The sequence below is a fragment of the Lonchura striata genome, chromosome 34, assembly GCF_050655825.1.
Source record: "Lonchura striata isolate lonStrDom1 chromosome 34, ASM5065582v1, whole genome shotgun sequence".
NCBI classification, from domain to species: Eukaryota; Metazoa; Chordata; class Aves; order Passeriformes; family Estrildidae; genus Lonchura; species Lonchura striata.
In genome coordinates this window covers 6,278,838-6,350,926 of record NC_140736.1, presented here as the reverse complement: position 1 = coordinate 6,350,926, position 72,089 = coordinate 6,278,838, and positions in this window count along the sequence as shown.

Below are 72,089 nucleotides of genomic sequence, written 5' to 3'. Positions count from 1 at the left end.
AGTTTTCTTTCCCAGGGAAAATGGAAAAAGGATGTGCCCAGGGGCCCCTGGCCCTGGGGCCCCTGGCCCTGACTGCAATAAATCCTTATATCGAAGGATGGACCCCAAACCGAAGTTGTCCCCACCTCAAACTTGTGCTGCCCTGATACACCCAAGGGAGCCCTACAGACTGACATCAGGAACCTGGACTGCTGAGTTTTCTTTCCCAGGGAAAATGGAAAAAGGATGTTCCCAGGGGCCCCTGGCCCTGACTGCAAAAAATCCTTATATCGAAGGATGGACCCCACACCGAAGTTGTCCCCACCTCAAACTTGTGCTGCCCTGATAGACCCAAGGGAGCCCTACAAACTGACATCAGGAACCTGGACTGCTGAGTTTTCTTTCCCAGGGAAAATGGAAAAAGGATGTGCCCAGGGGCCCCTGGCCCTGACTGCAAAGAATCCTTATATCGAAGGATGGACCCCACACCGAAGTTGTCCCCACCTCAAACTTGTGCTGCCCTGATAGACCCAAGGGAGCCCTACAAACTGACATCAGGAACCTGGACTGCTGAGTTTTCTTTCCCAGGGAAAATGGAAAAAGGATGTGCCCAGGGGCCCCTGGCCCTGACTGCAAAAAATCCTTATATCGAAGGATGGACCCCACACCAAAGATGTCCCCACATCAAACTTGTGCTGCCCTCATACACCCAAGGGAGCCCTACAAACTGACATCAGGAACCTGGACTGCTGAGTTTTCTTTCCCAGGGAAAATGGAAAAAGGATGTGCCCAGGGTTCCCTGGCCCTGGGCTGGGGCCTCACTGCAAAGAATCCTTATATCGAAGGATGGACCCCACACCGAAGTTGTCCCCACCTCAAACTTGTGCTGCCCTGATAGACCCAAGGGAGCCCTACAAACTGACATCAGGAACCTGGACTGATGAGTTTTCTTTCCCTGGGAAAATGGAAAAAGGATGTGCCCAGGGGCCCCTGGCCCTGGGACCCTGGCCCTGACTGCAAAGAATCCTTATATCGAAGGATGGACCCCACACCGAAGTTGTCCCCACCTCAAACTTGTGCTGCCCTGATAGACCCAAGGGAGCCCTACAAACTGACATCAGGAACCTGGACTGCTGAGTTTTCTTTCCCAGGGAAAATGGAAAAAGGATGTGCCCAGGGTTCCCTGGCCCTGGGCTGGGGCCTCACTGCAAAGAATCCTTATATCGAAGGATGGACCCCACACCGAAGTTCTCCCCACCTCAAACTTGTGCTGCCCTGATAGACCCAAGGGGGCCCTACAAACTGACATCAGGAACCTGGACTGATGAGTTTTCTTTCCCAGGGAAAATGGAAAAAGGATGTGCCCAGGGGCCCCTGGCCCTGACTGCAAAGAATCCTTATATTGAAGGATGGACCCCAAACCGAAGTTGTCCCCACCTCAAGCTTGTGCTGCCCTGATAGACCCAAGGGAGCCCTACAAACTGACATCAGGAACCTGGATTGCTGAGTTTTCTTTCCCAGGGAAAATGGAAAAACGATGTGCCCAGGGGCCCCTGGCCCTGGGCTGGGGCCTCACTGCAAAGAATCCTTATATCGAAGGATGGACCCCACACCCAAGTTGTCCCCACCTTAAAACTGTGCTGCCCTGATAGACCCAAGGGAACCCTACAAACTGACATCAGGAACTTGGACTGATGAGTTTCCTTTCACAGATAAAATGGCCAAAGGTTGTGCCCAGGGGCCCCTAGCCCTGACTGCAAAAAATCCTTATATCGAAGGATGGACCCCAGACCGAAGTTGTCCCCACCTCAAACTTGTGCTGCCCTGATAGACCCAAGGGAGCCCTACAAACTGACATCAGGAACCTGGACTGCTGAGTTTTCTTTCCCAGGGAAAATGGAAAAAGGATGTGCCCAGGGGCCCCTGGCCCTGACTGCAAAGAATCCTTATATCGAAGGATGGACCCCACACCGAAGTTGTCCCCACCTCAAACTTGTGCTGCCCTGATAGACCCAAGGGAGCCCTACAAACTGACATCAGGAACCTGGACTGCTGAGTTTTCTTTCCCAGGGAAAATGGAAAAAGGATGTGCCCAGGGTTCCCTGGCCCTGGGCTGGGGCCTCACTGCAAAGAATCCTTATATCGAAGGATGGACCCCACACCGAAGTTGTCCCCACCTCAAACTTGTGCTGCCCTGATAGACCCAAGGGAGCCCTACAAACTGACATCAGGAACCTGGACTGCTGAGTTTTCTTTCCCAGGGAAAATGGAAAAAGGATGTGCCCAGGGGCCCCTGGCCCTGGGACCCTGGCCCTGACTGCAAAGAATCCTTATATCGAAGGATGGACCCCACACCGAAGTTGTCCCCACCTCAAACTTGTGCTGCCCTGATAGACCCAAGGGAGCCCTACAAACTGACATCAGGAACCTGGACTGCTGAGTTTTCTTTCCCAGGGAAAATGGAAAAAGGATGTTCCCAGGGGCCCCTGGCCCTGACTGCAAAAAATCCTTATATCGAAGGATGGACCCCACACCGAAGTTGTCCCCACCTCAAACTTGTGCTGCCCTGATAGACCCAAGGGAGCCCTAAAAACTGACATCAGGAACCTGGATTGCTGAGTTTTCTTTCCCAGGGAAAATGGAAGAAGGATGTGCCCAGGGGCCCCTGGCCCTGGGCTGGGGCCTCACTGCAAAGAATCCTTATATCGAAGGATGGACCCCACACCGAAGTTGTCCCCACCTCAAACTTGTGCTGCCCTGATAGACCCAAGGGAGCCCTACAAACTGACATCAGGAACCTGGACTGCTGAGTTTTCTTTCCCAGGGAAAATGGAAAAAGGATGTGCCCAGGGGCCCCTGGCCCTGGGACCCTGGCCCTGACTGCAAAGAATCCTTATATCGAAGGATGGACCCCACACCGAAGTTGTCCCCACCTCAAACTTGTGCTGCCCTGATAGACCCAAGGGAGCCCTACAAACTGACATCAGGAACCTGGACTGCTGAGTTTTCTTTCCCAGGGAAAATGGAAAAAGGATGTGCCCAGGGGCCCCTGGCCCTGACTGCAAAAAATCCTTATATCGAAGGATGGACCCCACACCGAAGTTGTCCCCACCTCAAACTTGTGCTGCCCTGATAGACCCAAGGGAGCCCTAAAAACTGACATCAGGAACCTGGATTGCTGAGTTTTCTTTCCCAGGGAAAATGGAAGAAGGATGTGCCCAGGGGCCCCTGGCCCTGGGCTGGGGCCTCACTGCAAAGAATCCTTATATCGAAGGATGGACCCCACACCCAAGTTGTCCCCACCTTAAAACTGTGCTGCCCTGATAGACCCAAGGGAGCCCTACAAACTGACATCAGGAACTTGGACTGATGAGTTTCCTTTCACAGATAAAATGGCCAAAGGTTGTGCCCAGGGGCCCCTGGCCCTGACTGCAAAAAATCCTTATATCGAAGGATGGACCCCAGACCGAAGTTGTCCCCACCTCAAACTTGTGCTGCCCTGATAGACCCAAGGGAGCCCTACAAACTGACATCAGGAACCTGGACTGCTGACTTTTCTTTCCCAGGGAAAATGGAAAAAGGATGTGCCCAGGGGCCCCTGGCCCTGACTGCAAAAAATCCTTATATCGAAGGATGGACCCCACACCGAAGTTGTCCCCACCTCAAACTTGTGCTGCCCTGATAGACCCAAGGGAGCCCTACAAACTGACATCAGGAACCTGGACTGCTGAGTTTTCTTTCCCAGGGAAAATGGAAAAAGGATGTGCCCAGGGGCCCCTGGCCCTGGGACCCTGGCCCTGACTGCAAAGAATCCTTATATCGAAGGATGGACCCCACACCGAAGTTGTCCCCACCTCAAACTTGTGCTGCCCTGATAGACCCAAGGGAGCCCTACAAACTGACATCAGGAACCTGGACTGCTGAGTTTTCTTTCCCAGGGAAAATGGAAAAAGGATGTGCCCAGGGGCCCCTGGCCCTGGGACCCTGGCCCTGACTGCAAAGAATCCTTATATCGAAGGATGGACCCCACACCGAAGTTGTCCCCACCTCAAACTTGTGCTGCCCTGATAGACCCAAGGGAGCCCTACAAACTGACATCAGGAACCTGGACTGCTGACTTTTCTTTCCCAGGGAAAATGGAAAAAGGATGTGCCCAGGGGCCCCTGGACATGGGCTGGGGCCTCACTGCAAAGAATCCTTATATCGAAGGATGGACCCCACACCGAAGATGTCCCCACCTCAAACTTGTGCTGCCCTGATAGACCCAAGGGAGCCCTACAAACTGACATCAGGAACCTGGACTGCTGAGTTTTCTTTCCCAGGGAAAATGGATAAAGGATGTGCCCAGGGGCCCCTGGCCCTGACTGCAAAGAATCCTTATATCGAAGGATGGACCCCACACCGAAGTTGTCCCCACCTCAAACTTGTGCTGCCCTGATAGACCCAAGGGAGCCCTACAAACTGACATCAGGAACCTGGACTGCTGAGTTTTCTTTCCCAGGGAAAATGGAAAAAGGATGTGCCCAGGGGCCCCTGGCCCTGACTGCAAAAAATCCTTATATCGAAGGATGGACCCCACACCGAAGTTGTCCCCACCTCAAAATTGTGCTGCCTTGATAGACCCAAGGGAGCCCTACAAACTGACATCAGGAACCTGGACTGCTGAATTTTCTTTCCCAGGGAAAATGGAAAAAGGATGTGCCCAAGGGCCCCTGGCCCTGACTGCAAAAAATCCTTATATCGAAGGATGGACCCCACACCGAAGTTGTCCCCACCTCAAACTTGTGCTGCCCTGATAGACCCAAGGGAGCCCTACAAACTGACATCAGGAACCTGGACTGCTGAGTTTTCTTTCCCAGGGAAAATGGAAAAAGGATGTGCCCAGGGGCCCCTGGCCCTGACTGCAAAAACTCCTTATATCGAAGTATGGACCCCACACCGAAGATGTCCCCACCTCAAACTTGTACTGCCCTCACACACCCAAGGGAGCCCTACAAACTGACATCAGGAACCTGGACTGCTGAGTTTTCTTTCCCAGGGAAAATGGAAAAAGGATGTGCCCAGGGGCCCCTGGCCCTGACTGCAAAAAATCCTTATATCGAAGGATGGACCCCACACCGAAGTTGTCCCCACCTCAAACTTGTGCTGCCCTGATAGACCCAAGGGAGCCCTACAAACTGACATCAGGAACCTGGACTGCTGAGTTTTCTTTCCCAGGGAAAATGGAAAAAGGATGTGCCCAGGGGCCCCTGGCCCTGACTGCAAAGAATCCTTATATCGAAGGATGGACCCCAAACCAAAGTTGTCCCCACCTCAAACTTGTGCTGCCCTGATAGACCCAAGGGAGCCCTACAAACTGACATCAGGAACCTGGACTGCTGACTTTTCTTTCCCAGGGAAAATGGAAAAAGGATGTGCCCAGGGGCCCCTGGCCCTGGGCTGGGGCCTCACTGCAAAGAATCCTTATATCGAAGGATGGACCCCACACCGAAGTTGTCCCCACCACAAACTTGTGCTGCCCTGATAGACCCAAGGGAACCCTACAAACTGACATCAGGAACCTGGACTGCTGAGTTTTCTTTCCCAGGGAAAATAGAAAAAGGATGTGCCCAGGGGCCCCTGGCCCTGACTGCAAAGAATCCTTATATCGAAGGATGGACCCCACACCGAAGTTGTCCCCACCTCAAACTTGTGCTGCCCTGATAGACCCAAGGGAGCCCTACAAACTGACATCAGGAACCTGGACTGCTGAGTTTTCTTTCCCAGGGAAAATGGCCGAAGGATGTGCCCAGGGGCCCCTGGCCCTGACTGCAAAGAATCCTTATATCGAAGGATGGACCCCACACCGAAGTTGTCCCCACCTCAAACTTGTGCTGCCCTGATAGACCCAAGGGAGCCCTACAAACTGACATCAGGAACCTGGACTGCTGAGTTTTCTTTCCCAGGGAAAATGGAAAAAGGATGTGCCCAGGGGCCCCTGGCCCTGGGCTGGGGCCTCACTGCAAAGAATCCTTATATTGAAGGATGGACCCCACACCGAAGTTGTCCCCACCTCAAACTTGTGCTGCCCTGATAGACCCAAGGGAGCCCTACAAACTGACATCAGGAACCTGGACTGCTGAGTTTTCTTTCCCAGGGAAAATGGAAGAAGGATGTGCCCAGGGGCCCCTGGCCCTGGGCTGGGGCCTCACTGCAAAGAATCCTTATATCGAAGGATGGACCCCACACCCAAGTTGTCCCCACCTTAAAACTGTGCTGCCCTGATAGACCCAAGGGAGCCCTACAAACTGACATCAGGAACTTGGACTGATGAGTTTCCTTTCACAGATAAAAAGGCCAAAGGTTGTGCCCAGGGGCCCCTAGCCCTGACTGCAAAAAATCCTTATATCGAAGGATGGACCCCACACCGAAGTTGTCCCCACCTCAAACTTGTGCTGCCCTGATAGACCCAAGGGAGCCCTACAAACTGACATCAGGAACCTGGACTGCTGAGTTTTCTTTCCCAGGGAAAATGGCCGAAGGATGTGCCCAGGGGCCCCTGGCCCTGACTGCAAAGAATCCTTATATCGAAGGATGGACCCCACACCGAAGTTGTCCCCACCTCAAACTTGTGCTGCCCTGATAGACCCAAGGGAGCCCTACAAACTGACATCAGGAACCTGGACTGCTGAGTTTTCTTTCCCAGGGAAAATGGAAAAAGGATGTGCCCAGGGGCCCCTGGCCCTGACTGCAAAAAATCCTTATATCGAAGGATGGACCCCACACCAAAGATGTCCCCACATCAAACTTGTGCTGCCCTCATACACCCAAGGGAGCCCTACAAACTGACATCAGGAACCTGGACTGCTGAGTTTTCTTTCCCAGGGAAAATGGAAAAAGGATGTGCCCAGGGTTCCCTGGCCCTGGGCTGGGGCCTCACTGCAAAGAATCCTTATATCGAAGGATGGACCCCACACCGAAGTTGTCCCCACCTCAAACTTGTGCTGCCCTGATAGACCCAAGGGAGCCCTACAAACTGACATCAGGAACCTGGACTGATGAGTTTTCTTTCCCTGGGAAAATGGAAAAAGGATGTGCCCAGGGGCCCCTGGCCCTGGGACCCTGGCCCTGACTGCAAAGAATCCTTATATCGAAGGATGGACCCCACACCGAAGTTGTCCCCACCTCAAACTTGTGCTGCCCTGATAGACCCAAGGGAGCCCTACAAACTGACATCAGGAACCTGGACTGCTGAGTTTTCTTTCCCAGGGAAAATGGAAAAAGGATGTGCCCAGGGTTCCCTGGCCCTGGGCTGGGGCCTCACTGCAAAGAATCCTTATATCGAAGGATGGACCCCACACCGAAGTTCTCCCCACCTCAAACTTGTGCTGCCCTGATAGACCCAAGGGAGCCCTACAAACTGACATCAGGAACCTGGACTGCTGAGTTTTCTTTCCCAGGGAAAATGGAAAAAGGATGTGCCCAGGGGCCCCTGGCCCTGACTGCAAAGAATCCTTATATTGAAGGATGGACCCCAAACCGAAGTTGTCCCCACCTCAAACTTGTGCTGCCCTGATAGACCCAAGGGAGCCCTACAAACTGACATCAGGAACCTGGATTGCTGAGTTTTCTTTCCCAGGGAAAATGGAAAAACGATGTGCCCAGGGGCCCCTGGCCCTGGGCTGGGGCCTCACTGCAAAGAATCCTTATATCGAAGGATGGACCCCACACCCAAGTTGTCCCCACCTTAAAACTCTGCTGCCCTGATAGACCCAAGGGAGCCCTACAAACTGACATCAGGAACTTGGACTGATGAGTTTCCTTTCACAGATAAAATGGCCAAAGGTTGTGCCCAGGGGCCCCTAGCCCTGACTGCAAAAAATCCTTATATCGAAGGATGGACCCCAGACCGAAGTTGTCCCCACCTCAAACTTGTGCTGCCCTGATAGACCCAAGGGAGCCCTACAAACTGACATCAGGAACCTGGACTGCTGAGTTTTCTTTCCCAGGGAAAATGGAAAAAGGATGTGCCCAGGGGCCCCTGGCCCTGACTGCAAAGAATCCTTATATCGAAGGATGGACCCCACACCGAAGTTGTCCCCACCTCAAACTTGTGCTGCCCTGATAGACCCAAGGGAGCCCTACAAACTGACATCAGGAACCTGGACTGCTGAGTTTTCTTTCCCAGGGAAAATGGAAAAAGGATGTGCCCAGGGTTCCCTGGCCCTGGGCTGGGGCCTCACTGCAAAGAATCCTTATATCGAAGGATGGACCCCACACCGAAGTTGTCCCCACCTCAAACTTGTGCTGCCCTGATAGACCCAAGGGAGCCCTACAAACTGACATCAGGAACCTGGACTGCTGAGTTTTCTTTCCCAGGGAAAATGGAAAAAGGATGTTCCCAGGGGCCCCTGGCCCTGACTGCAAAAAATCCTTATATCGAAGGATGGACCCCACACCGAAGTTGTCCCCACCTCAAACTTGTGCTGCCCTGATAGACCCAAGGGAGCCCTAAAAACTGACATCAGGAACCTGGATTGCTGAGTTTTCTTTCCCAGGGAAAATGGAAGAAGGATGTGCCCAGGGGCCCCTGGCCCTGGGCTGGGGCCTCACTGCAAAGAATCCTTATATCGAAGGATGGACCCCACACCCAAGTTGTCCCCACCTTAAAACTGTGCTGCCCTGATAGACCCAAGGGAGCCCTACAAACTGACATCAGGAACTTGGACTGATGAGTTTCCTTTCACAGATAAAATGGCCAAAGGTTGTGCCCAGGGGCCCCTAGCCCTGACTGCAAAAAATCCTTATATCGAAGGATGGACCCCAGACCGAAGTTGTCCCCACCTCAAACTTGTGCTGCCCTGATAGACCCAAGGGAGCCCTACAAACTGACATCAGGAACCTGGACTGCTGACTTTTCTTTCCCAGGGAAAATGGAAAAAGGATGTGCCCAGGGGCCCCTGGCCCTGACTGCAAAAAATCCTTATATCGAAGGATGGACCCCACACCGAAGTTGTCCCCACCTCAAACTTGTGCTGCCCTGATAGACCCAAGGGAGCCCTACAAACTGACATCAGGAACCTGGACTGCTGAGTTTTCTTTCCCAGGGAAAATGGAAAAAGGATGTGCCCAGGGGCCCCTGGCCCTGGGACCCTGGCCCTGACTGCAAAGAATCCTTATATCGAAGGATGGACCCCACACCGAAGTTGTCCCCACCTCAAACTTGTGCTGCCCTGATAGACCCAAGGGAGCCCTACAAACTGACATCAGGAACCTGGACTGCTGAGTTTTCTTTCCCAGGGAAAATGGAAAAAGGATGTGCCCAGGGGCCCCTGGCCCTGGGACCCTGGCCCTGACTGCAAAGAATCCTTATATCGAAGGATGGACCCCACACCGAAGTTGTCCCCACCTCAAACTTGTGCTGCCCTGATAGACCCAAGGGAGCCCTACAAACTGACATCAGGAACCTGGACTGCTGAGTTTTCTTTCCCAGGGAAAATGGAAAAAGGATGTGCCCAGGGGCCCCTGGACATGGGCTGGGGCCTCACTGCAAAGAATCCTTATATCGAAGGATGGACCCCACACCGAAGATGTCCCCACCTCAAACTTGTGCTGCCCTGATAGACCCAAGGGAGCCCTACAAACTGACATCAGGAACCTGGACTGCTGAGTTTTCTTTCCCAGGGAAAATGGATAAAGGATGTGCCCAGGGGCCCCTGGCCCTGACTGCAAAGAATCCTTATATCGAAGGATGGACCCCACACCGAAGTTGTCCCCACCTCAAACTTGTGCTGCCCTGATAGACCCAAGGGAGCCCTACAAACTGACATCAGGAACCTGGACTGCTGAGTTTTCTTTCCCAGGGAAAATGGAAAAAGGATGTGCCCAGGGGTCCCTGGCCCTGACTGCAAAAAATCCTTATATCGAAGGATGGACCCCACACCGAAGTTGTCCCCACCTCAAAATTGTGCTGCCTTGATAGACCCAAGGGAGCCCTACAAACTGACATCAGGAACCTGGACTGCTGAGTTTTCTTTCCCAGGGAAAATGGAAAAAGGATGTGCCGAGGGGCCCCTGGCCCTGACTGCAAAAAATCCTTATATCGAAGGATGGACCCCACACCGAAGTTGTCCCCACCTCAAACTTGTGCTGCCCTGATAGACCCAAGGGAGCCCTACAAACTGACATCAGGAACCTGGACTGCTGAGTTTTCTTTCCCAGGGAAAATGGAAAAAGGATGTGCCCAGGGGCCCCTGGCCCTGACTGCAAAAACTCCTTATATCGAAGGATGGACCCCACACCGAAGATGTCCCCACCTCAAACTTGTACTGCCCTCACACACCCAAGGGAGCCCTACAAACTGACATCAGGAACCTGGACTGCTGACTTTTCTTTCCCAGGGAAAATGGAAAAAGGATGTGCCCAGGGGCCCCTGGCCCTGACTGCAAAGAATCCTTATATCGAAGGATGGACCCCAAACCAAAGTTGTCCCCACCTCAAACTTGTGCTGCCCTGATAGACCCAAGGGAGCCCTACAAACTGACATCAGGAACCTGGACTGCTGACTTTTCTTTCCCAGGGAAAATGGAAAAAGGATGTGCCCAGGGGCCCCTGGCCCTGGGCTGGGGCCTCACTGCAAAGAATCCTTATATCGAAGGATGGACCCCACACCGAAGTTGTCCCCACCACAAACTTGTGCTGCCCTGATAGACCGAAGGGAACCCTACAAACTGACATCAGGAACCTGGACTGCTGAGTTTTCTTTCCCAGGGAAAATAGAAAAAGGATGTGCCCAGGGGCCCCTGGCCCTGACTGCAAAGAATCCTTATATCGAAGGATGGACCCCACACCGAAGTTGTCCCCACCTCAAACTTGTGCTGCCCTGATAGACCCAAGGGAGCCCTACAAACTGACATCAGGAACCTGGACTGCTGAGTTTTCTTTCCCAGGGAAAATGGCCGAAGGGTGTGCCCAGGGGCCCCTGGCCCTGACTGCAAAGAATCCTTATATCGAAGGATGGACCCCACACCGAAGTTGTCCCCACCTCAAACTTGTGCTGCCCTGATAGACCCAAGGGAGCCCTACAAACTGACATCAGGAACCTGGACTGCTGAGTTTTCTTTCCCAGGGAAAATGGAAAAAGGATGTGCCCAGGGGCCCCTGGCCCTGGGCTGGGGCCTCACTGCAAAGAATCCTTATATCGAAGGATGGACCCCACACCGAAGTTGTCCCCACCTCAAACTTGTGCTGCCCTGATAGACCCAAGGGAGCCCTACAAACTGACATCAGGAACCTGGACTGCTGAGTTTTCTTTCCCAGGGAAAATGGAAGAAGGATGTGCCCAGGGGCCCCTGGCCCTGGGCTGGGGCCTCACTGCAAAGAATCCTTATATCGAAGGATGGACCCCACACCCAAGTTGTCCCCACCTTAAAACTGTGCTGCCCTGATAGACCCAAGGGAGCCCTACAAACTGACATCAGGAACTTGGACTGATGAGTTTCCTTTCACAGATAAAAAGGCCAAAGGTTGTGCCCAGGGGCCCCTAGCCCTGACTGCAAAAAATCCTTATATCGAAGGATGGACCCCAGACCGAAGTTGTCCCCACCTCAAACTTGTGCTGCCCTGATAGACCCAAGGGAGCCCTACAAACTGACATCAGGAACCTGGACTGCTGAGTTTTCTTTCCCAGGGAAAATGGAAAAAGGATGTGCCCAGGGTTCCCTGGCCCTGGGCTGGGGCCTCACTGCAAAGAATCCTTATATCGAAGGATGGACCCCACACCGAAGTTGTCCCCACCTCAAACTTGTGCTGCCCTGATAGACCCAAGGGAGCCCTACAAACTGACATCAGGAACCTGGACTGCTGAGTTTTCTTTCCCAGGGAAAATGGAAAAAGGATGTGCCCAGGGGCCCCTGGCCCTGGGACCCTGGCCCTGACTGCAAAGAATCCTTATATCGAAGGATGGACCCCACACCGAAGTTGTCCCCACCTCAAACTTGTGCTGCCCTGATAGACCCAAGGGAGCCCTACAAACTGACATCAGGAACCTGGACTGCTGAGTTTTCTTTCCCAGGGAAAATGGAAAAAGGATGTTCCCAGGGGCCCCTGGCCCTGACTGCAAAAAATCCTTATATCGAGGGATGGACCCCACACCGAAGATGTCCCCACCTCAAACTTGTGCTGCCCTGATAGACCCAAGGGAGCCCTAAAAACTGACATCAGGAACCTGGATTGCTGAGTTTTCTTTCCCAGGGAAAATGGAAGAAGGATGTGCCCAGGGGCCCCTGGCCCTGGGCTGGGGCCTCACTGCAAAGAATCCTTATATCGAAGGATGGACCCCACACCCAAGTTGTCCCCACCTTAAAACTGTGCTGCCCTGATAGACCCAAGGGAGCCCTACAAACTGACATCAGGAACTTGGACTGATGAGTTTCCTTTCACAGATAAAATGGCCAAAGGTTGTGCCCAGGGGCCCCTAGCCCTGACTGCAAAAAATCCTTATATCGAAGGATGGACCCCAGACCGAAGATGTCCCCACCTCAAACTTGTGCTGCCCTGATAGACCCAAGGGAGCCCTACAAACTGACATCAGGAACCTGGACTGCTGACTTTTCTTTCCCAGGGAAAATGGAAAAAGGATGTGCCCAGGGGCCCCTGGCCCTGGCTGCAAAAAATCCTTATATCGAAGGATGGACCCCACACCGAAGTTGTCCCCACCTCAAACTTGTGCTGCCCTGATAGACCCAAGGGAGCCCTACAAACTGACATCAGGAACCTGGACTGCTGAGTTTTCTTTCCCAGGGAAAATGGAAAAAGGATGTGCCCAGGGGCCCCTGGCCCTGGGACCCTGGCCCTGACTGCAAAGAATCCTTATATCGAAGGATGGACCCCACACCGAAGTTGTCCCCACCTCAAACTTGTGCTGCCCTGATAGACCCAAGGGAGCCCTACAAACTGACATCAGGAACCTGGACTGCTGAATTTTCTTTCCCAGGGAAAATGGAAAAAGGATGTGCCCAGGGGCCCCTGGCCCTGGGACCCTGGCCCTGACTGCAAAGAATCCTTATATCGAAGGATGGACCCCACACCGAAGTTGTCCCCACCTCAAACTTGTGCTGCCCTGATAGACCCAAGGGAGCCCTACAAACTGACATCAGGAACCTGGACTGCTGAGTTTTCTTTCCCAGGGAAAATGGAAAAAGGATGTGCCCAGGGGCCCCTGGACATGGGCTGGGGCCTCACTGCAAAGAATCCTTATATCGAAGGATGGACCCCACACCGAAGTTGTCCCCACCTCAAACTTGTGCTGCCCTGATAGACCCAAGGGAGCCCTACAAACTGACATCAGGAACCTGGACTGCTGAGTTTTCTTTCCCAGGGAAAATGGAAAAAGGATGTGCCCAGGGGCCCCTGGCCCTGGCTGCAAAAAATCCTTATATCGAAGGATGGACCCCACACCGAAGTTGTCCCCACCTCAAACTTGTGCTGCCCTGATAGACCCAAGGGAGCCCTACAAACTGACATCAGGAACCTGGACTGCTGAGTTTTCTTTCCCAGGGAAAATGGAAAAAGGATGTGCCCAGGGGCCCCTGGCCCTGGGACCCTGGCCCTGACTGCAAAGAATCCTTATATCGAAGGATGGACCCCACACCGAAGTTGTCCCCACCTCAAACTTGTGCTGCCCTGATAGACCCAAGGGAGCCCTACAAACTGACATCAGGAACCTGGACTGCTGAGTTTTCTTTCCCAGGGAAAATGGATAAAGGATGTGCCCAGGGGCCCCTGGCCCTGACTGCAAAAAATCCTTATATCGAAGGATGGACCCCACACCGAAGTTGTCCCCACCTCAAACTTGTGCTGCCCTGATAGACCCAAGGGAGCCCTACAAACTGACATCAGGAACCTGGACTGCTGAGTTTTCTTTCCCAGGGAAAATGGAAAAAGGATGTGCCCAGGGGCCCCTGGCCCTGGGCTGGGGCCTCACTGCAAAGAATCCTTATATCGAAGGATGGACCCCACACCGAAGATGTCCCCACCTCAAGCTTGGGCTGCCCTGATAGACCCAAGGGAGCCCTACAAACTGATATCAGGAACCTGGACTGCTGAGTTTTCTTTCCCAGGGAAAATGGCCAAACGATGTGCCCAGGGAACCCTGGCCCTGACTGCAAAAAATCCTTATATCGAAGGATGGACCCCACACCGAAGTTGTCCCCACCTCAAACTTGTGCTGCCCTGATAGACCCAAGGGAGCCCTACAAACTGACATCAGGAACCTGGACTGCTGAGTTTTCTTTCCCAGGGAAAATGGAAAAAGGATGTGCCCAGGGGCCCCTGGCCCTGACTGCAAAAAATCCTTATATCGAAGGATGGACCCCACACCGAAGTTGTCCCCACCTCAAAATTGTGCTGCCTTGATAGACCCAAGGGAGCCCTACAAACTGACATCAGGAACCTGGACTGCTGAGTTTTCTTTCCCAGGGAAAATGGAAAAAGGATGTGCCCAGGGGCCCCTGGCCCTGACTGCAAAAAATCCTTATATCGAAGGATGGACCCCACACCGAAGTTGTCCCCACCTCAAACTTGTGCTGCCCTGATAGACCCAAGGGAGCCCTACAAACTGACATCAGGAACCTGGACTGCTGAGTTTTCTTTCCCAGGGAAAATGGAAAAAGGATGTGCCCAGGGGCCCCTGGCCCTGACTGCAAAAACTCCTTATATCGAAGGATGGACCCCACACCGAAGATGTCCCCACCTCAAACTTGTACTGCCCTCACACACCCAAGGGAGCCCTACAAACTGACATCAGGAACCTGGACTGCTGAGTTTTCTTTCCCAGGGAAAATGGAAAAAGGATGTGCCCAGGGGCCCCTGGCCCTGACTGCAAAAAATCCTTATATCGAAGGATGGACCCCACACCGAAGTTGTCCCCACCTCAAACTTGTGCTGCCCTGATAGACCCAAGGGAGCCCTACAAACTGACATCAGGAACCTGGACTGCTGAGTTTTCTTTCCCAGGGAAAATGGAAAAAGGATGTGCCCAGGGGCCCCTGGCCCTGACTGCAAAGAATCCTTATATCGAAGGATGGACCCCAAACCAAAGTTGTCCCCACCTCAAACTTGTGCTGCCCTGATAGACCCAAGGGAGCCCTACAAACTGACATCAGGAACCTGGACTGCTGACTTTTCTTTCCCAGGGAAAATGGAAAAAGGATGTGCCCAGGGGCCCCTGGCCCTGGGCTGGGGCCTCACTGCAAAGAATCCTTATATCGAAGGATGGACCCCACACCGAAGTTGTCCCCACCACAAACTTGTGCTGCCCTGATAGACCCAAGGGAACCCTACAAACTGACATCAGGAACCTGGACTGCTGAGTTTTCTTTCCCAGGGAAAATAGAAAAAGGATGTGCCCAGGGGCCCCTGGCCCTGACTGCAAAGAATCCTTATATCGAAGGATGGACCCCACACCGAAGTTGTCCCCACCTCAAACTTGTGCTGCCCTGATAGACCCAAGGGAGCCCTACAAACTGACATCAGGAACCTGGACTGCTGAGTTTTCTTTCCCAGGGAAAATGGCCGAAGGATGTGCCCAGGGGCCCCTGGCCCTGACTGCAAAGAATCCTTATATCGAAGGATGGACCCCACACCGAAGTTGTCCCCACCTCAAACTTGTGCTGCCCTGATAGACCCAAGGGAGCCCTACAAACTGACATCAGGAACCTGGACTGCTGAGTTTTCTTTCCCAGGGAAAATGGAAAAAGGATGTGCCCAGGGTTCCCTGGCCCTGGGCTGGGGCCTCACTGCAAAGAATCCTTATATCGAAGGATGGACCCCACACCGAAGTTGTCCCCACCTCAAACTTGTGCTGCCCTGATAGACCCAAGGGAGCCCTACAAACTGACATCAGGAACCTGGACTGCTGAGTTTTCTTTCCCAGGGAAAATGGAAAAAGGATGTGCCCAGGGGCCCCTGGCCCTGGGCTGGGGCCTCACTGCAAAGAATCCTTATATCGAAGGATGGACCCCACACCGAAGTTGTCCCCACCTCAAACTTGTGCTGCCCTGATAGACCCAAGGGAGCCCTACAAACTGACATCAGGAACCTGGACTGCTGAGTTTTCTTTCCCAGGGAAAATGGAAAAAGGACGTGCCCAGGGGCCCCTGGCCCTGACTGCAAAGAATCCTTATATCGAAGGATGGACCCCACACCGAAGTTGTCCCCACCTCAAACTTGTGCTGCCCTGATAGACCCAAGGGAGCCCTACAAACTGACATCAGGAACCTGGACTGCTGAGTTTTCTTTCCCAGGGAAAATGGAAAAAGGATGTGCCCAGGGTTCCCTGGCCCTGGGCTGGGGCCTCACTGCAAAGAATCCTTATATCGAAGGATGGACCCCACACCGAAGTTGTCCCCACCTCAAACTTGTGCTGCCCTGATAGACCCAAGGGAGCCCTACAAACTGACATCAGGAACCTGGACTGCTGAGTTTTCTTTCCCAGGGAAAATGGAAAAAGGATGTGCCCAGGGGCCCCTGGCCCTGGGCTGGGGCCTCACTGCAAAAAATCCTTATATCGAAGGATGGACCCCACACCGAAGTTGTCCCCACCTCAAACTTGTGCTGCCCTGATACACCCAAGGGAACCCTACAAACTGACATCAGGAACCTGGACTGCTGAGTTTTCTTTCCCAGGGAAAATGGCCAAAGGATGTGCCCAGGGGCCCCTGGCCCTGACTGTAAAAAATCCTTATATCGAAGGATGGAGCCCACACCGAATTTGTCCCCACCTCAAACTTGTGCTGCCCTGATAGACCCAAGGGAGCCCTACAAACTGACATCAGGAACCTGGACTGCTGAGTTTTCTTTCCCAGGGAAAATGGAAAAAGGATGTGCCCAGGGGCCCCTGGCCCTGACTGCAAAAAATCCTTATATCGAAGGATGGAGCCCACAGCGAAGTTGTCCCCACCTCAAACTTGTGCTGCCCTGATAGACCCAAGGGAGCCCTACAAACTGACATCAGGAACCTGGACTGCTGACTTTTCTTTCCCAGGGAAAATGGAAAAAGGATGTGCCCAGGGGCCCCTGGCCCTGACTGCAAAAAATCCTTATATCGAAGGATGGACCCCACACCAAAGATGTCCCCACCTCAAACTTGTGCTGCCCTCATACACCCAAGGGAGCCCTACAAACTGACATCAGGAACCTGGACTGCTGAGTTTTCTTTCCCAGGGAAAATGGAAAAAGGATGTGCCCAGGGTTCCCTGGCCCTGGGCTGGGGCCTCACTGCAAAGAATCCTTATATCGAAGGATGGACCCCACACCGAAGTTGTCCCCACCTCAAACTTGTGCTGCCCTGATAGACCCAAGGGAGCCCTACAAACTGACATCAGGAACCTGGACTGCTGAGTTTTCTTTCCCAGGGAAAATGGAAAAAGGATGTGCCCAGGGGCCCCTGCCCCTGACTGCAAAGAATCCTTATATCGAAGGATGGACCCCACACCGAAGATGTCCCCACCTCAAACTTGTGCTGCCCTGATAGACCCAAGGGAGCCCTACAAACTCACATCAGGAACCTGGATTGCTGAGTTTTCTTTCCCAGGGAAAATGGAAAAACGATGTGCCCAGGGGCCCCTGGAGATGGGCTGGGGCCTCACTGCAAAGAATCCTTATATCGAAGGATGGACCCCACACCGAAGTTGTCCCCACCTCAAACTTGTGCTGCCCTGATAGACCCAAGGGAGCCCTACAGACTGACATCAGGAACCTGGACTGCTGACTTTTCTTTCCCAGGGAAAATGGAAAAAGGATTTGCCCAGGGGCCCCTGGCCCTGGGCTGGGACCTCACTGCAAAGAATCCTTATATCGAAGGATGGACCCCACACCGAAGTTGTCCCCACCTCAAACTTGTGCTGCCCTGATAGACCCAAGGGAGCCCTACAAACTGACATCAGGAACCTGGACTGCTGAGTTTTCTTTCCCAGGGAAAATGGAAAAAGGACGTGCCCAGGGGCCCCTGGCCCTGGGCTGGGGCCTCACTGCAAAGAATCCTTATATCGAAGGATGGACCCCACACCGAAGTTGTCCCCACCTCAAACTTGTGCTGCCCTGATAGACCCAAGGGAGCCCTACAAACTGACATCAGGAACCTGGACTGCTGAGTTTTCTTTCCCAGGGAAAATGGAAAAAGGATGTTCCCAGGGGCCCCTGGCCCTGACTGCAAAAAATCCTTATATCGAAGGATGGACCCCACACCGAAGTTGTCCCCACCTCAAACTTGTGCTGCCCTGATAGACCCAAGGGAGCCCTAAAAACTGACATCAGGAACCTGGATTGCTGAGTTTTCTTTCCCAGGGAAAATGGAAAAACGATGTGCCCAGGGGCCCCTGGCCCTGGGCTGGGGCCTCACTGCAAAGAATCCTTATATCGAAGGATGGACCCCACACCCAAGTTGTCCCCACCTTAAAACTGTGCTGCCCTGATAGACCCAAGGGAGCCCTACAAACTGACATCAGGAACTTGGACTGATGAGTTTCCTTTCACAGATAAAATGGCCAAAGGTTGTGCCCAGGGGCCCCTAGCCCTGACTGCAAAAAATCCTTATATCGAAGGATGGACCCCAGACCGAAGTTGTCCCCACCTCAAACTTGTGCTGCCCTGATAGACCCAAGGGAGCCCTACAAACTGACATCAGGAACCTGGACTGCTGACTTTTCTTTCCCAGGGAAAATGGAAAAAGGATGTGCCCAGGGGCCCCTGGCCCTGACTGCAAAAAATCCTTATATCGAAGGATGGACCCCACACCGAAGTTGTCCCCACCTCAAACTTGTGCTGCCCTGATAGACCCAAGGGAGCCCTACAAACTGACATCAGGAACCTGGACTGCTGAGTTTTCTTTCCCAGGGAAAATGGAAAAAGGATGTGCCCAGGGGCCCCTGGCCCTGGGACCCTGGCCCTGACTGCAAAGAATCCTTATATCGAAGGATGGACCCCACACCGAAGTTGTCCCCACCTCAAACTTGTGCTGCCCTGATAGACCCAAGGGAGCCCTACAAACTGACATCAGGAACCTGGACTGCTGAGTTTTCTTTCCCAGGGAAAATGGAAAAAGGATGTGCCCAGGGGCCCCTGGCCCTGGGACCCTGGCCCTGACTGCAAAGAATCCTTATATCGAAGGATGGACCCCACACCGAAGTTGTCCCCACCTCAAACTTGTGCTGCCCTGATAGACCCAAGGGAGCCCTACAAACTGACATCAGGAACCTGGACTGCTGAGTTTTCTTTCCCAGGGAAAATGGAAAAAGGATGTGCCCAGGGGCCCCTGGACATGGGCTGGGGCCTCACTGCAAAGAATCCTTATATCGAAGGATGGACCCCACACCGAAGATGTCCCCACCTCAAACTTGTGCTGCCCTGATAGACCCAAGGGAACCCTACAAACTGACATCAGGAACCTGGACTGCTGAGTTTTCTTTCCCAGGGAAAATTGATAAAGGATGTGCCCAGGGGCCCCTGGCCCTGACTGCAAAGAATCCTTATATCGAAGGATGGACCCCACACCGAAGTTGTCCCCACCTCAAACTTGTGCTGCCCTGATAGACCCAAGGGAGCCCTACAAACTGACATCAGGAACCTGGACTGCTGAGTTTTCTTTCCCAGGGAAAATGGAAAAAGGATGTGCCCAGGGGTCCCTGGCCCTGACTGCAAAAAATCCTTATATCGAAGGATGGACCCCACACCGAAGTTGTCCCCACCTCAAAATTGTGCTGCCTTGATAGACCCAAGGGAGCCCTACAAACTGACATCAGGAACCTGGACTGCTGAATTTTCTTTCCCAGGGAAAATGGAAAAAGGATGTGCCCAAGGGCCCCTGGCCCTGACTGCAAAAAATCCTTATATCGAAGGATGGACCCCACACCGAAGTTGTCCCCACCTCAAACTTGTGCTGCCCTGATAGACCCAAGGGAGCCCTACAAACTGACATCAGGAACCTGGACTGCTGAGTTTTCTTTCCCAGGGAAAATGGAAAAAGGATGTGCCCAGGGGCCCCTGGCCCTGACTGCAAAAACTCCTTATATCGAAGGATGGACCCCACACCGAAGATGTCCCCACCTCAAACTTGTACTGCCCTCACACACCCAAGGGAGCCCTACAAACTGACATCAGGAACCTGGACTGCTGAGTTTTCTTTCCCAGGGAAAATGGAAAAAGGATGTGCCCAGGGGCCCCTGGCCCTGACTGCAAAAAATCCTTATATCGAAGGATGGACCCCACACCGAAGTTGTCCCCACCTCAAACTTGTGCTGCCCTGATAGACCCAAGGGAGCCCTACAAACTGACATCAGGAACCTGGACTGCTGACTTTTCTTTCCCAGGGAAAATGGAAAAAGGATGTGCCCAGGGGCCCCTGGCCCTGACTGCAAAGAATCCTTATATCGAAGGATGGACCCCAAACCAAAGTTGTCCCCACCTCAAACTTGTGCTGCCCTGATAGACCCAAGGGAGCCCTACAAACTGACATCAGGAACCTGGACTGCTGACTTTTCTTTCCCAGGGAAAATGGAAAAAGGATGTGCCCAGGGGCCCCTGGCCCTGGGCTGGGGCCTCACTGCAAAGAATCCTTATATCGAAGGATGGACCCCACACCGAAGTTGTCCCCACCACAAACTTGTGCTGCCCTGATAGACCGAAGGGAACCCTACAAACTGACATCAGGAACCTGGACTGCTGAGTTTTCTTTCCCAGGGAAAATAGAAAAAGGATGTGCCCAGGGGCCCCTGGCCCTGACTGCAAAGAATCCTTATATCGAAGGATGGACCCCACACCGAAGTTGTCCCCACCTCAAACTTGTGCTGCCCTGATAGACCCAAGGGAGCCCTACAAACTGACATCAGGAACCTGGACTGCTGAGTTTTCTTTCCCAGGGAAAATGGCCGAAGGGTGTGCCCAGGGGCCCCTGGCCCTGACTGCAAAGAATCCTTATATCGAAGGATGGACCCCACACCGAAGTTGTCCCCACCTCAAACTTGTGCTGCCCTGATAGACCCAAGGGAGCCCTACAAACTGACATCAGGAACCTGGACTGCTGAGTTTTCTTTCCCAGGGAAAATGGAAAAAGGATGTGCCCAGGGGCCCCTGGCCCTGGGCTGGGGCCTCACTGCAAAGAATCCTTATATCGAAGGATGGACCCCACACCGAAGTTGTCCCCACCTCAAACTTGTGCTGCCCTGATAGACCCAAGGGAGCCCTACAAACTGACATCAGGAACCTGGACTGCTGAGTTTTCTTTCCCAGGGAAAATGGAAGAAGGATGTGCCCAGGGGCCCCTGGCCCTGGGCTGGGGCCTCACTGCAAAGAATCCTTATATCGAAGGATGGACCCCACACCCAAGTTGTCCCCACCTTAAAACTGTGCTGCCCTGATAGACCCAAGGGAGCCCTACAAACTGACATCAGGAACTTGGACTGATGAGTTTCCTTTCACAGATAAAAAGGCCAAAGGTTGTGCCCAGGGGCCCCTAGCCCTGACTGCAAAAAATCCTTATATCGAAGGATGGACCCCAGACCGAAGTTGTCCCCACCTCAAACTTGTGCTGCCCTGATAGACCCAAGGGAGCCCTACAAACTGACATCAGGAACCTGGACTGCTGAGTTTTCTTTCCCAGGGAAAATGGAAAAAGGATGTGCCCAGGGGCCCCTGGCCCTGACTGCAAAGAATCCTTATATCGAAGGATGGACCCCACACCGAAGTTGTCCCCACCTCAAACTTGTGCTGCCCTGATAGACCCAAGGGAGCCCTACAAACTGACATCAGGAACCTGGACTGCTGAGTTTTCTTTCCCAGGGAAAATGGAAAAAGGATGTGCCCAGGGTTCCCTGGCCCTGGGCTGGGGCCTCACTGCAAAGAATCCTTATATCGAAGGATGGACCCCACACCGAAGTTGTCCCCACCTCAAACTTGTGCTGCCCTGATAGACCCAAGGGAGCCCTACAAACTGACATCAGGAACCTGGACTGCTGAGTTTTCTTTCCCAGGGAAAATGGAAAAAGGATGTGCCCAGGGGCCCCTGGCCCTGGGACCCTGGCCCTGACTGCAAAGAATCCTTATATCGAAGGATGGACCCCACACCGAAGTTGTCCCCACCTCAAACTTGTGCTGCCCTGATAGACCCAAGGGAGCCCTACAAACTGACATCAGGAACCTGGACTGCTGAGTTTTCTTTCCCAGGGAAAATGGAAAAAGGATGTTCCCATGGGCCCCTGGCCCTGACTGCAAAAAATCCTTATATCGAAGGATGGACCCCACACCGAAGATGTCCCCACCTCAAACTTGTGCTGCCCTGATAGACCCAAGGGAGCCCTAAAAACTGACATCAGGAACCTGGATTGCTGAGTTTTCTTTCCCAGGGAAAATGGAAGAAGGATGTGCCCAGGGGCCCCTGGCCCTGGGCTGGGGCCTCACTGCAAAGAATCCTTATATCGAAGGATGGACCCCACACCCAAGTTGTCCCCACCTTAAAACTGTGCTGCCCTGATAGACCCAAGGGAGCCCTACAAACTGACATCAGGAACTTGGACTGATGAGTTTCCTTTCACAGATAAAATGGCCAAAGGTTGTGCCCAGGGGCCCCTAGCCCTGACTGCAAAAAATCCTTATATCGAAGGATGGACCCCAGACCGAAGTTGTCCCCACCTCAAACTTGTGCTGCCCTGATAGACCCAAGGGAGCCCTACAAACTGACATCAGGAACCTGGACTGCTGACTTTTCTTTCCCAGGGAAAATGGAAAAAGGATGTGCCCAGGGGCCCCTGGCCCTGGCTGCAAAAAATCCTTATATCGAAGGATGGACCCCACACCGAAGTTGTCCCCACCTCAAACTTGTGCTGCCCTGATAGACCCAAGGGAGCCCTACAAACTGACATCAGGAACCTGGACTGCTGAGTTTTCTTTCCCAGGGAAAATGGAAAAAGGATGTGCCCAGGGGCCCCTGGCCCTGGGACCCTGGCCCTGACTGCAAAGAATCCTTATATCGAAGGATGGACCCCACACCGAAGTTGTCCCCACCTCAAACTTGTGCTGCCCTGATAGACCCAAGGGAGCCCTACAAACTGACATCAGGAACCTGGACTGCTGAATTTTCTTTCCCAGGGAAAATGGAAAAAGGATGTGCCCAGGGGCCCCTGGCCCTGGGACCCTGGCCCTGACTGCAAAGAATCCTTATATCGAAGGATGGACCCCACACCGAAGTTGTCCCCACCTCAAACTTGTGCTGCCCTGATAGACCCAAGGGAGCCCTACAAACTGACATCAGGAACCTGGACTGCTGAGTTTTCTTTCCCAGGGAAAATGGAAAAAGGATGTGCCCAGGGGCCCCTGGACATGGGCTGGGGCCTCACTGCAAAGAATCCTTATATCGAAGGATGGACCCCACACCGAAGTTGTCCCCACCTCAAACTTGTGCTGCCCTGATAGACCCAAGGGAGCCCTACAAACTGACATCAGGAACCTGGACTGCTGAGTTTTCTTTCCCAGGGAAAATGGATAAAGGATGTGCCCAGGGGCCCCTGGCCCTGACTGCAAAAAATCCTTATATCGAAGGATGGACCCCACACCGAAGTTGTCCCCACCTCAAACTTGTGCTGCCCTGATAGACCCAAGGGAGCCCTACAAACTGACATCAGGAACCTGGACTGCTGAGTTTTCTTTCCCAGGGAAAATGGAAAAAGGATGTGCCCAGGGGCCCCTGGCCCTGGGCTGGGGCCTCACTGCAAAGAATCCTTATATCGAAGGATGGACCCCACACCGAAGATGTCCCCACCTCAAGCTTGGGCTGCCCTGATAGACCCAAGGGAGCCCTACAAACTGATATCAGGAACCTGGACTGCTGAGTTTTCTTTCCCAGGGAAAATGGCCAAACGATGTGCCCAGGGAACCCTGGCCCTGACTGCAAAAAATCCTTATATCGAAGGATGGACCCCACACCGAAGTTGTCCCCACCTCAAACTTGTGCTGCCCTGATAGACCCAAGGGAGCCCTACAAACTGACATCAGGAACCTGGACTGCTGAGTTTTCTTTCCCAGGGAAAATGGAAAAAGGATGTGCCCAGGGGCCCCTGGCCCTGACTGCAAAAAATCCTTATATCGAAGGATGGACCCCACACCGAAGTTGTCCCCACCTCAAAATTGTGCTGCCTTGATAGACCCAAGGGAGCCCTACAAACTGACATCAGGAACCTGGACTGCTGAGTTTTCTTTCCCAGGGAAAATGGAAAAAGGATGTGCCCAGGGGCCCCTGGCCCTGACTGCAAAAAATCCTTATATCGAAGGATGGACCCCACACCAAAGTTGTCCCCACCTCAAACTTGTGCTGCCCTGATAGACCCAAGGGAGCCCTACAAACTGACATCAGGAACCTGGACTGCTGAGTTTTCTTTCCCAGGGAAAATGGAAAAAGGATGTGCCCAGGGGCCCCTGGCCCTGACTGCAAAAACTCCTTATATCGAAGGATGGACCCCACACCGAAGATGTCCCCACCTCAAACTTGTACTGCCCTCACACACCCAAGGGAGCCCTACAAACTGACATCAGGAACCTGGACTGCTGAGTTTTCTTTCCCAGGGAAAATGGAAAAAGGATGTGCCCAGGGGCCCCTGGCCCTGACTGCAAAAAATCCTTATATCGAAGGATGGACCCCACACCGAAGTTGTCCCCACCTCAAACTTGTGCTGCCCTGATAGACCCAAGGGAGCCCTACAAACTGACATCAGGAACCTGGACTGCTGAGTTTTCTTTCCCAGGGAAAATGGAAAAAGGATGTGCCCAGGGGCCCCTGGCCCTGACTGCAAAGAATCCTTATATCGAAGGATGGACCCCAAACCAAAGTTGTCCCCACCTCAAACTTGTGCTGCCCTGATAGACCCAAGGGAGCCCTACAAACTGACATCAGGAACCTGGACTGCTGACTTTTCTTTCCCAGGGAAAATGGAAAAAGGATGTGCCCAGGGGCCCCTGGCCCTGGGCTGGGGCCTCACTGCAAAGAATCCTTATATCGAAGGATGGACCCCACACCGAAGTTGTCCCCACCACAAACTTGTGCTGCCCTGATAGACCCAAGGGAACCCTACAAACTGACATCAGGAACCTGGACTGCTGAGTTTTCTTTCCCAGGGAAAATAGAAAAAGGATGTGCCCAGGGGCCCCTGGCCCTGACTGCAAAGAATCCTTATATCGAAGGATGGACCCCACACCGAAGTTGTCCCCACCTCAAACTTGTGCTGCCCTGATAGACCCAAGGGAGCCCTACAAACTGACATCAGGAACCTGGACTGCTGAGTTTTCTTTCCCAGGGAAAATGGCCGAAGGATGTGCCCAGGGGCCCCTGGCCCTGACTGCAAAGAATCCTTATATCGAAGGATGGACCCCACACCGAAGTTGTCCCCACCTCAAACTTGTGCTGCCCTGATAGACCCAAGGGAGCCCTACAAACTGACATCAGGAACCTGGACTGCTGAGTTTTCTTTCCCAGGGAAAATGGAAAAAGGATGTGCCCAGGGTTCCCTGGCCCTGGGCTGGGGCCTCACTGCAAAGAATCCTTATATCGAAGGATGGACCCCACACCGAAGTTGTCCCCACCTCAAACTTGTGCTGCCCTGATAGACCCAAGGGAGCCCTACAAACTGACATCAGGAACCTGGACTGCTGAGTTTTCTTTCCCAGGGAAAATGGAAAAAGGATGTGCCCAGGGGCCCCTGGCCCTGGGCTGGGGCCTCACTGCAAAGAATCCTTATATCGAAGGATGGACCCCACACCGAAGTTGTCCCCACCTCAAACTTGTGCTGCCCTGATAGACCCAAGGGAGCCCTACAAACTGACATCAGGAACCTGGACTGCTGAGTTTTCTTTCCCAGGGAAAATGGAAAAAGGACGTGCCCAGGGGCCCCTGGCCCTGACTGCAAAGAATCCTTATATCGAAGGATGGACCCCACACCGAAGTTGTCCCCACCTCAAACTTGTGCTGCCCTGATAGACCCAAGGGAGCCCTACAAACTGACATCAGGAACCTGGACTGCTGAGTTTTCTTTCCCAGGGAAAATGGAAAAAGGATGTGCCCAGGGTTCCCTGGCCCTGGGCTGGGGCCTCACTGCAAAGAATCCTTATATCGAAGGATGGACCCCACACCGAAGTTGTCCCCACCTCAAACTTGTGCTGCCCTGATAGACCCAAGGGAGCCCTACAAACTGACATCAGGAACCTGGACTGCTGAGTTTTCTTTCCCAGGGAAAATGGAAAAAGGATGTGCCCAGGGGCCCCTGGCCCTGGGCTGGGGCCTCACTGCAAAAAATCCTTATATCGAAGGATGGACCCCACACCGAAGTTGTCCCCACCTCAAACTTGTGCTGCCCTGATACACCCAAGGGAACCCTACAAACTGACATCAGGAACCTGGACTGCTGAGTTTTCTTTCCCAGGGAAAATGGCCAAAGGATGTGCCCAGGGGCCCCTGGCCCTGACTGTAAAAAATCCTTATATCGAAGGATGGAGCCCACACCGAATTTGTCCCCACCTCAAACTTGTGCTGCCCTGATAGACCCAAGGGAGCCCTACAAACTGACATCAGGAACCTGGACTGCTGAGTTTTCTTTCCCAGGGAAAATGGAAAAAGGATGTGCCCAGGGGCCCCTGGCCCTGACTGCAAAAAATCCTTATATCGAAGGATGGAGCCCACAGCGAAGTTGTCCCCACCTCAAACTTGTGCTGCCCTGATAGACCCAAGGGAGCCCTACAAACTGACATCAGGAACCTGGACTGCTGAGTTTTCTTTCCCAGGGAAAATGGAAAAAGGATGTGCCCAGGGGCCCCTGGCCCTGACTGCAAAAAATCCTTATATCGAAGGATGGACCCCACACCAAAGATGTCCCCACCTCAAACTTGTGCTGCCCTCATACACCCAAGGGAGCCCTACAAACTGACATCAGGAACCTGGACTGCTGAGTTTTCTTTCCCAGGGAAAATGGAAAAAGGATGTGCCCAGGGTTCCCTGGCCCTGGGCTGGGGCCTCACTGCAAAGAATCCTTATATCGAAGGATGGACCCCACACCGAAGTTGTCCCCACCTCAAACTTGTGCTGCCCTGATAGACCCAAGGGAGCCCTACAAACTGACATCAGGAACCTGGACTGCTGAGTTTTCTTTCCCAGGGAAAATGGAAAAAGGATGTGCCCAGGGACCCCTGGCCCTGGGACCCTGGCCGTGACTGCAAAGAATCCTTATATCGAAGGATGGACCCCACACCGAAGATGTCCCCACCTCAAACTTGTGCTGCCCTCATACACCCAAGGGAGCCCTACAAACTGACATCAGGAACCTGGACTGCTGAGTTTTCTTTCCCAGGGAAAATGGAAAAAGGATGTGCCCAGGGGCCCCTGCCCCTGACTGCAAAGAATCCTTATATCGAAGGATGGACCCCACACCGAAGATGTCCCCACCTCAAACTTGTGCTGCCCTGATAGACCCAAGGGAGCCCTACAAACTCACATCAGGAACCTGGATTGCTGAGTTTTCTTTCCCAGGGAAAATGGAAAAACGATGTGCCCAGGGGCCCCTGGAGATGGGCTGGGGCCTCACTGCAAAGAATCCTTATATCGAAGGATGGACCCCACACCGAAGTTGTCCCCACCTCAAACTTGTGCTGCCCTGATAGACCCAAGGGAGCCCTACAGACTGACATCAGGAACCTGGACTGCTGACTTTTCTTTCCCAGGGAAAATGGAAAAAGGATTTGCCCAGGGGCCCCTGGCCCTGGGCTGGGACCTCACTGCAAAGAATCCTTATATCGAAGGATGGACCCCACACCGAAGTTGTCCCCACCTCAAACTTGTGCTGCCCTGATAGACCCAAGGGAGCCCTACAAACTGACATCAGGAACCTGGACTGCTGAGTTTTCTTTCCCAGGGAAAATGGAAAAAGGACGTGCCCAGGGGCCCCTGGCCCTGGGCTGGGGCCTCACTGCAAAGAATCCTTATATCGAAGGATGGACCCCACACCGAAGTTGTCCCCACCTTAAAACTGTGCTGCCCTGATAGACCCAAGGGAGCCCTACAAACTGACATCAGGAACTTGGACTGATGAGTTTCCTTTCACAGATAAAATGGCCAAAGGTTGTGCCCAGGGGCCCCTAGCCCTGACTGCAAAAAATCCTTATATCGAAGGATGGACCCCAGACCGAAGTTGTCCCCACCTCAAACTTGTGCTGCCCTGATAGACCCAAGGGAGCCCTACAAACTGACATCAGGAACCTGGACTGCTGAGTTTTCTTTCCCAGGGAAAATGGAAAAAGGATGTGCCCAGGGGCCCCTGGCCCTGACTGCAAAAAATCCTTATATCGAAGGATGGACCCCACACCGAAGTTGTCCCCACCTCAAACTTGTGCTGCCCTGATAGACCCAAGGGAGCCCTACAAACTGACATCAGGAACCTGGACTGCTGAGTTTTCTTTCCCAGGGAAAATGGAAAAAGGATGTGCCCAGGGGCCCCTGGACATGGGCTGGGGCCACACTGCAAAGAATCCTTATATCGAAGGATGGACCCCACACCGAAGATGTCCCCACCTCAAACTTGTGCTGCCCTGATAGACCCAAGGGAGCCCTACAAACTGACATCAGGAACCTGGACTGATGAGTTTTCTTTCACAGGGAAAATGGAAAAAGGATGTGCCCAGGGGCCCCTGGCCCTGGGGCCCTGGCCCTGACTGCAAAAAATCCTTATATCGAAGGATGGACCCCACACCGAAGTTGTCCCCACCTCAAACTTGTGCTGCCCTGATAGACCCAAGGGAGCCCTACAAACTGACATCAGGAACCTGGACTGCTGAGTTTTCTTTCCCAGGGAAAATGGCCGAAGGATGTGCCCAGGGGCCCCTGGCCCTGACTGCAAAGAATCCTTATATCGAAGGATGGACCCCACACCGAAGTTGTCCCCACCTCAAACTTGTGCTGCCCTGATAGACCCAAGGGAGCCCTACAAACTGACATCAGGAACCTGGACTGCTGAGTTTTCTTTCCCAGGGAAAATGGAAAAAGGATGTGCCCAGGGGCCCCTGGCCCTGGGCTGGGGCCTCACTGCAAAGAATCCTTATATCGAAGGATGGACCCCACACCGAAGTTGTCCCCACCTCAAACTTGTGCTGCCCTGATAGACCCAAGGGAGCCCTACAAACTGACATCAGGAACCTGGACTGCTGAGTTTTCTTTCCCAGGGAAAATGGAAGAAGGATGTGCCCAGGGGCCCCTGGCCCTGGGCTGGGGCCTCACTGCAAAGAATCCTTATATCGAAGGATGGACCCCACACCCAAGTTGTCCCCACCTTAAAACTGTGCTGCCCTGATAGACCCAAGGGAGCCCTACAAACTGACATCAGGAACTTGGACTGATGAGTTTCCTTTCACAGATAAAAAGGCCAAAGGTTGTGCCCAGGGGCCCCTAGCCCTGACTGCAAAAAATCCTTATATCGAAGGATGGACCCCAGACCGAAGTTGTCCCCACCTCAAACTTGTGCTGCCCTGATAGACCCAAGGGAGCCCTACAAACTGACATCAGGAACCTGGACTGCTGAGTTTTCTTTCCCAGGGAAAATGGAAAAAGGATGTGCCCAGGGGCCCCTGGCCCTGACTGCAAAGAATCCTTATATCGAAGGATGGACCCCACACCGAAGTTGTCCCCACCTCAAACTTGTGCTGCCCTGATAGACCCAAGGGAGCCCTACAAACTGACATCAGGAACCTGGACTGCTGAGTTTTCTTTCCCAGGGAAAATGGAAAAAGGATGTGCCCAGGGTTCCCTGGCCCTGGGCTGGGGCCTCACTGCAAAGAATCCTTATATCGAAGGATGGACCCCACACCGAAGTTGTCCCCACCTCAAACTTGTGCTGCCCTGATAGACCCAAGGGAGCCCTACAAACTGACATCAGGAACCTGGACTGCTGAGTTTTCTTTCCCAGGGAAAATGGAAAAAGGATGTGCCCAGGGGCCCCTGGCCCTGGGACCCTGGCCCTGACTGCAAAGAATCCTTATATCGAAGGATGGACCCCACACCGAAGTTGTCCCCACCTCAAACTTGTGCTGCCCTGATAGACCCAAGGGAGCCCTACAAACTGACATCAGGAACCTGGACTGCTGAGTTTTCTTTCCCAGGGAAAATGGAAAAAGGATGTTCCCATGGGCCCCTGGCCCTGACTGCAAAAAATCCTTATATCGAAGGATGGACCCCACACCGAAGATGTCCCCACCTCAAACTTGTGCTGCCCTGATAGACCCAAGGGAGCCCTAAAAACTGACATCAGGAACCTGGATTGCTGAGTTTTCTTTCCCAGGGAAAATGGAAGAAGGATGTGCCCAGGGGCCCCTGGCCCTGGGCTGGGGCCTCACTGCAAAGAATCCTTATATCGAAGGATGGACCCCACACCCAAGTTGTCCCCACCTTAAAACTGTGCTGCCCTGATAGACCCAAGGGAGCCCTACAAACTGACATCAGGAACTTGGACTGATGAGTTTCCTTTCACAGATAAAATGGCCAAAGGTTGTGCCCAGGGGCCCCTAGCCCTGACTGCAAAAAATCCTTATATCGAAGGATGGACCCCAGACCGAAGTTGTCCCCACCTCAAACTTGTGCTGCCCTGATAGACCCAAGGGAGCCCTACAAACTGACATCAGGAACCTGGACTGCTGACTTTTCTTTCCCAGGGAAAATGGAAAAAGGATGTGCCCAGGGGCCCCTGGCCCTGGCTGCAAAAAATCCTTATATCGAAGGATGGACCCCACACCGAAGTTGTCCCCACCTCAAACTTGTGCTGCCCTGATAGACCCAAGGGAGCCCTACAAACTGACATCAGGAACCTGGACTGCTGAGTTTTCTTTCCCAGGGAAAATGGAAAAAGGATGTGCCCAGGGGCCCCTGGCCCTGGGACCCTGGCCCTGACTGCAAAGAATCCTTATATCGAAGGATGGACCCCACACCGAAGTTGTCCCCACCTCAAACTTGTGCTGCCCTGATAGACCCAAGGGAGCCCTACAAACTGACATCAGGAACCTGGACTGCTGAATTTTCTTTCCCAGGGAAAATGGAAAAAGGATGTGCCCAGGGGCCCCTGGCCCTGGGACCCTGGCCCTGACTGCAAAGAATCCTTATATCGAAGGATGGACCCCACACCGAAGTTGTCCCCACCTCAAACTTGTGCTGCCCTGATAGACCCAAGGGAGCCCTACAAACTGACATCAGGAACCTGGACTGCTGAGTTTTCTTTCCCAGGGAAAATGGAAAAAGGATGTGCCCAGGGGCCCCTGGACATGGGCTGGGGCCTCACTGCAAAGAATCCTTATATCGAAGGATGGACCCCACACCGAAGTTGTCCCCACCTCAAACTTGTGCTGCCCTGATAGACCCAAGGGAGCCCTACAAACTGACATCAGGAACCTGGACTGCTGAGTTTTCTTTCCCAGGGAAAATGGAAAAAGGATGTGCCCAGGGGCCCCTGGCCCTGGCTGCAAAAAATCCTTATATCGAAGGATGGACCCCACACCGAAGTTGTCCCCACCTCAAACTTGTGCTGCCCTGATAGACCCAAGGGAGCCCTACAAACTGACATCAGGAACCTGGACTGCTGAGTTTTCTTTCCCAGGGAAAATGGAAAAAGGATGTGCCCAGGGGCCCCTGGCCCTGGGACCCTGGCCCTGACTGCAAAGAATCCTTATATCGAAGGATGGACCCCACACCGAAGTTGTCCCCACCTCAAACTTGTGCTGCCCTGATAGACCCAAGGGAGCCCTACAAACTGACATCAGGAACCTGGACTGCTGAGTTTTCTTTCCCAGGGAAAATGGATAAAGGATGTGCCCAGGGGCCCCTGGCCCTGACTGCAAAAAATCCTTATATCGAAGGATGGACCCCACACCGAAGTTGTCCCCACCTCAAACTTGTGCTGCCCTGATAGACCCAAGGGAGCCCTACAAACTGACATCAGGAACCTGGACTGCTGAGTTTTCTTTCCCAGGGAAAATGGAAAAAGGATGTGCCCAGGGGCCCCTGGCCCTGGGCTGGGGCCTCACTGCAAAGAATCCTTATATCGAAGGATGGACCCCACACCGAAGATGTCCCCACCTCAAGCTTGGGCTGCCCTGATAGACCCAAGGGAGCCCTACAAACTGATATCAGGAACCTGGACTGCTGAGTTTTCTTTCCCAGGGAAAATGGCCAAACGATGTGCCCAGGGAACCCTGGCCCTGACTGCAAAAAATCCTTATATCGAAGGATGGACCCCACACCGAAGTTGTCCCCACCTCAAACTTGTGCTGCCCTGATAGACCCAAGGGAGCCCTACAAACTGACATCAGGAACCTGGACTGCTGAGTTTTCTTTCCCAGGGAAAATGGAAAAAGGATGTGCCCAGGGGCCCCTGGCCCTGACTGCAAAAAATCCTTATATCGAAGGATGGACCCCACACCGAAGTTGTCCCCACCTCAAAATTGTGCTGCCTTGATAGACCCAAGGGAGCCCTACAAACTGACATCAGGAACCTGGACTGCTGAGTTTTCTTTCCCAGGGAAAATGGAAAAAGGATGTGCCCAGGGGCCCCTGGCCCTGACTGCAAAAAATCCTTATATCGAAGGATGGACCCCACACCGAAGTTGTCCCCACCTCAAACTTGTGCTGCCCTGATAGACCCAAGGGAGCCCTACAAACTGACATCAGGAACCTGGACTGCTGAGTTTTCTTTCCCAGGGAAAATGGAAAAAGGATGTGCCCAGGGGCCCCTGGCCCTGACTGCAAAAACTCCTTATATCGAAGGATGGACCCCACACCGAAGATGTCCCCACCTCAAACTTGTACTGCCCTCACACACCCAAGGGAGCCCTACAAACTGACATCAGGAACCTGGACTGCTGAGTTTTCTTTCCCAGGGAAAATGGAAAAAGGATGTGCCCAGGGGCCCCTGGCCCTGACTGCAAAAAATCCTTATATCGAAGGATGGACCCCACACCGAAGTTGTCCCCACCTCAAACTTGTGCTGCCCTGATAGACCCAAGGGAGCCCTACAAACTGACATCAGGAACCTGGACTGCTGAGTTTTCTTTCCCAGGGAAAATGGAAAAAGGATGTGCCCAGGGGCCCCTGGCCCTGACTGCAAAGAATCCTTATATCGAAGGATGGACCCCAAACCAAAGTTGTCCCCACCTCAAACTTGTGCTGCCCTGATAGACCCAAGGGAGCCCTACAAACTGACATCAGGAACCTGGACTGCTGACTTTTCTTTCCCAGGGAAAATGGAAAAAGGATGTGCCCAGGGGCCCCTGGCCCTGGGCTGGGGCCTCACTGCAAAGAATCCTTATATCGAAGGATGGACCCCACACCGAAGTTGTCCCCACCACAAACTTGTGCTGCCCTGATAGACCCAAGGGAACCCTACAAACTGACATCAGGAACCTGGACTGCTGAGTTTTCTTTCCCAGGGAAAATAGAAAAAGGATGTGCCCAGGGGCCCCTGGCCCTGACTGCAAAGAATCCTTATATCGAAGGATGGACCCCACACCGAAGTTGTCCCCACCTCAAACTTGTGCTGCCCTGATAGACCCAAGGGAGCCCTACAAACTGACATCAGGAACCTGGACTGCTGAGTTTTCTTTCCCAGGGAAAATGGCCGAAGGATGTGCCCAGGGGCCCCTGGCCCTGACTGCAAAGAATCCTTATATCGAAGGATGGACCCCACACCGAAGTTGTCCCCACCTCAAACTTGTGCTGCCCTGATAGACCCAAGGGAGCCCTACAAACTGACATCAGGAACCTGGACTGCTGAGTTTTCTTTCCCAGGGAAAATGGAAAAAGGATGTGCCCAGGGTTCCCTGGCCCTGGGCTGGGGCCTCACTGCAAAGAATCCTTATATCGAAGGATGGACCCCACACCGAAGTTGTCCCCACCTCAAACTTGTGCTGCCCTGATAGACCCAAGGGAGCCCTACAAACTGACATCAGGAACCTGGACTGCTGAGTTTTCTTTCCCAGGGAAAATGGAAAAAGGATGTGCCCAGGGGCCCCTGGCCCTGGGCTGGGGCCTCACTGCAAAGAATCCTTATATCGAAGGATGGACCCCACACCGAAGTTGTCCCCACCTCAAACTTGTGCTGCCCTGATAGACCCAAGGGAGCCCTACAAACTGACATCAGGAACCTGGACTGCTGAGTTTTCTTTCCCAGGGAAAATGGAAAAAGGACGTGCCCAGGGGCCCCTGGCCCTGACTGCAAAGAATCCTTATATCGAAGGATGGACCCCACACCGAAGTTGTCCCCACCTCAAACTTGTGCTGCCCTGATAGACCCAAGGGAGCCCTACAAACTGACATCAGGAACCTGGACTGCTGAGTTTTCTTTCCCAGGGAAAATGGAAAAAGGATGTGCCCAGGGTTCCCTGGCCCTGGGCTGGGGCCTCACTGCAAAGAATCCTTATATCGAAGGATGGACCCCACACCGAAGTTGTCCCCACCTCAAACTTGTGCTGCCCTGATAGACCCAAGGGAGCCCTACAAACTGACATCAGGAACCTGGACTGCTGAGTTTTCTTTCCCAGGGAAAATGGAAAAAGGATGTGCCCAGGGGCCCCTGGCCCTGGGCTGGGGCCTCACTGCAAAAAATCCTTATATCGAAGGATGGACCCCACACCGAAGTTGTCCCCACCTCAAACTTGTGCTGCCCTGATACACCCAAGGGAACCCTACAAACTGACATCAGGAACCTGGACTGCTGAGTTTTCTTTCCCAGGGAAAATGGCCAAAGGATGTGCCCAGGGGCCCCTGGCCCTGACTGTAAAAAATCCTTATATCGAAGGATGGAGCCCACACCGAATTTGTCCCCACCTCAAACTTGTGCTGCCCTGATAGACCCAAGGGAGCCCTACAAACTGACATCAGGAACCTGGACTGCTGAGTTTTCTTTCCCAGGGAAAATGGAAAAAGGTTGTGCCCAGGGGCCCCTAGCCCTGACTGCAAAAAATCCTTATATCGAAGGATGGACCCCAGACCGAAGTTGTCCCCACCTCAAACTTGTGCTGCCCTGATAGACCCAAGGGAGCCCTACAAACTGACATCAGGAACCTGGACTGCTGACTTTTCTTTCCCAGGGAAAATGGAAAAAGGATGTGCCCAGGGGCCCCTGGCCCTGGCTGCAAAAAATCCTTATATCGAAGGATGGACCCCACACCGAAGTTGTCCCCACCTCAAACTTGTGCTGCCCTGATAGACCCAAGGGAGCCCTACAAACTGACATCAGGAACCTGGACTGCTGAGTTTTCTTTCCCAGGGAAAATGGAAAAAGGATGTGCCCAGGGTTCCCTGGCCCTGGGCTGGGGCCTCACTGCAAAGAATCCTTATATCGAAGGATGGACCCCACACCGAAGTTGTCCCCACCTCAAACTTGTGCTGCCCTGATAGACCCAAGGGAGCCCTACAAACTGACATCAGGAACCTGGACTGCTGAGTTTTCTTTCCCAGGGAAAATGGAAAAAGGATGTGCCCAGGGACCCCTGGCCCTGGGACCCTGGCCGTGACTGCAAAGAATCCTTATATCGAAGGATGGACCCCACACCGAAGATGTCCCCACCTCAAACTTGTGCTGCCCTCATACACCCAAGGGAGCCCTACAAACTGACATCAGGAACCTGGACTGCTGAGTTTTCTTTCCCAGGGAAAATGGAAAAAGGATGTGCCCAGGGGCCCCTGCCCCTGACTGCAAAGAATCCTTATATCGAAGGATGGACCCCACACCGAAGATGTCCCCACCTCAAACTTGTGCTGCCCTGATAGACCCAAGGGAGCCCTACAAACTCACATCAGGAACCTGGATTGCTGAGTTTTCTTTCCCAGGGAAAATGGAAAAACGATGTGCCCAGGGGCCCCTGGAGATGGGCTGGGGCCTCACTGCAAAGAATCCTTATATCGAAGGATGGACCCCACACCGAAGTTGTCCCCACCTCAAACTTGTGCTGCCCTGATAGACCCAAGGGAGCCCTACAGACTGACATCAGGAACCTGGACTGCTGACTTTTCTTTCCCAGGGAAAATGGAAAAAGGATTTGCCCAGGGGCCCCTGGCCCTGGGCTGGGACCTCACTGCAAAGAATCCTTATATCGAAGGATGGACCCCACACCGAAGTTGTCCCCACCTCAAACTTGTGCTGCCCTGATAGACCCAAGGGAGCCCTACAAACTGACATCAGGAACCTGGACTGCTGAGTTTTCTTTCCCAGGGAAAATGGAAAAAGGACGTGCCCAGGGGCCCCTGGCCCTGGGCTGGGGCCTCACTGCAAAGAATCCTTATATCGAAGGATGGACCCCACACCGAAGTTGTCCCCACCTTAAAACTGTGCTGCCCTGATAGACCCAAGGGAGCCCTACAAACTGACATCAGGAACTTGGACTGATGAGTTTCCTTTCACAGATAAAATGGCCAAAGGTTGTGCCCAGGGGCCCCTAGCCCTGACTGCAAAAAATCCTTATATCGAAGGATGGACCCCAGACCGAAGTTGTCCCCACCTCAAACTTGTGCTGCCCTGATAGACCCAAGGGAGCCCTACAAACTGACATCAGGAACCTGGACTGCTGAGTTTTCTTTCCCAGGGAAAATGGAAAAAGGATGTGCCCAGGGGCCCCTGGCCCTGACTGCAAAAAATCCTTATATCGAAGGATGGACCCCACACCGAAGTTGTCCCCACCTCAAACTTGTGCTGCCCTGATAGACCCAAGGGAGCCCTACAAACTGACATCAGGAACCTGGACTGCTGAGTTTTCTTTCCCAGGGAAAATGGAAAAAGGATGTGCCCAGGGGCCCCTGGACATGGGCTGGGGCCACACTGCAAAGAATCCTTATATCGAAGGATGGACCCCACACCGAAGATGTCCCCACCTCAAACTTGTGCTGCCCTGATAGACCCAAGGGAGCCCTACAAACTGACATCAGGAACCTGGACTGATGAGTTTTCTTTCACAGGGAAAATGGAAAAAGGATGTGCCCAGGGGCCCCTGGCCCTGGGGCCCTGGCCCTGACTGCAAAAAATCCTTATATCGAAGGATGGACCCCACACCGAAGTTGTCCCCACCTCAAACTTGTGCTGCCCTGATAGACCCAAGGGAGCCCTACAAACTGACATCAGGAACCTGGACTGCTGAGTTTTCTTTCCCAGGGAAAATGGCCGAAGGATGTGCCCAGGGGCCCCTGGCCCTGACTGCAAAGAATCCTTATATCGAAGGATGGACCCCACACCGAAGTTGTCCCCACCTCAAACTTGTGCTGCCCTGATAGACCCAAGGGAGCCCTACAAACTGACATCAGGAACCTGGACTGCTGAGTTTTCTTTCCCAGGGAAAATGGAAAAAGGATGTGCCCAGGGGCCCCTGGCCCTGACTGCAAAAAATCCTTATATCGAAGGATGGACCCCACACCAAAGATGTCCCCACCTCAAACTTGTGCTGCCCTCATACACCCATGGGAGCCCTACAAACTGACATCAGGAACCTGGACTGCTGAGTTTTCTTTCCCAGGGAAAATGGAAAAAGGATGTGCCCAGGGTTCCCTGGCCCTGGGCTGGGGCCTCACTGCAAAGAATCCTTATATCGAAGGATGGACCCCACACCGAAGTTGTCCCCACCTCAAACTTGTGCTGCCCTGATAGACCCAAGGGAGCCCTACAAACTGACATCAGGAACCTGGACTGCTGAGTTTTCTTTCCCAGGGAAAATGGAAAAAAGGATGTGCCCAGGGGCCCCTGGCCCTGGGACCCTGGCCCTGACTGCAAAGAATCCTTATATCGAAGGATGGACCCCACACCGAAGTTGTCCCCACCTCAAACTTGTGCTGCCCTGATAGACCCAAGGGAGCCCTACAAACTGACATCAGGAACCTGGACTGCTGAGTTTTCTTTCCCAGGGAAAATGGAAAAAGGATGTGCCCAGGGGCCCCTGCCCCTGACTGCAAAAAATCCTTATATCGAAGGATGGACCCCACACCGAAGATGTCCCCACCTCAAACTTGTGCTGCCCTCATACACCCAAGGGAGCCCTACAAACTGACATCAGGAACCTGGACTGCTGAGTTTTCTTTCCCAGGGAAAATGGAAAAACGATGTGCCCAGGGTTCCCTGGCCCTGGGCTGGGGCCTCACTGCAAAGAATCCTTATATCGAAGGATGGACCCCACACCGAAGTTGTCCCCACCTCAAACTTGTGCTGCCCTGATAGACCCAAGGGAGCCCTACAAACTGACATCAGGAACCTGGACTGCTGAGTTTTCTTTCCCAGGGAAAATGGCCAAAGGATTTGCCCAGGGACCCCTGGCCCTGGGACCCTGGCCCTGACTGCAAAGAATCCTTATATCGAAGGATGGACCCCACACCGAAGTTGTCCCCACCTCAAACTTGTGCTGCCCTGATAGACCCAAGGGAGCCCTACAAACTGACATCAGGAACCTGGACTGCTGAGTTTTCTTTCCCAGGGAAAATGGAAGAAGGATGTGCCCAGGGGCCCCTGGCCCTGGGCTGGGGCCTCACTGCAAAGAATCCTTATATCGAAGGATGGACCCCACACCCAAGTTGTCCCCACCTTAAAACTGTGCTGCCCTGATAGACCCAAGGGAGCCCTACAAACTGATATCAGGAACCTGGACTGCTGAGTTTTCTTTCCCAGGGAAAATGGCCAAACGATGTGCCCAGGGAACCCTGGCCCTGACTGCAAAAAATCCTTATATCGAAGGATGGACCCCACACCGAAGTTGTCCCCACCTCAAACTTGTGCTGCCCTGATAGACCCAAGGGAGCCCTACAAACTGACATCAGGAACCTGGACTGCTGAGTTTTCTTTCCCAGGGAAAATGGAAAAAGGATGTGCCCAGGGGCCCCTGGCCCTGACTGCAAAAAATCCTTATATCGAAGGATGGACCCCACACCGAAGTTGTCCCCACCTCAAAATTGTGCTGCCTTGATAGACCCAAGGGAGCCCTACAAACTGACATCAGGAACCTGGACTGCTGAGTTTTCTTTCCCAGGGAAAATGGAAAAAGGATGTGCCCAGGGGCCCCTGGCCCTGACTGCAAAAAATCCTTATATCGAAGGATGGACCCCACACCGAAGTTGTCCCCACCTCAAACTTGTGCTGCCCTGATAGACCCAAGGGAGCCCTACAAACTGACATCAGGAACCTGGACTGCTGAGTTTTCTTTCCCAGGGAAAATGGAAAAAGGATGTGCCCAGGGGCCCCTGGCCCTGACTGCAAAAACTCCTTATATCGAAGGATGGACCCCACACCGAAGATGTCCCCACCTCAAACTTGTGCTGCCCTCACACACCCAAGGGAGCCCTACAAACTGACATCAGGAACCTGGACTGCTGAGTTTTCTTTCCCAGGGAAAATGGAAAAAGGATGTGCCCAGGGGCCCCTGGCCCTGACTGCAAAAAATCCTTATATCGAAGGATGGACCCCACACCGAAGTTGTCCCCACCTCAAACTTGTGCTGCCCTGATAGACCCAAGGGAGCCCTACAAACTGACATCAGGAACCTGGACTGCTGAGTTTTCTTTCCCAGGGAAAATGGAAAAAGGATGTGCCCAGGGGCCCCTGGCCCTGACTGCAAAGAATCCTTATATCGAAGGATGGACCCCAAACCAAAGTTGTCCCCACCTCAAACTTGTGCTGCCCTGATAGACCCAAGGGAGCCCTACAAACTGACATCAGGAACCTGGACTGCTGACTTTTCTTTCCCAGGGAAAATGGAAAAAGGATGTGCCCAGGGGCCCCTGGCCCTGGGCTGGGGCCTCACTGCAAAGAATCCTTATATCGAAGGATGGACCCCACACCGAAGTTGTCCCCACCACAAACTTGTGCTGCCCTGATAGACCCAAGGGAACCCTACAAACTGACATCAGGAACCTGGACTGCTGAGTTTTCTTTCCCAGGGAAAATAGAAAAAGGATGTGCCCAGGGGCCCCTGGCCCTGACTGCAAAGAATCCTTATATCGAAGGATGGACCCCACACCGAAGTTGTCCCCACCTCAAACTTGTGCTGCCCTGATAGACCCAAGGGAGCCCTACAAACTGACATCAGGAACCTGGACTGCTGAGTTTTCTTTCCCAGGGAAAATGGCCGAAGGATGTGCCCAGGGGCCCCTGGCCCTGACTGCAAAGAATCCTTATATCGAAGGATGGACCCCACACCGAAGTTGTCCCCACCTCAAACTTGTGCTGCCCTGATAGACCCAAGGGAGCCCTACAAACTGACATCAGGAACCTGGACTGCTGAGTTTTCTTTCCCAGGGAAAATGGAAAAAGGATGTGCCCAGGGTTCCCTGGCCCTGGGCTGGGGCCTCACTGCAAAGAATCCTTATATCGAAGGATGGACCCCACACCGAAGTTGTCCCCACCTCAAACTTGTGCTGCCCTGATAGACCCAAGGGAGCCCTACAAACTGACATCAGGAACCTGGACTGCTGAGTTTTCTTTCCCAGGGAAAATGGAAAAAGGATGTGCCCAGGGGCCCCTGGCCCTGGGCTGGGGCCTCACTGCAAAGAATCCTTATATCGAAGGATGGACCCCACACCGAAGTTGTCCCCACCTCAAACTTGTGCTGCCCTGATAGACCCAAGGGAGCCCTACAAACTGACATCAGGAACCTGGACTGCTGAGTTTTCTTTCCCAGGGAAAATGGAAAAAGGACGTGCCCAGGGGCCCCTGGCCCTGACTGCAAAGAATCCTTATATCGAAGGATGGACCCCACACCGAAGTTGTCCCCACCTCAAACTTGTGCTGCCCTGATAGACCCAAGGGAGCCCTACAAACTGACATCAGGAACCTGGACTGCTGAGTTTTCTTTCCCAGGGAAAATGGAAAAAGGATGTGCCCAGGGTTCCCTGGCCCTGGGCTGGGGCCTCACTGCAAAGAATCCTTATATCGAAGGATGGACCCCACACCGAAGTTGTCCCCACCTCAAACTTGTGCTGCCCTGATAGACCCAAGGGAGCCCTACAAACTGACATCAGGAACCTGGACTGCTGAGTTTTCTTTCCCAGGGAAAATGGAAAAAGGATGTGCCCAGGGGCCCCTGGCCCTGGGCTGGGGCCTCACTGCAAAAAATCCTTATATCGAAGGATGGACCCCACACCGAAGTTGTCCCCACCTCAAACTTGTGCTGCCCTGATACACCCAAGGGAACCCTACAAACTGACATCAGGAACCTGGACTGCTGAGTTTTCTTTCCCAGGGAAAATGGCCAAAGGATGTGCCCAGGGGCCCCTGGCCCTGACTGTAAAAAATCCTTATATCGAAGGATGGAGCCCACACCGAATTTGTCCCCACCTCAAACTTGTGCTGCCCTGATAGACCCAAGGGAGCCCTACAAACTGACATCAGGAACCTGGACTGCTGAGTTTTCTTTCCCAGGGAAAATGGAAAAAGGATGTGCCCAGGGGCCCCTGGCCCTGACTGCAAAAAATCCTTATATCGAAGGATGGAGCCCACAGCGAAGTTGTCCCCACCTCAAACTTGTGCTGCCCTGATAGACCCAAGGGAGCCCTACAAACTGACATCAGGAACCTGGACTGCTGACTTTTCTTTCCCAGGGAAAATGGAAAAAGGATGTGCCCAGGGGCCCCTGGCCCTGACTGCAAAAAATCCTTATATCGAAGGATGGACCCCACACCAAAGATGTCCCCACCTCAAACTTGTGCTGCCCTCATACACCCAAGGGAGCCCTACAAACTGACATCAGGAACCTGGACTGCTGAGTTTTCTTTCCCAGGGAAAATGGAAAAAGGATGTGCCCAGGGTTCCCTGGCCCTGGGCTGGGGCCTCACTGCAAAGAATCCTTATATCGAAGGATGGACCCCACACCGAAGTTGTCCCCACCTCAAACTTGTGCTGCCCTGATAGACCCAAGGGAGCCCTACAAACTGACATCAGGAACCTGGACTGCTGAGTTTTCTTTCCCAGGGAAAATGGAAAAAGGATGTGCCCAGGGACCCCTGGCCCTGGGACCCTGGCCGTGACTGCAAAGAATCCTTATATCGAAGGATGGACCCCACACCGAAGATGTCCCCACCTCAAACTTGTGCTGCCCTCATACACCCAAGGGAGCCCTACAAACTGACATCAGGAACCTGGACTGCTGAGTTTTCTTTCCCAGGGAAAATGGAAAAAGGATGTGCCCAGGGGCCCCTGCCCCTGACTGCAAAGAATCCTTATATCGAAGGATGGACCCCACACCGAAGATGTCCCCACCTCAAACTTGTGCTGCCCTGATAGACCCAAGGGAGCCCTACAAACTCACATCAGGAACCTGGATTGCTGAGTTTTCTTTCCCAGGGAAAATGGAAAAACGATGTGCCCAGGGGCCCCTGGAGATGGGCTGGGGCCTCACTGCAAAGAATCCTTATATCGAAGGATGGACCCCACACCGAAGTTGTCCCCACCTCAAACTTGTGCTGCCCTGATAGACCCAAGGGAGCCCTACAGACTGACATCAGGAACCTGGACTGCTGACTTTTCTTTCCCAGGGAAAATGGAAAAAGGATTTGCCCAGGGGCCCCTGGCCCTGGGCTGGGACCTCACTGCAAAGAATCCTTATATCGAAGGATGGACCCCACACCGAAGTTGTCCCCACCTCAAACTTGTGCTGCCCTGATAGACCCAAGGGAGCCCTACAAACTGACATCAGGAACCTGGACTGCTGAGTTTTCTTTCCCAGGGAAAATGGAAAAAGGACGTGCCCAGGGGCCCCTGGCCCTGGGCTGGGGCCTCACTGCAAAGAATCCTTATATCGAAGGATGGACCCCACACCGAAGTTGTCCCCACCTTAAAACTGTGCTGCCCTGATAGACCCAAGGGAGCCCTACAAACTGACATCAGGAACTTGGACTGATGAGTTTCCTTTCACAGATAAAATGGCCAAAGGTTGTGCCCAGGGGCCCCTAGCCCTGACTGCAAAAAATCCTTATATCGAAGGATGGACCCCAGACCGAAGTTGTCCCCACCTCAAACTTGTGCTGCCCTGATAGACCCAAGGGAGCCCTACAAACTGACATCAGGAACCTGGACTGCTGAGTTTTCTTTCCCAGGGAAAATGGAAAAAGGATGTGCCCAGGGGCCCCTGGCCCTGACTGCAAAAAATCCTTATATCGAAGGATGGACCCCACACCGAAGTTGTCCCCACCTCAAACTTGTGCTGCCCTGATAGACCCAAGGGAGCCCTACAAACTGACATCAGGAACCTGGACTGCTGAGTTTTCTTTCCCAGGGAAAATGGAAAAAGGATGTGCCCAGGGGCCCCTGGACATGGGCTGGGGCCACACTGCAAAGAATCCTTATATCGAAGGATGGACCCCACACCGAAGATGTCCCCACCTCAAACTTGTGCTGCCCTGATAGACCCAAGGGAGCCCTACAAACTGACATCAGGAACCTGGACTGATGAGTTTTCTTTCACAGGGAAAATGGAAAAAGGATGTGCCCAGGGGCCCCTGGCCCTGGGGCCCTGGCCCTGACTGCAAAAAATCCTTATATCGAAGGATGGACCCCACACCGAAGTTGTCCCCACCTCAAACTTGTGCTGCCCTGATAGACCCAAGGGAGCCCTACAAACTGACATCAGGAACCTGGACTGCTGAGTTTTCTTTCCCAGGGAAAATGGCCGAAGGATGTGCCCAGGGGCCCCTGGCCCTGACTGCAAAGAATCCTTATATCGAAGGATGGACCCCACACCGAAGTTGTCCCCACCTCAAACTTGTGCTGCCCTGATAGACCCAAGGGAGCCCTACAAACTGACATCAGGAACCTGGACTGCTGAGTTTTCTTTCCCAGGGAAAATGGAAAAAGGATGTGCCCAGGGGCCCCTGGCCCTGGGCTGGGGCCTCACTGCAAAGAATCCTTATATCGAAGGATGGACCCCACACCGAAGTTGTCCCCACCTCAAACTTGTGCTGCCCTGATAGACCCAAGGGAGCCCTACAAACTGACATCAGGAACCTGGACTGCTGAGTTTTCTTTCCCAGGGAAAATGGAAGAAGGATGTGCCCAGGGGCCCCTGGCCCTGGGCTGGGGCCTCACTGCAAAGAATCCTTATATCGAAGGATGGACCCCACACCCAAGTTGTCCCCACCTTAAAACTGTGCTGCCCTGATAGACCCAAGGGAGCCCTACAAACTGACATCAGGAACTTGGACTGATGAGTTTCCTTTCACAGATAAAAAGGCCAAAGGTTGTGCCCAGGGGCCCCTAGCCCTGACTGCAAAAAATCCTTATATCGAAGGATGGACCCCAGACCGAAGTTGTCCCCACCTCAAACTTGTGCTGCCCTGATAGACCCAAGGGAGCCCTACAAACTGACATCAGGAACCTGGACTGCTGAGTTTTCTTTCCCAGGGAAAATGGAAAAAGGATGTGCCCAGGGGCCCCTGGCCCTGACTGCAAAGAATCCTTATATCGAAGGATGGACCCCACACCGAAGTTGTCCCCACCTCAAACTTGTGCTGCCCTGATAGACCCAAGGGAGCCCTACAAACTGACATCAGGAACCTGGACTGCTGAGTTTTCTTTCCCAGGGAAAATGGAAAAAGGATGTGCCCAGGGGCCCCTGGCCCTGGGACCCTGGCCCTGACTGCAAAGAATCCTTATATCGAAGGATGGACCCCACACCGAAGTTGTCCCCACCTCAAACTTGTGCTGCCCTGATAGACCCAAGGGAGCCCTACAAACTGACATCAGGAACCTGGACTGCTGAATTTTCTTTCCCAGGGAAAATGGAAAAAGGATGTGCCCAGGGGCCCCTGGCCCTGGGACCCTGGCCCTGACTGCAAAGAATCCTTATATCGAAGGATGGACCCCACACCGAAGTTGTCCCCACCTCAAACTTGTGCTGCCCTGATAGACCCAAGGGAGCCCTACAAACTGACATCAGGAACCTGGACTGCTGAGTTTTCTTTCCCAGGGAAAATGGAAAAAGGATGTGCCCAGGGGCCCCTGGACATGGGCTGGGGCCTCACTGCAAAGAATCCTTATATCGAAGGATGGACCCCACACCGAAGTTGTCCCCACCTCAAACTTGTGCTGCCCTGATAGACCCAAGGGAGCCCTACAAACTGACATCAGGAACCTGGACTGCTGAGTTTTCTTTCCCAGGGAAAATGGAAAAAGGATGTGCCCAGGGGCCCCTGGCCCTGGCTGCAAAAAATCCTTATATCGAAGGATGGACCCCACACCGAAGTTGTCCCCACCTCAAACTTGTGCTGCCCTGATAGACCCAAGGGAGCCCTACAAACTGACATCAGGAACCTGGACTGCTGAGTTTTCTTTCCCAGGGAAAATGGAAAAAGGATGTGCCCAGGGGCCCCTGGCCCTGGGACCCTGGCCCTGACTGCAAAGAATCCTTATATCGAAGGATGGACCCCACACCGAAGTTGTCCCCACCTCAAACTTGTGCTGCCCTGATAGACCCAAGGGAGCCCTACAAACTGACATCAGGAACCTGGACTGCTGAGTTTTCTTTCCCAGGGAAAATGGATAAAGGATGTGCCCAGGGGCCCCTGGCCCTGACTGCAAAAAATCCTTATATCGAAGGATGGACCCCACACCGAAGTTGTCCCCACCTCAAACTTGTGCTGCCCTGATAGACCCAAGGGAGCCCTACAAACTGACATCAGGAACCTGGACTGCTGAGTTTTCTTTCCCAGGGAAAATGGAAAAAGGATGTGCCCAGGGGCCCCTGGCCCTGGGCTGGGGCCTCACTGCAAAGAATCCTTATATCGAAGGATGGACCCCACACCGAAGATGTCCCCACCTCAAGCTTGGGCTGCCCTGATAGACCCAAGGGAGCCCTACAAACTGATATCAGGAACCTGGACTGCTGAGTTTTCTTTCCCAGGGAAAATGGCCAAACGATGTGCCCAGGGAACCCTGGCCCTGACTGCAAAAAATCCTTATATCGAAGGATGGACCCCACACCGAAGTTGTCCCCACCTCAAACTTGTGCTGCCCTGATAGACCCAAGGGAGCCCTACAAACTGACATCAGGAACCTGGACTGCTGAGTTTTCTTTCCCAGGGAAAATGGAAAAAGGATGTGCCCAGGGGCCCCTGGCCCTGACTGCAAAAAATCCTTATATCGAAGGATGGACCCCACACCGAAGTTGTCCCCACCTCAAACTTGTGCTGCCCTGATAGACCCAAGGGAGCCCTACAAACTGACATCAGGAACCTGGACTGCTGAGTTTTCTTTCCCAGGGAAAATGGAAAAAGGATGTGCCCAGGGGCCCCTGGCCCTGACTGCAAAAACTCCTTATATCGAAGGATGGACCCCACACCGAAGATGTCCCCACCTCAAACTTGTACTGCCCTCACACACCCAAGGGAGCCCTACAAACTGACATCAGGAACCTGGACTGCTGAGTTTTCTTTCCCAGGGAAAATGGAAAAAGGATGTGCCCAGGGGCCCCTGGCCCTGACTGCAAAAAATCCTTATATCGAAGGATGGACCCCACACCGAAGTTGTCCCCACCTCAAACTTGTGCTGCCCTGATAGACCCAAGGGAGCCCTACAAACTGACATCAGGAACCTGGACTGCTGAGTTTTCTTTCCCAGGGAAAATGGAAAAAGGATGTGCCCAGGGGCCCCTGGCCCTGACTGCAAAGAATCCTTATATCGAAGGATGGACCCCAAACCAAAGTTGTCCCCACCTCAAACTTGTGCTGCCCTGATAGACCCAAGGGAGCCCTACAAACTGACATCAGGAACCTGGACTGCTGACTTTTCTTTCCCAGGGAAAATGGAAAAAGGATGTGCCCAGGGGCCCCTGGCCCTGGGCTGGGGCCTCACTGCAAAGAATCCTTATATCGAAGGATGGACCCCACACCGAAGTTGTCCCCACCACAAACTTGTGCTGCCCTGATAGACCCAAGGGAGCCCTACAAACTGACATCAGGAACCTGGACTGCTGAGTTTTCTTTCCCAGGGAAAATGGAAAAAGGATGTGCCCAGGGGCCCCTGGCCCTGGCTGCAAAAAATCCTTATATCGAAGGATGGACCCCACACCGAAGTTGTCCCCACCTCAAACTTGTGCTGCCCTGATAGACCCAAGGGAGCCCTACAAACTGACATCAGGAACCTGGACTGCTGAGTTTTCTTTCCCAGGGAAAATGGAAAAAGGATGTGCCCAGGGGCCCCTGGCCCTGGGACCCTGGCCCTGACTGCAAAGAATCCTTATATCGAAGGATGGACCCCACACCGAAGTTGTCCCCACCTCAAACTTGTGCTGCCCTGATAGACCCAAGGGAGCCCTACAAACTGACATCAGGAACCTGGACTGCTGAGTTTTCTTTCCCAGGGAAAATGGATAAAGGATGTGCCCAGGGGCCCCTGGCCCTGACTGCAAAAAATCCTTATATCGAAGGATGGACCCCACACCGAAGTTGTCCCCACCTCAAACTTGTGCTGCCCTGATAGACCCAAGGGAGCCCTACAAACTGACATCAGGAACCTGGACTGCTGAGTTTTCTTTCCCAGGGAAAATGGAAAAAGGATGTGCCCAGGGGCCCCTGGCCCTGGGCTGGGGCCTCACTGCAAAGAATCCTTATATCGAAGGATGGACCCCACACCGAAGATGTCCCCACCTCAAGCTTGGGCTGCCCTGATAGACCCAAGGGAGCCCTACAAACTGATATCAGGAACCTGGACTGCTGAGTTTTCTTTCCCAGGGAAAATGGCCAAACGATGTGCCCAGGGAACCCTGGCCCTGACTGCAAAAAATCCTTATATCGAAGGATGGACCCCACACCGAAGTTGTCCCCACCTCAAACTTGTGCTGCCCTGATAGACCCAAGGGAGCCCTACAAACTGACATCAGGAACCTGGACTGCTGAGTTTTCTTTCCCAGGGAAAATGGAAAAAGGATGTGCCCAGGGGCCCCTGGCCCTGACTGCAAAAAATCCTTATATCGAAGGATGGACCCCACACCGAAGTTGTCCCCACCTCAAACTTGTGCTGCCCTGATAGACCCAAGGGAGCCCTACAAACTGACATCAGGAACCTGGACTGCTGAGTTTTCTTTCCCAGGGAAAATGGAAAAAGGATGTGCCCAGGGGCCCCTGGCCCTGACTGCAAAAACTCCTTATATCGAAGGATGGACCCCACACCGAAGATGTCCCCACCTCAAACTTGTACTGCCCTCACACACCCAAGGGAGCCCTACAAACTGACATCAGGAACCTGGACTGCTGAGTTTTCTTTCCCAGGGAAAATGGAAAAAGGATGTGCCCAGGGGCCCCTGGCCCTGACTGCAAAAAATCCTTATATCGAAGGATGGACCCCACACCGAAGTTGTCCCCACCTCAAACTTGTGCTGCCCTGATAGACCCAAGGGAGCCCTACAAACTGACATCAGGAACCTGGACTGCTGAGTTTTCTTTCCCAGGGAAAATGGAAAAAGGATGTGCCCAGGGGCCCCTGGCCCTGACTGCAAAGAATCCTTATATCGAAGGATGGACCCCAAACCAAAGTTGTCCCCACCTCAAACTTGTGCTGCCCTGATAGACCCAAGGGAGCCCTACAAACTGACATCAGGAACCTGGACTGCTGACTTTTCTTTCCCAGGGAAAATGGAAAAAGGATGTGCCCAGGGGCCCCTGGCCCTGGGCTGGGGCCTCACTGCAAAGAATCCTTATATCGAAGGATGGACCCCACACCGAAGTTGTCCCCACCACAAACTTGTGCTGCCCTGATAGACCCAAGGGAACCCTACAAACTGACATCAGGAACCTGGACTGCTGAGTTTTCTTTCCCAGGGAAAATAGAAAAAGGATGTGCCCAGGGGCCCCTGGCCCTGACTGCAAAGAATCCTTATATCGAAGGATGGACCCCACACCGAAGTTGTCCCCACCTCAAACTTGTGCTGCCCTGATAGACCCAAGGGAGCCCTACAAACTGACATCAGGAACCTGGACTGCTGAGTTTTCTTTCCCAGGGAAAATGGCCGAAGGATGTGCCCAGGGGCCCCTGGCCCTGACTGCAAAGAATCCTTATATCGAAGGATGGACCCCACACCGAAGTTGTCCCCACCTCAAACTTGTGCTGCCCTGATAGACCCAAGGGAGCCCTACAAACTGACATCAGGAACCTGGACTGCTGAGTTTTCTTTCCCAGGGAAAATGGAAAAAGGATGTGCCCAGGGTTCCCTGGCCCTGGGATGGGGCCTCACTGCAAAGAATCCTTATATCGAAGGATGGACCCCACACCGAAGTTGTCCCCACCTCAAACTTGTGCTGCCCTGATAGACCCAAGGGAGCCCTACAAACTGACATCAGGAACCTGGACTGCTGAGTTTTCTTTCCCAGGGAAAATGGAAAAAGGATGTGCCCAGGGGCCCCTGGCCCTGGGCTGGGGCCTCACTGCAAAGAATCCTTATATCGAAGGATGGACCCCACACCGAAGTTGTCCCCACCTCAAACTTGTGCTGCCCTGATAGACCCAAGGGAGCCCTACAAACTGACATCAGGAACCTGGACTGCTGAGTTTTCTTTCCCAGGGAAAATGGAAAAAGGACGTGCCCAGGGGCCCCTGGCCCTGACTGCAAAGAATCCTTATATCGAAGGATGGACCCCACACCGAAGTTGTCCCCACCTCAAACTTGTGCTGCCCTGATAGACCCAAGGGAGCCCTACAAACTGACATCAGGAACCTGGACTGCTGAGTTTTCTTTCCCAGGGAAAATGGAAAAAGGATGTGCCCAGGGTTCCCTGGCCCTGGGCTGGGGCCTCACTGCAAAGAATCCTTATATCGAAGGATGGACCCCACACCGAAGTTGTCCCCACCTCAAACTTGTGCTGCCCTGATAGACCCAAGGGAGCCCTACAAACTGACATCAGGAACCTGGACTGCTGAGTTTTCTTTCCCAGGGAAAATGGAAAAAGGATGTGCCCAGGGGCCCCTGGCCCTGGGCTGGGGCCTCACTGCAAAAAATCCTTATATCGAAGGATGGACCCCACACCGAAGTTGTCCCCACCTCAAACTTGTGCTGCCCTGATAGACCCAAGGGAGCCCTACAAACTGACATCAGGAACCTGGACTGCTGAGTTTTCTTTCCCAGGGAAAATGGCCAAAGGATGTGCCCAGGGGCCCCTGGCCCTGACTGTAAAAAATCCTTATATCGAAGGATGGAGCCCACACCGAATTTGTCCCCACCTCAAACTTGTGCTGCCCTGATAGACCCAAGGGAGCCCTACAAACTGACATCAGGAACCTGGACTGCTGAGTTTTCTTTCCCAGGGAAAATGGAAAAAGGATGTGCCCAGGGGCCCCTGGCCCTGACTGCAAAAAATCCTTATATCGAAGGATGGAGCCCACAGCGAAGTTGTCCCCACCTCAAACTTGTGCTGCCCTGATAGACCCAAGGGAGCCCTACAAACTGACATCAGGAACCTGGACTGCTGACTTTTCTTTCCCAGGGAAAATGGAAAAAGGATGTGCCCAGGGGCCCCTGGCCCTGACTGCAAAAAATCCTTATATCGAAGGATGGACCCCACACCAAAGATGTCCCCACCTCAAACTTGTGCTGCCCTCATACACCCAAGGGAGCCCTACAAACTGACATCAGGAACCTGGACTGCTGAGTTTTCTTTCCCAGGGAAAATGGAAAAAGGATGTGCCCAGGGTTCCCTGGCCCTGGGCTGGGGCCTCACTGCAAAGAATCCTTATATCGAAGGATGGACCCCACACCGAAGTTGTCCCCACCTCAAACTTGTGCTGCCCTGATAGACCCAAGGGAGCCCTACAAACTGACATCAGGAACCTGGACTGCTGAGTTTTCTTTCCCAGGGAAAATGGAAAAAGGATGTGCCCAGGGACCCCTGGCCCTGGGACCCTGGCCGTGACTGCAAAGAATCCTTATATCGAAGGATGGACCCCACACCGAAGATGTCCCCACCTCAAACTTGTGCTGCCCTCATACACCCAAGGGAGCCCTACAAACTGACATCAGGAACCTGGACTGCTGAGTTTTCTTTCCCAGGGAAAATGGAAAAAGGATGTGCCCAGGGGCCCCTGCCCCTGACTGCAAAGAATCCTTATATCGAAGGATGGACCCCACACCGAAGATGTCCCCACCTCAAACTTGTGCTGCCCTGATAGACCCAAGGGAGCCCTACAAACTCACATCAGGAACCTGGATTGCTGAGTTTTCTTTCCCAGGGAAAATGGAAAAACGATGTGCCCAGGGGCCCCTGGAGATGGGCTGGGGCCTCACTGCAAAGAATCCTTATATCGAAGGATGGACCCCACACCGAAGTTGTCCCCACCTCAAACTTGTGCTGCCCTGATAGACCCAAGGGAGCCCTACAGACTGACATCAGGAACCTGGACTGCTGACTTTTCTTTCCCAGGGAAAATGGAAAAAGGATTTGCCCAGGGGCCCCTGGCCCTGGGCTGGGACCTCACTGCAAAGAATCCTTATATCGAAGGATGGACCCCACACCGAAGTTGTCCCCACCTCAAACTTGTGCTGCCCTGATAGACCCAAGGGAGCCCTACAAACTGACATCAGGAACCTGGACTGCTGAGTTTTCTTTCCCAGGGAAAATGGAAAAAGGACGTGCCCAGGGGCCCCTGGCCCTGGGCTGGGGCCTCACTGCAAAGAATCCTTATATCGAAGGATGGACCCCACACCGAAGTTGTCCCCACCTTAAAACTGTGCTGCCCTGATAGACCCAAGGGAGCCCTACAAACTGACATCAGGAACTTGGACTGATGAGTTTCCTTTCACAGATAAAATGGCCAAAGGTTGTGCCCAGGGGCCCCTAGCCCTGACTGCAAAAAATCCTTATATCGAAGGATGGACCCCAGACCGAAGTTGTCCCCACCTCAAACTTGTGCTGCCCTGATAGACCCAAGGGAGCCCTACAAACTGACATCAGGAACCTGGACTGCTGAGTTTTCTTTCCCAGGGAAAATGGAAAAAGGATGTGCCCAGGGGCCCCTGGCCCTGACTGCAAAAAATCCTTATATCGAAGGATGGACCCCACACCGAAGTTGTCCCCACCTCAAACTTGTGCTGCCCTGATAGACCCAAGGGAGCCCTACAAACTGACATCAGGAACCTGGACTGCTGAGTTTTCTTTCCCAGGGAAAATGGAAAAAGGATGTGCCCAGGGGCCCCTGGACATGGGCTGGGGCCACACTGCAAAGAATCCTTATATCGAAGGATGGACCCCACACCGAAGATGTCCCCACCTCAAACTTGTGCTGCCCTGATAGACCCAAGGGAGCCCTACAAACTGACATCAGGAACCTGGACTGATGAGTTTTCTTTCACAGGGAAAATGGAAAAAGGATGTGCCCAGGGGCCCCTGGCCCTGGGGCCCTGGCCCTGACTGCAAAAAATCCTTATATCGAAGGATGGACCCCACACCGAAGTTGTCCCCACCTCAAACTTGTGCTGCCCTGATAGACCCAAGGGAGCCCTACAAACTGACATCAGGAACCTGGACTGCTGAGTTTTCTTTCCCAGGGAAAATGGCCGAAGGATGTGCCCAGGGGCCCCTGGCCCTGACTGCAAAGAATCCTTATATCGAAGGATGGACCCCACACCGAAGTTGTCCCCACCTCAAACTTGTGCTGCCCTGATAGACCCAAGGGAGCCCTACAAACTGACATCAGGAACCTGGACTGCTGAGTTTTCTTTCCCAGGGAAAATGGAAAAAGGATGTGCCCAGGGGCCCCTGGCCCTGACTGCAAAAAATCCTTATATCGAAGGATGGACCCCACACCAAAGATGTCCCCACCTCAAACTTGTGCTGCCCTCATACACCCATGGGAGCCCTACAAACTGACATCAGGAACCTGGACTGCTGAGTTTTCTTTCCCAGGGAAAATGGAAAAAGGATGTGCCCAGGGTTCCCTGGCCCTGGGCTGGGGCCTCACTGCAAAGAATCCTTATATCGAAGGATGGACCCCACACCGAAGTTGTCCCCACCTCAAACTTGTGCTGCCCTGATAGACCCAAGGGAGCCCTACAAACTGACATCAGGAACCTGGACTGCTGAGTTTTCTTTCCCAGGGAAAATGGAAAAAAGGATGTGCCCAGGGGCCCCTGGCCCTGGGACCCTGGCCCTGACTGCAAAGAATCCTTATATCGAAGGATGGACCCCACACCGAAGTTGTCCCCACATCAAACTTGTGCTGCCCTGATAGACCCAAGGGAGCCCTACAAACTGACATCAGGAACCTGGACTGCTGAGTTTTCTTTCCCAGGGAAAATGGAAAAAGGATGTGCCCAGGGGCCCCTGCCCCTGACTGCAAAAAATCCTTATATCGAAGGATGGACCCCACACCGAAGATGTCCCCACCTCAAACTTGTGCTGCCCTCATACACCCAAGGGAGCCCTACAAACTGACATCAGGAACCTGGACTGCTGAGTTTTCTTTCCCAGGGAAAATGGAAAAACGATGTGCCCAGGGTTCCCTGGCCCTGGGCTGGGGCCTCACTGCAAAGAATCCTTATATCGAAGGATGGACCCCACACCGAAGTTGTCCCCACCTCAAACTTGTGCTGCCCTGATAGACCCAAGGGAGCCCTACAAACTGACATCAGGAACCTGGACTGCTGAGTTTTCTTTCCCAGGGAAAATGGCCAAAGGATTTGCCCAGGGACCCCTGGCCCTGGGACCCTGGCCCTGACTGCAAAGAATCCTTATATCGAAGGATGGACCCCACACCGAAGTTGTCCCCACCTCAAACTTGTGCTGCCCTGATAGACCCAAGGGAGCCCTACAAACTGACATCAGGAACCTGGACTGCTGAGTTTTCTTTCCCAGGGAAAATGGAAGAAGGATGTGCCCAGGGGCCCCTGGCCCTGGGCTGGGGCCTCACTGCAAAGAATCCTTATATCGAAGGATGGACCCCACACCCAAGTTGTCCCCACCTTAAAACTGTGCTGCCCTGATAGACCCAAGGGAGCCCTACAAACTGACATCAGGAACTTGGACTGATGAGTTTCCTTTCACAGATAAAATGGCCAAAGGTTGTGCCCAGGGGCCCCTAGCCCTGACTGCAAAAAATCCTTATATCGAAGGATGGACCCCAGACCGAAGTTGTCCCCACCTCAAACTTGTGCTGCCCTGATAGACCCAAGGGAGCCCTACAAACTGACATCAGGAACCTGGACTGCTGAGTTTTCTTTCCCAGGGAAAATGGAAAAAGGATGTGCCCAGGGGCCCCTGGCCCTGACTGCAAAAAATCCTTATATCGAAGGATGGACCCCACACCGAAGTTGTCCCCACCTCAAACTTGTGCTGCCCTGATAGACCCAAGGGAGCCCTACAAACTGACATCAGGAACCTGGACTGCTGAGTTTTCTTTCCCAGGGAAAATGGAAAAAGGATGTGCCCAGGGGCCCCTGGCCCTGGGACCCTGGCCCTGACTGCAAAGAATCCTTATATCGAAGGATGGACCCCACACCGAAGTTGTCCCCACTTCAAACTTGTGCTGCCCTGATAGACCCAAGGGAGCCCTACAAACTGACATCAGGAACCTGGACTGCTGAGTTTTCTTTCCCAGGGAAAATGGAAAAAGGATGTGCCCAGGGGCCCCTGGCCCTGACTGCAAAAAATCCTTATATCGAAGGATGGACCCCACACCGAAGATGTCCCCACCTCAAACTTGTGCTGCCCTCATACACCCAAGGGAGCCCTACAAACTGACATCAGGAACCTGGACTGCTGAGTTTTCTTTCCCAGGGAAAATGGAAAAAGGATGTGCCCAGGGGCCCCTGGACATGGGCTGGGGCCTCACTGCAAAGAATCCTTATATCGAAGGATGGACCCCACACCGAAGTTGTCCCCACCTCAAACTTGTGCTGCCCTGATAGACCCAAGGGAGCCCTACAAACTGACATCAGGAACCTGGACTGCTGAGTTTTCTTTCCCAGGGAAAATGGAAGAAGGATGTGCCCAGGGGCCCCTGGCCCTGGGCTGGGGCCTCACTGCAAAGAATCCTTATATCGAAGGATGGACCCCACACCGAAGTTGTCCCCACCTCAAACTTGTGCTGCCCTGATAGACCCAAGGGAGCCCTACAAACTGACATCAGGAACCTGGACTGCTGAGTTTTCTTTCCCAGGGAAAATGGCCGAAGGATGTGCCCAGGGGCCCCTGGCCCTGACTGCAAAGAATCCTTATATCGAAGGATGGACCCCACACCGAAGTTGTCCCCACCTCAAACTTGTGCTGCCCTGATAGACCCAAGGGAGCCCTACAAACTGACATCAGGAACCTGGACTGCTGAGTTTTCTTTCCCAGGGAAAATGGAAAAAGGATGTGCCCAGGGGCCCCTGGCCCTGACTGCAAAAAATCCTTATATCGAAGGATGGACCCCACACCGAAGATGTCCCCACCTCAAACTTGTGCTGCCCTGATAGACCCAAGGGAGCCCTACAAACTGACATCAGGAACCTGGACTGCTGAGTTTTCTTTCCCAGGGAAAATGGAAAAAGGATGTGCCCAGGGTTCCCTGGCCCTGGGCTGGGGCCTCACTGCAAAGAATCCTTATATCGAAGGATGGACCCCACACCGAAGTTGTCCCCACCTCAAACTTGTGCTGCCCTGATAGACCCAAGGGAGCCCTACAAACTGACATCAGGAACCTGGACTGCTGAGTTTTCTTTCCCAGGGAAAATGGCCAAAGGATTTGCCCAGGGACCCCTGGCCCTGGGACCCTGGCCCTGACTGCAAAGAATCCTTATATCGAAGGATGGACCCCACACCGAAGTTGTCCCCACCTCAAACTTGTGCTGCCCTGATAGACCCAAGGGAGCCCTACAAACTGACATCAGGAACCTGGACTGCTGAGTTTTCTTTCCCAGGGAAAATGGAAGAAGGATGTGCCCAGGGGCCCCTGGCCCTGGGCTGGGGCCTCACTGCAAAGAATCCTTATATCGAAGGATGGACCCCACACCCAAGTTGTCCCCACCTTAAAACTGTGCTGCCCTGATAGACCCAAGGGAGCCCTACAAACTGACATCAGGAACTTGGACTGATGAGTTTCCTTTCACAGATAAAATGGCCAAAGGTTGTGCCCAGGGGCCCCTAGCCCTGACTGCAAAAAATCCTTATATCGAAGGATGGACCCCAGACCGAAGTTGTCCCCACCTCAAACTTGTGCTGCCCTGATAGACCCAAGGGAGCCCTACAAACTGACATCAGGAACCTGGACTGCTGAGTTTTCTTTCCCAGGGAAAATGGAAAAAGGATGTGCCCAGGGGCCCCTGGCCCTGACTGCAAAAAATCCTTATATCGAAGGATGGACCCCACACCGAAGTTGTCCCCACCTCAAACTTGTGCTGCCCTGATAGACCCAAGGGAGCCCTACAAACTGACATCAGGAACCTGGACTGCTGAGTTTTCTTTCCCAGGGAAAATGGAAAAAGGATGTGCCCAGGGGCCCCTGGCCCTGGGACCCTGGCCCTGACTGCAAAGAATCCTTATATCGAAGGATGGACCCCACACCGAAGTTGTCCCCACTTCAAACTTGTGCTGCCCTGATAGACCCAAGGGAGCCCTACAAACTGACATCAGGAACCTGGACTGCTGAGTTTTCTTTCCCAGGGAAAATGGAAAAAGGATGTGCCCAGGGGCCCCTGGCCCTGACTGCAAAAAATCCTTATATCGAAGGATGGACCCCACACCGAAGATGTCCCCACCTCAAACTTGTGCTGCCCTCATACACCCAAGGGAGCCCTACAAACTGACATCAGGAACCTGGACTGCTGAGTTTTCTTTCCCAGGGAAAATGGAAAAAGGATGTGCCCAGGGGCCCCTGGACATGGGCTGGGGCCACACTGCAAAGAATCCTTATATCGAAGGATGGACCCCACACCGAAGTTGTCCCCACCTCAAACTTGTGCTGCCCTGATAGACCCAAGGGAGCCCTACAAACTGACATCAGGAACCTGGACTGCTGAGTTTTCTTTCCCAGGGAAAATGGCCAAAGGATTTGCCCAGGGACCCCTGGCCCTGGGACCCTGGCCCTGACTGCAAAGAATCCTTATATCGAAGGATGGACCCCACACCGAAGTTGTCCCCACCTCAAACTTGTGCTGCCCTGATAGACCCAAGGGAGCCCTACAAACTGACATCAGGAACCTGGACTGCTGAGTTTTCTTTCCCAGGGAAAATGGAAGAAGGATGTGCCCAGGGGCCCCTGGCCCTGGGCTGGGGCCTCACTGCAAAGAATCCTTATATCGAAGGATGGACCCCACACCCAAGTTGTCCCCACCTTAAAACTGTGCTGCCCTGATAGACCCAAGGGAGCCCTACAAACTGACATCAGGAACTTGGACTGATGAGTTTCCTTTCACAGATAAAATGGCCAAAGGTTGTGCCCAGGGGCCCCTAGCCCTGACTGCAAAAAATCCTTATATCGAAGGATGGACCCCAGACCGAAGTTGTCCCCACCTCAAACTTGTGCTGCCCTGATAGACCCAAGGGAGCCCTACAAACTGACATCAGGAACCTGGACTGCTGAGTTTTCTTTCCCAGGGAAAATGGAAAAAGGATGTGCCCAGGGGCCCCTGGCCCTGACTGCAAAAAATCCTTATATCGAAGGATGGACCCCACACCGAAGATGTCCCCACCTCAAACTTGTGCTGCCCTCATACACCCAAGGGAGCCCTACAAACTGACATCAGGAACCTGGACTGCTGAGTTTTCTTTCCCAGGGAAAATGGAAAAAGGATGTGCCCAGGGGCCCCTGGACATGGGCTGGGGCCACACTGCAAAGAATCCTTATATCGAAGGATGGACCCCACACCGAAGTTGTCCCCACCTCAAACTTGTGCTGCCCTGATAGACCCAAGGGAGCCCTACAAACTGACATCAGGAACCTGGACTGCTGAGTTTTCTTTCCCAGGGAAAATGGAAAAAGGATGTGCCCAGGGGCCCCTGGCCCTGGGCTGGGGCCTCACTGCAAAGAATCCTTATATCGAAGGATGGACCCCACACCGAAGTTGTCCCCACCTCAAACTTGTGCTGCCCTGATAGACCCAAGGGAGCCCTACAAACTGACATCAGGAACCTGGACTGCTGAGTTTTCTTTCCCAGGGAAAATGGAAGAAGGATGTGCCCAGGGGCCCCTGGCCCTGGGCTGGGGCCTCACTGCAAAGAATCCTTATATCGAAGGATGGACCCCACACCGAAGTTGTCCCCACCTCAAACTTGTGCTGCCCTGATAGACCCAAGGGAGCCCTACAAACTGACATCAGGAACCTGGACTGCTGAGTTTTCTTTCCCAGGGAAAATGGCCGAAGGATGTGCCCAGGGGCCCCTGGCCCTGACTGCAAAGAATCCTTATATCGAAGGATGGACCCCACACCGAAGTTGTCCCCACCTCAAACTTGTGCTGCCCTGATAGACCCAAGGGAGCCCTACAAACTGACATCAGGAACCTGGACTGCTGAGTTTTCTTTCCCAGGGAAAATGGAAAAAGGATGTGCCCAGGGGCCCCTGGCCCTGACTGCAAAAAATCCTTATATCGAAGGATGGACCCCACACCGAAGATGTCCCCACCTCAAACTTGTGCTGCCCTGATAGACCCAAGGGAGCCCTACAAACTGACATCAGGAACCTGGACTGCTGACTTTTCTTTCCCAGGGAAAATGGAAAAAGGATGTGCCCAGGGTTCCCTGGCCCTGGGCTGGGGCCTCACTGCAAAGAATCCTTATATCGAAGGATGGACCCCACACCGAAGTTGTCCCCACCTCAAACTTGTGCTGCCCTGATAGACCCAAGGGAGCCCTACAAACTGACATCAGGAACCTGGACTGCTGAGTTTTCTTTCCCAGGGAAAATGGAAAAAAGGATGTGCCCAGGGGCCCCTGGCCCTGGGACCCTGGCCCTGACTGCAAAGAATCCTTATATCGAAGGATGGACCCCACACCGAAGTTGTCCCCACCTCAAACTTGTGCTGCCCTGATAGACCCAAGGGAGCCCTACAAACTGACATCAGGAACCTGGACTGCTGAGTTTTCTTTCCCAGGGAAAATGGAAAAAGGATGTGCCCAGGGGCCCCTGCCCCTGACTGCAAAAAATCCTTATATCGAAGGATGGACCCCACACCGAAGATGTCCCCACCTCAAACTTGTGCTGCCCTCATACACCCAAGGGAGCCCTACAAACTGACATCAGGAACCTGGACTGCTGAGTTTTCTTTCCCAGGGAAAATGGAAAAAGGATGTGCCCAGGGTTCCCTGGCCCTGGGCTGGGGCCTCACTGCAAAGAATCCTTATATCGAAGGATGGACCCCACACCGAAGTTGTCCCCACCTCAAACTTGTGCTGCCCTGATAGACCCAAGGGAGCCCTACAAACTGACATCAGGAACCTGGACTGCTGAGTTTTCTTTCCCAGGGAAAATGGCCAAAGGATTTGCCCAGGGACCCCTGGCCCTGGGACCCTGGCCCTGACTGCAAAGAATCCTTATATCGAAGGATGGACCCCACACCGAAGTTGTCCCCACCTCAAACTTGTGCTGCCCTGATAGACCCAAGGGAGCCCTACAAACTGACATCAGGAACCTGGACTGCTGAGTTTTCTTTCCCAGGGAAAATGGAAGAAGGATGTGCCCAGGGGCCCCTGGCCCTGGGCTGGGGCCTCACTGCAAAGAATCCTTATATCGAAGGATGGACCCCACACCCAAGTTGTCCCCACCTTAAAACTGTGCTGCCCTGATAGACCCAAGGGAGCCCTACAAACTGACATCAGGAACTTGGACTGATGAGTTTCCTTTCACAGATAAAATGGCCAAAGGTTGTGCCCAGGGGCCCCTAGCCCTGACTGCAAAAAATCCTTATATCGAAGGATGGACCCCAGACCGAAGTTGTCCCCACCTCAAACTTGTGCTGCCCTGATAGACCCAAGGGAGCCCTACAAACTGACATCAGGAACCTGGACTGCTGAGTTTTCTTTCCCAGGGAAAATGGAAAAAGGATGTGCCCAGGGGCCCCTGGCCCTGACTGCAAAAAATCCTTATATCGAAGGATGGACCCCACACCGAAGTTGTCCCCACCTCAAACTTGTGCTGCCCTGATAGACCCAAGGGAGCCCTACAAACTGACATCAGGAACCTGGACTGCTGAGTTTTCTTTCCCAGGGAAAATGGAAAAAGGATGTGCCCAGGGGCCCCTGGCCCTGGGACCCTGGCCCTGACTGCAAAGAATCCTTATATCGAAGGATGGACCCCACACCGAAGTTGTCCCCACTTCAAACTTGTGCTGCCCTGATAGACCCAAGGGAGCCCTACAAACTGACATCAGGAACCTGGACTGCTGAGTTTTCTTTCCCAGGGAAAATGGAAAAAGGATGTGCCCAGGGGCCCCTGGCCCTGACTGCAAAAAATCCTTATATCGAAGGATGGACCCCACACCGAAGATGTCCCCACCTCAAACTTGTGCTGCCCTCATACACCCAAGGGAGCCCTACAAACTGACATCAGGAACCTGGACTGCTGAGTTTTCTTTCCCAGGGAAAATGGAAAAAGGATGTGCCCAGGGGCCCCTGGACATGGGCTGGGGCCACACTGCAAAGAATCCTTATATCGAAGGATGGACCCCACACCGAAGTTGTCCCCACCTCAAACTTGTGCTGCCCTGATAGACCCAAGGGAGCCCTACAAACTGACATCAGGAACCTGGACTGCTGAGTTTTCTTTCCCAGGGAAAATGGCCAAAGGATTTGCCCAGGGACCCCTGGCCCTGGGACCCTGGCCCTGACTGCAAAGAATCCTTATATCGAAGGATGGACCCCACACCGAAGTTGTCCCCACCTCAAACTTGTGCTGCCCTGATAGACCCAAGGGAGCCCTACAAACTGACATCAGGAACCTGGACTGCTGAGTTTTCTTTCCCAGGGAAAATGGAAGAAGGATGTGCCCAGGGGCCCCTGGCCCTGGGCTGGGGCCTCACTGCAAAGAATCCTTATATCGAAGGATGGACCCCACACCCAAGTTGTCCCCACCTTAAAACTGTGCTGCCCTGATAGACCCAAGGGAGCCCTACAAACTGACATCAGGAACTTGGACTGATGAGTTTCCTTTCACAGATAAAATGGCCAAAGGTTGTGCCCAGGGGCCCCTAGCCCTGACTGCAAAAAATCCTTATATCGAAGGATGGACCCCAGACCGAAGTTGTCCCCACCTCAAACTTGTGCTGCCCTGATAGACCCAAGGGAGCCCTACAAACTGACATCAGGAACCTGGACTGCTGAGTTTTCTTTCCCAGGGAAAATGGAAAAAGGATGTGCCCAGGGGCCCCTGGCCCTGACTGCAAAAAATCCTTATATCGAAGGATGGACCCCACACCGAAGTTGTCCCCACCTCAAACTTGTGCTGCCCTGATAGACCCAAGGGAGCCCTACAAACTGACATCAGGAACCTGGACTGCTGAGTTTTCTTTCCCAGGGAAAATGGAAAAAGGATGTGCCCAGGGGCCCCTGGCCCTGGGACCCTGGCCCTGACTGCAAAGAATCCTTATATCGAAGGATGGACCCCACACCGAAGTTGTCCCCACTTCAAACTTGTGCTGCCCTGATAGACCCAAGGGAGCCCTACAAACTGACATCAGGAACCTGGACTGCTGAGTTTTCTTTCCCAGGGAAAATGGAAAAAGGATGTGCCCAGGGGCCCCTGGCCCTGACTGCAAAAAATCCTTATATCGAAGGATGGACCCCACACCGAAGATGTCCCCACCTCAAACTTGTGCTGCCCTCATACACCCAAGGGAGCCCTACAAACTGACATCAGGAACCTGGACTGCTGAGTTTTCTTTCCCAGGGAAAATGGAAAAAGGATGTGCCCAGGGGCCCCTGGACATGGGCTGGGGCCACACTGCAAAGAATCCTTATATCGAAGGATGGACCCCACACCGAAGTTGTCCCCACCTCAAACTTGTGCTGCCCTGATAGACCCAAGGGAGCCCTACAAACTGACATCAGGAACCTGGACTGCTGAGTTTTCTTTCCCAGGGAAAATGGAAAAAGGATGTGCCCAGGGGCCCCTGGCCCTGGGCTGGGGCCTCACTGCAAAGAATCCTTATATCGAAGGATGGACCCCACACCGAAGTTGTCCCCACCTCAAACTTGTGCTGCCCTGATAGACCCAAGGGAGCCCTACAAACTGACATCAGGAACCTGGACTGCTGAGTTTTCTTTCCCAGGGAAAATGGAAGAAGGATGTGCCCAGGGGCCCCTGGCCCTGGGCTGGGGCCTCACTGCAAAGAATCCTTATATCGAAGGATGGACCCCACACCGAAGTTGTCCCCACCTCAAACTTGTGCTGCCCTGATAGACCCAAGGGAGCCCTACAAACTGACATCAGGAACCTGGACTGCTGAGTTTTCTTTCCCAGGGAAAATGGCCGAAGGATGTGCCCAGGGGCCCCTGGCCCTGACTGCAAAGAATCCTTATATCGAAGGATGGACCCCACACCGAAGTTGTCCCCACCTCAAACTTGTGCTGCCCTGATAGACCCAAGGGAGCCCTACAAACTGACATCAGGAACCTGGACTGCTGAGTTTTCTTTCCCAGGGAAAATGGAAAAAGGATGTGCCCAGGGGCCCCTGGCCCTGACTGCAAAAAATCCTTATATCGAAGGATGGACCCCACACCGAAGATGTCCCCACCTCAAACTTGTGCTGCCCTGATAGACCCAAGGGAGCCCTACAAACTGACATCAGGAACCTGGACTGCTGACTTTTCTTTCCCAGGGAAAATGGAAAAAGGATGTGCCCAGGGTTCCCTGGCCCTGGGCTGGGGCCTCACTGCAAAGAATCCTTATATCGAAGGATGGACCCCACACCGAAGTTGTCCCCACCTCAAACTTGTGCTGCCCTGATAGACCCAAGGGAGCCCTACAAACTGACATCAGGAACCTGGACTGCTGAGTTTTCTTTCCCAGGGAAAATGGAAAAAAGGATGTGCCCAGGGGCCCCTGGCCCTGGGACCCTGGCCCTGACTGCAAAGAATCCTTATATCGAAGGATGGACCCCACACCGAAGTTGTCCCCACCTCAAACTTGTGCTGCCCTGATAGACCCAAGGGAGCCCTACAAACTGACATCAGGAACCTGGACTGCTGAGTTTTCTTTCCCAGGGAAAATGGAAGAAGGATGTGCCCAGGGGCCCCTGGCCCTGGGCTGGGGCCTCACTGCAAAGAATCCTTATATCGAAGGATGGACCCCACACCCAAGTTGTCCCCACCTTAAAACTGTGCTGCCCTGATAGACCCAAGGGAGCCCTACAAACTGACATCAGGAACTTGGACTGATGAGTTTCCTTTCACAGATAAAATGGCCAAAGGTTGTGCCCAGGGGCCCCTAGCCCTGACTGCAAAAAATCCTTATATCGAAGGATGGACCCCAGACCGAAGTTGTCCCCACCTCAAACTTGTGCTGCCCTGATAGACCCAAGGGAGCCCTACAAACTGACATCAGGAACCTGGACTGCTGAGTTTTCTTTCCCAGGGAAAATGGAAAAAGGATGTGCCCAGGGGCCCCTGGCCCTGACTGCAAAAAATCCTTATATCGAAGGATGGACCCCACACCGAAGTTGTCCCCACCTCAAACTTGTGCTGCCCTGATAGACCCAAGGGAGCCCTACAAACTGACATCAGGAACCTGGACTGCTGAGTTTTCTTTCCCAGGGAAAATGGAAAAAGGATGTGCCCAGGGGCCCCTGGCCCTGGGACCCTGGCCCTGACTGCAAAGAATCCTTATATCGAAGGATGGACCCCACACCGAAGTTGTCCCCACTTCAAACTTGTGCTGCCCTGATAGACCCAAGGGAGCCCTACAAACTGACATCAGGAACCTGGACTGCTGAGTTTTCTTTCCCAGGGAAAATGGAAAAAGGATGTGCCCAGGGGCCCCTGGCCCTGACTGCAAAAAATCCTTATATCGAAGGATGGACCCCACACCGAAGATGTCCCCACCTCAAACTTGTGCTGCCCTCATACACCCAAGGGAGCCCTACAAACTGACATCAGGAACCTGGACTGCTGAGTTTTCTTTCCCAGGGAAAATGGAAAAAGGATGTGCCCAGGGGCCCCTGGACATGGGCTGGGGCCACACTGCAAAGAATCCTTATATCGAAGGATGGACCCCACACCGAAGTTGTCCCCACCTCAAACTTGTGCTGCCCTGATAGACCCAAGGGAGCCCTACAAACTGACATCAGGAACCTGGACTGCTGAGTTTTCTTTCCCAGGGAAAATGGAAAAAGGATGTGCCCAGGGGCCCCTGGCCCTGGGCTGGGGCCTCACTGCAAAGAATCCTTATATCGAAGGATGGACCCCACACCGAAGTTGTCCCCACCTCAAACTTGTGCTGCCCTGATAGACCCAAGGGAGCCCTACAAACTGACATCAGGAACCTGGACTGCTGAGTTTTCTTTCCCAGGGAAAATGGAAGAAGGATGTGCCCAGGGGCCCCTGGCCCTGGGCTGGGGCCTCACTGCAAAGAATCCTTATATCGAAGGATGGACCCCACACCGAAGTTGTCCCCACCTCAAACTTGTGCTGCCCTGATAGACCCAAGGGAGCCCTACAAACTGACATCAGGAACCTGGACTGCTGAGTTTTCTTTCCCAGGGAAAATGGAAAAAGGACGTGCCCAGGGGCCCCTGGCCCTGACTGCAAAGAATCCTTATATCGAAGGATGGACCCCACACCGAAGTTGTCCCCACCTCAAACTTGTGCTGCCCTGATAGACCCAAGGGAGCCCTACAAACTGACATCAGGAACCTGGACTGCTGAGTTTTCTTTCCCAGGGAAAATGGAAAAAGGATGTGCCCAGGGGCCCCTGGCCCTGACTGCAAAAAATCCTTATATCGAAGGATGGACCCCACACCGAAGTTGTCCCCACCTCAAACTTGTGCTGCCCTGATAGACCCAAGGGAGCCCTACAAACTGACATCAGGAACCTGGACTGCTGAGTTTTCTTTCCCAGGGAAAATGGAAAAAGGATGTGCCCAGGGTTCCCTGGCCCTGGGCTGGGGCCTCACTGCAAAGAATCCTTATATCGAAGGATGGACCCCACACCGAAGTTGTCCCCACCTCAAACTTGTGCTGCCCTGATAGACCCAAGGGAGCCCTACAAACTGACATCAGGAACCTGGACTGCTGACTTTTCTTTCCCAGGGAAAATGGAAAAAGGATGTGCCCAGGGGCCCCTGGCCCTGGGCTGGGGCCTCACTGCAAAAAATCCTTATATCGAAGGATGGACCCCACACCGAAGTTGTCCCCACCTCAAACTTGTGCTGCCCTGATACACCCAAGGGAACCCTACAAACTGACATCAGGAACCTGGACTGCTGAGTTTTCTTTCCCAGGGAAAATGGAAAAAGGATGTGCCCGGGGGCCCCTGGCCCTGACTGCAAAGAATCCTTATATCGAAGGATGGACCCCACACCGAAGTTGTCCCCACCTCAAACTTGTGCTGCCCTGATAGACCCAAGGGAGCCCTACAAACTGACATCAGGAACCTGGACTGCTGACTTTTCTTTCCCAGGGAAAATGGAAAAAGGATGTGCCCAGGGGCCCCTGGCCCTGACTGCAAAAAATCCTTATATCGAAGGATGGACCCCACACCAAAGATGTCCCCACCTCAAACTTGTGCTGCCCTCATACACCCAAGGGAGCCCTACAAACTGACATCAGGAACCTGGACTGCTGAGTTTTCTTTCCCAGGGAAAATGGAAAAAGGATGTGCCCAGGGTTCCCTGGCCCTGGGCTGGGGCCTCACTGCAAAGAATCCTTATATCGAAGGATGGACCCCACACCGAAGTTGTCCCCACCTCAAACTTGTGCTGCCCTGATAGACCCAAGGGAGCCCTACAAACTGACATCAGGAACCTGGACTGCTGAGTTTTCTTTCCCAGGGAAAATGGAAAAAGGATGTGCCCAGGGACCCCTGGCCCTGGGACCCTGGCCCTGACTGCAAAGAATCCTTATATCGAAGGATGGACCCCACACCGAAGATGTCCCCACCTCAAACTTGTGCTGCCCTCATACACCCAAGGGAGCCCTACAAACTGACATCAGGAACCTGGACTGCTGAGTTTTCTTTCCCAGGGAAAATGGAAAAAGGATGTGCCCATGGGCCCCTGCCCCTGACTGCAAAGAATCCTTATATCGAAGGATGGACCCCACACCGAAGATGTCCCCACCTCAAACTTGTGCTGCCCTGATAGACCCAAGGGAGCCCTACAAACTGACATCAGGAACCTGGATTGCTGAGTTTTCTTTCCCAGGGAAAATGGAAAAACGATGTGCCCAGGGGCCCCTGGAGATGGGCTGGGGCCTCACTGCAAAGAATCCTTATATCGAAGGATGGACCCCACACCGAAGTTGTCCCCACCTCAAACTTGTGCTGCCCTGATAGACCCAAGGGAGCCCTACAGACTGACATCAGGAACCTGGACTGCTGACTTTTCTTTCCCAGGGAAAATGGAAAAAGGATTTGCCCAGGGGCCCCTGGCCCTGGGCTGGGACCTCACTGCAAAGAATCCTTATATCGAAGGATGGACCCCACACCGAAGTTGTCCCCACCTCAAACTTGTGCTGCCCTGATAGACCCAAGGGAGCCCTACAAACTGACATCAGGAACCTGGACTGCTGAGTTTTCTTTCCCAGGGAAAATGGAAAAAGGACGTGCCCAGGGGCCCCTGGCCCTGGGCTGGGGCCTCACTGCAAAGAATCCTTATATCGAAGGATGGACCCCACACCGAAGTTGTCCCCACCTTAAAACTGTGCTGCCCTGATAGACCCAAGGGAGCCCTACAAACTGACATCAGGAACTTGGACTGATGAGTTTCCTTTCACAGATAAAATGGCCAAAGGTTGTGCCCAGGGGCCCCTAGCCCTGACTGCAAAAAATCCTTATATCGAAGGATGGACCCCAGACCGAAGTTGTCCCCACCTCAAACTTGTGCTGCCCTGATAGACCCAAGGGAGCCCTACAAACTGACATCAGGAACCTGGACTGCTGACTTTTCTTTCCCAGGGAAAATGGAAAAAGGATGTGCCCAGGGGCCCCTGGACATGGGCTGGGGCCACACTGCAAAGAATCCTTATATCGAAGGATGGACCCCACACCGAAGATGTCCCCACCTCAAACTTGTGCTGCCCTGATAGACCCAAGGGAGCCCTACAAACTGACATCAGGAACCTGGACTGATGAGTTTTCTTTCACAGGGAAAATGGAAAAAGGATGTGCCCAGGGGCCCCTGGCCCTGGGGCCCTGGCCCTGACTGCAAAAAATCCTTATATCGAAGGATGGACCCCACACCGAAGTTGTCCCCACCTCAAACTTGTGCTGCCCTGATAGACCCAAGGGAGCCCTACAAACTGACATCAGGAACCTGGACTGCTGAGTTTTCTTTCCCAGGGAAAATGGCCGAAGGATGTGCCCAGGGGCCCCTGGCCCTGACTGCAAAGAATCCTTATATCGAAGGATGGACCCCACACCGAAGTTGTCCCCACCTCAAACTTGTGCTGCCCTGATAGACCCAAGGGAGCCCTACAAACTGACATCAGGAACCTGGACTGCTGAGTTTTCTTTCCCAGGGAAAATGGAAAAAGGATGTGCCCAGGGGCCCCTGGCCCTGACTGCAAAAAATCCTTATATCGAAGGATGGACCCCACACCAAAGATGTCCCCACCTCAAACTTGTGCTGCCCTCATACACCCATGGGAGCCCTACAAACTGACATCAGGAACCTGGACTGCTGAGTTTTCTTTCCCAGGGAAAATGGAAAAAGGATGTGCCCAGGGTTCCCTGGCCCTGGGCTGGGGCCTCACTGCAAAGAATCCTTATATCGAAGGATGGACCCCACACCGAAGTTGTCCCCACCTCAAACTTGTGCTGCCCTGATAGACCCAAGGGAGCCCTACAAACTGACATCAGGAACCTGGACGGCTGAGTTTTCTTTCCCAGGGAAAATGGAAAAAAGGATGTGCCCAGGGGCCCCTGGCCCTGGGACCCTGGCCCTGACTGCAAAGAATCCTTATATCGAAGGATGGACCCCACACCGAAGTTGTCCCCACCTCAAACTTGTGCTGCCCTGATAGACCCAAGGGAGCCCTACAAACTGACATCAGGAACCTGGACTGCTGAGTTTTCTTTCCCAGGGAAAATGGAAAAAGGATGTGCCCAGGGGCCCCTGCCCCTGACTGCAAAAAATCCTTATATCGAAGGATGGACCCCACACCGAAGATGTCCCCACCTCAAACTTGTGCTGCCCTCATACACCCAAGGGAGCCCTACAAACTGACATCAGGAACCTGGACTGCTGAGTTTTCTTTCCCAGGGAAAATGGAAAAAGGATGTGCCCAGGGGCCCCTGGCCCTGGGCTGGGGCCTCACTGCAAAGAATCCTTATATCGAAGGATGGACCCCACACCGAAGTTGTCCCCACCTCAAACTTGTGCTGCCCTGATAGACCCAAGGGAGCCCTACAAACTGACATCAGGAACCTGGACTGCTGAGTTTTCTTTCCCAGGGAAAATGGCCAAAGGATTTGCCCAGGGACCCCTGGCCCTGGGACCCTGGCCCTGACTGCAAAGAATCCTTATATCGAAAGATGGACCCCACACCGAAGTTGTCCCCACCTCAAACTTGTGCTGCCCTGATAGACCCAAGGGAGCCCTACAAACTGACATCAGGAACCTGGACTGCTGAGTTTTCTTTCCCAGGGAAAATGGAAGAAGGATGTGCCCAGGGGCCCCTGGCCCTGGGCTGGGGCCTCACTGCAAAGAATCCTTATATCGAAGGATGGACCCCACACCCAAGTTGTCCCCACCTTAAAACTGTGCTGCCCTGATAGACCCAAGGGAGCCCTACAAACTGACATCAGGAACTTGGACTGATGAGTTTCCTTTCACAGATAAAATGGCCAAAGGTTGTGCCCAGGGGCCCCTAGCCCTGACTGCAAAAAATCCTTATATCGAAGGATGGACCCCAGACCGAAGTTGTCCCCACCTCAAACTTGTGCTGCCCTGATAGACCCAAGGGAGCCCTACAAACTGACATCAGGAACCTGGACTGCTGAGTTTTCTTTCCCAGGGAAAATGGAAAAAGGATGTGCCCAGGGGCCCCTGGCCCTGACTGCAAAAAATCCTTATATCGAAGGATGGACCCCACACCGAAGTTGTCCCCACCTCAAACTTGTGCTGCCCTGATAGACCCAAGGGAGCCCTACAAACTGACATCAGGAACCTGGACTGCTGAGTTTTCTTTCCCAGGGAAAATGGAAAAAGGATGTGCCCAGGGGCCCCTGGCCCTGGGACCCTGGCCCTGACTGCAAAGAATCCTTATATCGAAGGATGGACCCCACACCGAAGTTGTCCCCACCTCAAACTTGTGCTGCCCTGATAGACCCAAGGGAGCCCTACAAACTGACATCAGGAACCTGGACTGCTGACTTTTCTTTCCCAGGGAAAATGGAAAAAGGATGTGCCCAGGGGCCCCTGGCCCTGACTGCAAAAAATCCTTATATCGAAGGATGGACCCCACACCGAAGATGTCCCCACCTCAAACTTGTGCTGCCCTGATAGACCCAAGGGAGCCCTACAAACTGACATCAGGAACCTGGACTGCTGAGTTTTCTTTCCCAGGGAAAATGGAAAAAGGATGTGCCCAGGGGCCCCTGGACATGGGCTGGGGCCACACTGCAAAGAATCCTTATATCGAAGGATGGACCCCACACCGAAGTTGTCCCCACCTCAAACTTGTGCTGCCCTGATAGACCCAAGGGAGCCCTACAAACTGACATCAGGAACCTGGACTGCTGAGTTTTCTTTCCCAGGGAAAATGGAAGAAGGATGTGCCCAGGGGCCCCTGGCCCTGGGCTGGGGCCTCACTGCAAAGAATCCTTATATCGAAGGATGGACCCCACACCCAAGTTGTCCCCACCTTAAAACTGTGCTGCCCTGATAGACCCAAGGGAGCCCTACAAACTGACATCAGGAACTTGGACTGATGAGTTTCCTTTCACAGATAAAATGGCCAAAGGTTGTGCCCAGGGGCCCCTAGCCCTGACTGCAAAAAATCCTTATATCGAAGGATGGACCCCAGACCGAAGTTGTCCCCACCTCAAACTTGTGCTGCCCTGATAGACCCAAGGGAGCCCTACAAACTGACATCAGGAACCTGGACTGCTGAGTTTTCTTTCCCAGGGAAAATGGAAAAAGGATGTGCCCAGGGGCCCCTGGCCCTGACTGCAAAAAATCCTTATATCGAAGGATGGACCCCACACCGAAGTTGTCCCCACCTCAAACTTGTGCTGCCCTGATAGACCCAAGGGAGCCCTACAAACTGACATCAGGAACCTGGACTGCTGAGTTTTCTTTCCCAGGGAAAATGGAAAAAGGATGTGCCCAGGGGCCCCTGGCCCTGGGACCCTGGCCCTGACTGCAAAGAATCCTTATATCGAAGGATGGACCCCACACCGAAGTTGTCCCCACCTCAAACTTGTGCTGCCCTGATAGACCCAAGGGAGCCCTACAAACTGACATCAGGAACCTGGACTGCTGAGTTTTCTTTCCCAGGGAAAATGGAAAAAGGATGTGCCCAGGGGCCCCTGGCCCTGACTGCAAAAAATCCTTATATCGAAGGATGGACCCCACACCGAAGATGTCCCCACCTCAAACTTGTGCTGCCCTCATACACCCAAGGGAGCCCTACAAACTGACATCAGGAACCTGGACTGCTGAGTTTTCTTTCCCAGGGAAAATGGAAAAAGGATGTGCCCAGGGGCCCCTGGACATGGGCTGGGGCCACACTGCAAAGAATCCTTATATCGAAGGATGGACCCCACACCGAAGTTGTCCCCACCTCAAACTTGTGCTGCCCTGATAGACCCAAGGGAGCCCTACAAACTGACATCAGGAACCTGGACTGCTGAGTTTTCTTTCCCAGGGAAAATGGAAAAAAGATGTGCCCATGGGCCCCTGGCCCTGGGCTGGGGCCTCACTGCAAAGAATCCTTATATCGAAGGATGGACCCCACACCGAAGTTGTCCCCACCTCAAACTTGTGCTGCCCTGATAGACCCAAGGGAGCCCTACAAACTGACATCAGGAACCTGGACTGCTGAGTTTTCTTTCCCAGGGAAAATGGAAGAAGGATGTGCCCAGGGGCCCCTGGCCCTGGGCTGGGGCCTCACTGCAAAGAATCCTTATATCGAAGGATGGACCCCACACCGAAGTTGTCCCCACCTCAAACTTGTGCTGCCCTGATAGACCCAAGGGAGCCCTACAAACTGACATCAGGAACCTGGACTGCTGAGTTTTCTTTCCCAGGGAAAATGGAAAAAGGACGTGCCCAGGGGCCCCTGGCCCTGACTGCAAAGAATCCTTATATCGAAGGATGGACCCCACACCGAAGTTGTCCCCACCTCAAACTTGTGCTGCCCTGATAGACCCAAGGGAGCCCTACAAACTGACATCAGGAACCTGGACTGCTGAGTTTTCTTTCCCAGGGAAAATGGAAAAAGGTTGTGCCCAGGGGCCCCTGGCCCTGACTGCAAAAAATCCTTATATCGAAGGATGGACCCCACACCGAAGTTGTCCCCACCTCAAACTTGTGCTGCCCTGATAGACCCAAGGGAGCCCTACAAACTGACATCAGGAACCTGGACTGCTGAGTTTTCTTTCCCAGGGAAAATGGAAAAAGGATGTGCCCAGGGTTCCCTGGCCCTGGGCTGGGGCCTCACTGCAAAGAATCCTTATATCGAAGGATGGACCCCACACCGAAGTTGTCCCCACCTCAAACTTGTGCTGCCCTGATAGACCCAAGGGAGCCCTACAAACTGACATCAGGAACCTGGACTGCTGACTTTTCTTTCCCAGGGTAAATGGAAAAAGGATGTGCCCGGGGGCCCCTGGCCCTGACTGCAAAGAATCCTTATATCGAAGGATGGACCCCACACCGAAGTTGTCCCCACCTCAAACTTGTGCTGCCCTGATAGACCCAAGGGAGCCCTACAAACTGACATCAGGAACCTGGACTGCTGACTTTTCTTTCCCAGGGAAAATGGAAAAAGGATGTGCC